Source organism: Saccopteryx bilineata, chromosome 9 (assembly GCF_036850765.1).
Source record: "Saccopteryx bilineata isolate mSacBil1 chromosome 9, mSacBil1_pri_phased_curated, whole genome shotgun sequence".
Classification (NCBI taxonomy): Eukaryota; Metazoa; Chordata; class Mammalia; order Chiroptera; family Emballonuridae; genus Saccopteryx; species Saccopteryx bilineata.
Window position 1 is genome coordinate 84,068,832 of NC_089498.1, and position 72,089 is coordinate 84,140,920.

The 72,089-nt window shown below is 36.2% G+C and overlaps 1 non-coding gene across 1 annotated transcript; it reads left to right on the forward strand.

Moving 5' to 3' along the window:
• The first annotated feature begins 23,008 nt into the window (after positions 1-23,008).
• Positions 23,009-23,152, forward strand: LOC136313813 (small nucleolar RNA SNORA29). Its single transcript, XR_010727241.1, has one exon. It is a non-coding gene; the product is annotated as a small nucleolar RNA SNORA29 (small nucleolar RNA).
• The last annotated feature ends 48,937 nt before the right edge of the window (positions 23,153-72,089 follow it).

Consider the following 72,089-nt stretch of genomic DNA (forward strand, 5'->3'; position numbering starts at 1 on the left):
AATCATAATTTTTATTTGCTTTGAGAAAAACTAGAGAATTGTAGCAGAATTTGTATATTTAGTTAGTTGATTGCTATTTATTAACACACACATGAGGAAACAGAAAGAGACGAGTTAGAGATGAATATAGAAAGGTGTCACGGCCAAACACTAGATAGGAACTGTCTCTGATGGAAAACACAGGTGAATAGGTTTTATTTTAAAAGTTTATAAACCTGAACTATGGGTTAATAAACAGATTGCTGTTATAAGACCAGAGAAATATTAGTTAGGAGAATGAAATCATATGAAATTTTTTTTAAAAAAAGAGTTTCTATTTTTTTAAATTAATTTTACTGGGGTGACATCAATAAATCAGGGTACATATGTTCAAAGGAAACAGGTCCAAGTTATCTTGTCAATCAATTATGTTGCATACCCATCACCCAAAGTCAGATTGTCCTCCATCTTGTTCTATCTAGTTTTCTTTGTGCCCCTCCCCCTCCCCCTTCTATTCTTCCCCCCCCCCATAACCACCACACTCTTGTCAATGTCTCTTAGTCTCGTTTTTATGTCCCAACTATGTATGGAATAATGCAGTTCTTGGTTTTTTCTGATTTACTTATTTCACTTTGTATAATGTTATCAAGATCCCACCATTTTGTTGTAAATGATCCGATGTCATCATTTCTTATAGCTGAGTAGTATTCCATAGTGTATATGTGACACATCTTCTTTATCCAGTCATATATTGACAGGCTTTTTGGTTGTTTCCATGTCTTGGCCACTGTGAACAATGCTGCAATGAATATGGGGCTGCATGCATCTTTATGTATCAATGTCTCTGAGTTTTGGGGGTATATACCCAGTAGAGGGATTGCTGGGTCATATGGTAGTTCTATTTTCAGTTTTTTGAGGAACCACCATACTTTCTTCCATAATGGTTGTACTACTTTACATTCCCACCAACAGTGAATGAGGGTTCCTTTTTCTCCACAGCTGCTCCAACATTTGCTATTACCTGTCTTGTTAATAATAGCTAACCTAACAGGTGTGAGGTGGTATTTCATTGCAGTTTTAATTTGCATTTCTCTAATAACTAATGAAGATGAGCATCTTTTCATATATCTGTTGGCCATTTGTATTTCTTCCTGGGAGAAGTGTCTTTTCATGTCCTCTTCCCATTTTTTTATTGGATTGTTTGTTTGTTTATTGTTGAGTTTTATGAGTTTTTTTATATATTTTGGATATTAGGCCCTTATCTGAGCTGTTGTTTGAAAATATTTTCCATTTAGTTGGCTGTCTTTATTTTATTGTCAGTTTCTCTTGCTCAGCAATAACTTCTTAGTCTGATGTAGTTCCCTTCATTTATTTTTGCCTTCACTTTCCTTGCCTTTGGAGTCAAATTCATGAAATGCTCTTTAAAACCAAGGTCCATGAGTTTAGAACCTATGTCTTTTTCTACACATTTTATTGTTTCAGGTCTTATATTTAGGTCTTTGATCCATTTTGAATTAATTTTAGTACAAGGGGACAAACTGTAGTTGAGTTTCATTCTTTTGCATGTAGCTTTTCAGTTTTTCCAGCACTATTTGTTGAAGAGGGTTTCTTTTCTCCATTGTGTATCATTGGCCCCTTTATCAAAAATTATTTGACCATATATATCTGGGGTTTTTTTGTTTTTTTTTTTGTTTGTTTTTTTTGCATTTTTCTGAAGCTGGAAACAGGGAGAGACAGTCAGACAGACTCCCGCATGCGCCCAGAGCCACTCTAGCACCTGAGGCAGAGGCCACAGAGCCATCCCCAGCGCCCGGGCCATCTTTGCTCCAATGGAGCCTTGGCTGCAGGAGGGGAAGAGAGAGACAGAGAGGAAGGCACGGCGGAGGGGTGGAGAAGCAAATGGGCGCTTCTCCTGTGTGCCCTGGCCGGGAATCGAACCCAGATCCTCTGCACGCTAGGCCGATGCTCTACCGCTGAGCCAACCAGCCAGGGCATATATGTGGTTTTATTTCTGGACTTTCTATTCTGTTCCATTGGTCTAAGTGTCTATTTTTCTGCAAATACCATGCTGTTTTGATTGTCATGGCTCTATAATATAGTTTGAAGTCAGGTATTGTAATGCCCCCAGCTTCATTCTTTTTCTTTAGGATTGCTTTGGCTATTTGGGGTTTTTTAAAGTTCCATATACATCTGATGATTTTTTGTTCCATTTCTTTAAAAAATCTCATAGAAATTTTGATGGGAATTGCATTAAATTTGTATATTGCTTTGGGTAATATGTTCATTTTGACTATATTTATTCTTCCTATCCAAGAACAAGGAATTTTCTTCCATCTCATTGTATCTTTTTCAATTTCCCTTAATAATACTTTGTAGTTTTCATTATATAGGTCCTTTACATTCTTTGTTATGTTTATTCCTAGGCATTTTTTTGTGTTGCAATAGTGAAGGGGATTATTTTTTTGAGTTTGTTCTCAAATGTTTCATTGTTGGCATATAGAAAGGCTATGGACTTTTGTATGTTATTTTTGTATCCTGGAACCTTACTGTATTGGCTTATTATTTCTAGTAGTCTTTTTTGTAGATTCTTTGGGGTTTTCGATGTATAGGATCATATCATCTGCAAAAAGTGATACCTTTACTTCCTCTTTTCTGATATGGATGCCTTTTATTTCTTTGTCTTGTCTGATTGCTCTGGCTAGAACCTCTAGCACTACATTAAATAAGAGTGGAGAGAGTGGATAACCCTGTCTTGTTCCTGATTTAAGGGGGAAAGGCTTCAGTTTTGTTCCACTTAATATGATGTTAGCTGATTGTTTATCATATATGCCCTTTATCATGTTGAAATATTTTTATTCTATACCCATTTTGTTGAGAGTCTTAAACTTAAAATTGTGGTGTATTTTATCAAATGCCTTTTCTGCATCTATTGATAAGATCATGTGGTTTTTGTTCTTTGTTTTTTTGATATGGTATAATATGTTAACCGTTTTACATATGTTGAACCATCCTTGAGATTCTGGGATGAATCTCACTTGATCATGATGTATTATTTTTTTAATATGTTATTGTATTCGATCTGCTAGTATTTTGTTTTTGTTTAGTATTTTAGCATCTGAATTCATTAGACATATTGGTCTGTAGTTTTCTTTTTTTGCACTGTCCTTGCCTGGTTATGGTATGAGGGTTATGTTGGCCCCGTAAAATGTGTTTGGAAGTATTGCTTCTTCTTCAATTTTTTGGAAGACTTTGAGTAGAATAGGAATCAAGTCTTCTTTGAATGTTTGATAGAATTCACTAGTATAACCATCTGGACCTGGACTTTTATTTTTGGGGAGGTTTTAAATAGTTGTCTCTATTTCTTCCCTACTAATTGGTCTGTTTAGGCTTTCTGCTTCTTCTTGACTCAGTGTAGGAAAGCTGTATTGTTCTAGGAATTTATCCATTTCTTCTAGGTTGTTGAATTTAGTGGCATATAGGTTTTCGTAGTATTCTACAATAATTCTTTGTATATCTGCGATGTCCGTGGTGATTTCTCCTCTTTCATTTTGGATTTTGTTTATATGAATCCTTTCTCTTTTTTCCTTGGTAAGTCTTGCCAAGGGTTTCTCAATTTTGTTGATCTTTTGAAAGAACCGGCTTCTTGTTCTAATAATTTTTTCTATAGTTTTTCTGTTCTCTATTTCATTTATTTCTGCTCTGATTTTTATTATCTCCTTTCTTCAGCTGGTTTTGTGTTGTCTTTGTTCTTCTTTTTCTAGTTTCTTAAGGTGTGAAGTTAAGTGGTTCACTTGGGCTCTCTCTTGTTTGCTCATATAGGCCTGAAGTGATATAAACTTCCCTCTTAGCACTGCTTTTGCTGCATCCCGTAGATTCTGATATGTCATATTGTCATTTTCATTTGTCTGTATATATCTTTTGATCTCTGCACTTATTTCTTCTTTGACCCATTCATTTTTTAAAAGTATGTTGTTTAGTTTCCACATTTTTGTGGGGTTTTTTTTCTCTTTTTTGCAGTTGAATTCTAGTTTCAAGGCTTTATGATCAGAAAATATGCTTGGTACAACTTCGATTTTTCTGAATTTGCTGATGTTATTTTTGTGGCCCAGCATATGGTCAATTCTTGAGAATGATCCATGTACACTGGAGAAAAATGTGTACTCTGTCACTTTGGGATGAAATGTTCTATAGATATCTACCATATCCAGGTGCTCTAGTGTTTCATTTAAGGCCAATATATCTTTATTGATTTTCTGTTTGGATGAACGATCTAGAGCCGTCAGCGGTGTATTGAGGTCTCCAAGTATGATTGTATTTTTGTCAGTTTTTGTTTTAAGGTTAATAAGTAGCTATCTTGTATATTTTGGTGCTCCTTGGTTTGATGCATATATATTAAGAATTGTTATGTCTTCTTGATTCAGCATCCCCTTAATCATTATGAAATGGTCATTTTTGTCTTTGAGTACTTTTGCTGTCTTGTAGTCAGCATTATAAGATATGAGTATTGCTATTCCTGCTTTTTTGGGGGATGTTATTTGCTTGGAATATTGTTTTCCTGGCTTTCACTTTGAATTTGTTTTTATCCTTTTTCCTTAGATGAGTTTCTTGAAGGCAGCAGAAAGTTGGATTTTTTTTAAATCTATTCTGCTACTCTGTGACTTTTTATTGGTGAGTTTAATTCGTTTACTTTTAGTGTAAGTATTGACACTTGTGGGTTCCCTATTGCCATTTTATACATTGCTTTCTGTTAGTTTCATGTCTTGTTTGATTCTTCTCTTTTGTTTTTCAATCCTTTGTTTTCATTTGGTTGTATTCCATACTTCTTTCCTCTGTTGCTATCTTTTTTAAATCATGTGCTTCTGTGGTGGTTTTTTCAAGGGTGGTTACCATTAAGTAATGAAAAGGGTTTCTACCCTGTTCATTGTAGTACACTATCTTGTGAGTACTTCTGCACTCCATCATCATTTTCTAGTCTCCATCCTCTCCCCTTTTTTTTTGTTTTTGTTGTCACAGTTTAAATTTGGTTTTATTGTGTTCTTGGTGGGGCTTTTACTTGTGGTTTTGTTTTGTTTTGTTCTTTGTATCTGGTTGAAAAACCCCCTTTAGTAATTCCTGGAGGGGGGTTTTCTGATACATTCCTTCATCTTTTCTGTATCTGTGAATGTTTTTATTTCTCCTTCATATTTGAAGGATAGCTTTGATGGGTATAGTATTCTTGGCTAAAAGTTCTTCTCTTTCAGGACTTTAAATATTGAGGTCCACTCTCTTCTAGTTTGTAGAGTTTCTGTTGAGAAATCCATGATAATCTAATAGGTCTTCCTTTATTTTTTGTATTCTTCTTTTCCCTGGCTGCCTTGAAGATTTTTTCTTTGTTGTTGGTTTGTGCCAATTTCATTATGATGTACCTTGGAGTAAGTTTGTTGGGGTTAAGAAAACTCAGTGTTCTGTTTGCTTCTTGAATTTGAGGCTTTAGTTCTTTCCACAGGCTTGGGAAGTTCTCATCTATTATTTGTTTGAATATGTTCTCCATTTCATTTTCTCTCTCTTCTCCCTCTGATATACCTATTATTCTTATGTTAGTCTTTTTTATGAAGTCAGACAAAACCTGAAGGGTTTTCTCATTTTTTTTTTTAATTTTTGAGTCTCTTTCTTCTTCTCTCTGTTGTGCCTCAAGTTGCTTGTCTTCTATTTTACTAATCCTACCTTCTATCTGGCCTGTTCTATTAGCTAAGCTTGTTACCTCATTTTGTAGCTCGTGAATTGAGTTTTTCATCTCTGTTTGATTTGTTTTTATACTTTCAATTTCCTTGGTGATATTTTCTTTGTGTTCATTGAGTTGTTTTCTGAGCTTCCTAAATTGCCTTTCTGTGTTTTCTTGTATATATCTGAGTATTTTTAGGATTTCTATTTTAAATACTCTCTCATTTAGCTCCAAGTTTTTCAGTATATTATATTTTTTCTCCATAGTTTTTTCCTCATCTATCTGTGCTACCTCTCTGTCTTTTGTATCCATGATATTCTATTTCCTTTTTCTTAATGGCATCTGAGGGTGGCTTTGTTGATAGTACTTATGAGAATTAATAAAGAATAAAAAGTTAAAGAAAATTTTTATTTCCCTTTTTTTCTCTCTCCTCTCCTCTCTTCTATTGTGATAAACTTTGAATTATATTTTGCTAAATAGAACAAAAACTACCTATAATGGAGAGCCTGAGTTGGGGAGAAGTGATAAAGAGTCATAAAAGGGGGGTATGGACCCACAAAATGCAAAAAAGGAAAAAATTTGGGTCAAGAATAAAATTATTTGCTTTTAGATGATGGTTGACTAAGAGGTATAGTGAAAGGAGTAAGAGGAAAATAGAAAAAAGAAAAAAATGGAAAAGTTACTATTGTATTTAGTGGATAAAAAACTAGATAAAATGGAGAGCCAGGGTGGGAGCACTGTTAATGAGTTAAAAAAGTGAAATAAAAAACACCCAAAGTGCCACAAAGAAAAATTTGTGTACCAAATAAAATAATTTGTTTGTGATTGAGGATTGAATGAGAGGAAAAGTAAAGGAGAAAAGAAGAATCTAATATAGAGGGAGAAAAATAGAAAGAGGAAAATACAAAAGGAAGAAAAAAAGAACAGAAGGAGAGAGAGAAAGAGTTAAGGGTTTTGGAGTCCATCCCTCATAGAGAGAATGGAAGAAGAAAGAAAAGATAGTGGGAGATGTAACACTTATGGGTAGTGTAGTTCAAGGAGAGGAAAGTAAAACTGGCAGAGAATTAACTGATCAAATTGGAAGAAGGAAATAATCAAGACAAGAAGATAAGAGAAACAAATGAACAAATATAATAAAATGGGATAGGTTATAAAGTCTGTGGATTATTCTTGATTTTGAGAGGTTATCTTCTTGCTTTTTCTTTTCTCTCCCTCTTCCTGGTCTGTGACTCTGTACCCTGGGTTCTTACCCAGTGGCATGCTTAGGTAGAGGTTTGCAGTTGATAAGTCTCTATGGCGATATCATATATTAGGCTTCAGTCTCATTGGCAGTTGAGGTTCATTAGCATTGCAGGCTCTGACAATGAGAGAGTCCGTTTTCCCGGAGCCTCTGTCCTAGTCTTTTCTTCCTGAATTAGCAGCCTGATGATCCAGCTATGGAGTTGCTGTTGCCTCTGCCTGGCGAGTAAAAGGCTCAAAGAGCTGGCAAATCCCCACTCTATCCCCACTTAGCGCAGGGCTCTGGGTAAGGCTTAATCAGTCAGAGCCGATAGCATAATCAGACGGGGCTGGGAGCCAATTGTTTTCAAGGTGCCTTTCTATGTACCTCTAGGCGTGTCTCAAATGCCTCAGCACTCTGTGGGACCATTTTCCTCAGGCTTTTTGCACTTTGTAACCTGTTTTGGCTGGGTAGAAGATGTCCTAGTCACTGTCTGCAAAGCAGGAGGACTTACAAGCTGCTAAATCCCTCTTTTTAACATATAGCCCTGAGTATGAGAGCTCTGACAATCAGAGGTTGCCCCCACCCCTAAGTGCATAGTATAAGAGGCACTAAAAAATATCACCCCTCTTGTCTTAGATCGCTGACCTGAGAGAGATCTTGTCAGTTAGGGTCATGTAGGTCAGTTGGGAGGTGAGCAGACTGTGGGTTAAGCAATCCTTCAGGGGTCTGTTAGCTTGTATGGCTGGGTGAGGTGCCCCACCTACCCAGAGAAGTTCGAGCGTAGGGAATCTCACTTTTGCGTGTTGCTCTTCAGGGCACAGGGGTGACACTGAGACTCTGGTCTCAGCCCATGCAAAGGCCTCTGACTCTGCCCCTCTGTTCGGGAACATGGGTGCCCACTCCCGGGGTGCTCGGAGGAATCTCTCACCCACTATCCCCGCTCACTGACCAGGATATCAGGCTGGCTGCCTCTCACCCCAGGTGAGGTGCCCCACCCGAGCGTAGGGAATTTCACTCCCGTGCACTCCCCGCGTGCTGCTTTTCAGGGTGCAGGGGCGACCCCGAGACTTCGGTTTCAGCCCACACAAAAAGGCCTCTTACTGCCCCTCTGTCCAGTAACACAAGCGCCCACTCCTGGGGTTCTAGGAGGAATATCTTGCCCACTATCCACGTGCCGACCAGGAGATCGGGGCGATGACTCCCTCACTTGCCTTTCTTTGTCTGGATTTGGCACGAGTGTTGGCTTGTGTTGACTGGGTTGCCACAAGCACAGATTTTCCTTGGCTTGGATGTCCGTGCCACAGCCTGGCTCAGACATTTGTGCCACAGCCTGGTTCTATTCACACCCTTTGCCCACCTTAGTTTCTATTCTCTCAGTTCCAAGTGAAAGCAGCCCTTATTTAGGTTAGTGAGGAAGGTGGAGTGTTCCTTTCTCCATCTTTTCCTTTGGGGTTGATTATATATTTAGTCAATTTTTCACTCGATCATACCTTTGCATTCAATGTGGGACTTCTGGAGGCTCCAAAAATAGATTTTTCTGTCTCTGGTTGAAGATCTTGTTGAAATTTGGGGGAGATTTATCAGTATCGCTCCTTACAGCACCATTTCTCTGACGTCACTCCAAGAGTTTCTTTTACTCACTAGGATTCTAGCAATCACTGAAATGGGTGAAATGAAAGGTTTTGGGTTCATTTCTATATGAAATCTCAGAGGGAAATAACTGCAATTTGGCATATTTTATATTTCTTTATCTAACAATATTCTTTCTCACCCTACTTCTCCCTTCTCCATGAAAGCTGGTTTTCTGTTTCTATTTCTCTCATCACTATATCTACAGATGTATAATAATGCCTACTTTATATATGAATAGATAGAGGTTACAATTTGTGGCATAAAGAACTATATATAATCAACTCTTATCTGTAATTAGCATTTATTGCCTAAGTTACTTTCTAGTTTTTGTAATAAAATTTTTAAATTTTTTCATAACTATATAGGCCAAGTCATAATTTAGTTATTCCTTGGCTTCTTTTTCTTATAAAAGTATAGTAGCAGAATTTCAATTTCACCAGTTCTTATCTTAAGGCAAAATAGACAGGTAATCATCATTGTGTGTGTGCATATGTGTGTGCATGTGCATGTGTATGTGTGTGAATTTCCAGAGGATATTGCAAGAGGAAAGGAGTTACATTGAGTTTAAAACCCATTCCTTCTGAGTTTGAATACCAACTTCATATTGTAACTTCAGGGAAAATTATTTAATGTTTCCATGCATCATTTTTCTCACCTCAAAATAAAGTTAATACAGTACTCTAACTATTGAACTAAAGTAAGTTTTTTAATTTCTATAAAATGCTGGGAAATGTGGCTTTTGGTCAAGATGGCAGTATGAGTAAATGTGGTACTTAGAACCTCCCACAATCACATCACAATTACAACTAAACTACAGAATTAGCATCATTGAGAACTTTCTAAAATCTAGCTGAACAGATCCTAAAATTGAGAATATAAATAAGGAGCCATGCCGCTATTAATACGAGGGGCAGAGATGCTGACCAAGCTGGTTCCATTTCCATGTGTGACAGTTAAAAATCTGGAGGGATATCTCAGCTGCAGATGTCCCTCCCGAGGAGCCAGGGGTCCCAGCCCCCCAGCCAGGGTTTCAATGTCAGAATGATAAGTCCTGTGAAGCAGGTTAGTAAGAAACTACCTGGCAAGGGAAATGAGAATAGAAAGACACATGGCTGAGCAAATGACATGAACTGGCTGAGCAATTAACAGCCACCTGATAAACCACAAGACCCTATCCTCCTTAACCAAAGACATATAAGAACAGGTGGTTTGAATCACCTTAAACAGGGAAATCAATAACAATAGCAACAATAACAACAACAAAAACAATTAGACCCAGATAAAGGTGAAACTAACCAGAGAATGGCCCTTGATCCCATTGTTATTGAATACATTCTTTTTGACATATCAGCATACTAAATGACACACCTAGAAATTTAATGGCTATTCTGTTGAGATCCTCCCCTGGGACCTCTTCTAAAATTCCTGCCTACAGAAAATAGATAAAGCCATCAGGACAAAGGATGGCAACATGTGTTCCTATTTGAGCATGCTCGTGCCCTCCTTTCCTCAGACCTGTACTTTGCTTCTTCTATCCTAAGCTCTCAGGGTCCCAACTGGACCTGCAGCAAGGGCACCAAGGGCAGCAGCAGACTGTCCTGGGCTCATCCACTGATCTTGTCTCCAGGGGCCCTCCCTCTGTATCACTATTCCAAGTTTTAATAAACTGACTCTTACTTGCACCTAGACTGATGTCTTGAAAGTTTTCCTGCATGTTTAAAGAGCCTGGAGGTTGCCTGACAGGGAAAGGTCTCAAACAGTGCCAGGGTAGGGCCAGCCTCCAGCGTGGTCCAGTAACACCCATAACCTCCAGCTGTGGAAACCAGCAGGAATTGTGTCTGAGGAAGAGAGAGGGCTGCTCAGTCCAAGGGGTTTCTCTTGAAGGGCCTGCAGATGGACTCACTCTGACTCACTAACTGTGAGCTTCAGCATTGGGGCAGCAACTCCAAAGGCACCAAGGAGGAAAGGAATTGTCTGGCTTCAGGGGAATGGCTGGAGAAGAGGCCTTTGTTCCTTTTCAGAGTCCTCCATCAAAAGAGCCAGCAGATAGGAACCATATCTGTGTCTCCGTTAACTTGGCTGACACCGTTTCTCTGCCCTGGTGATTCCCTGAGACCCTGTACCACCCAATTTGATAATTACCTAAAACCTTTCCAATGGCTTTTTCTATTCATCATGATGTCAGAATTAGGTATGATAATTTAAGGAATCTAAAGTAAATATGCAATAAATTATGCTTAAATGCTTTTTACTTCTCCTTTTGCTTATTTTCAGCACTTGCAAACCATTGATTGGAATCAGTGGGATACATAGTGTTCATGTAATCAGAGTAAAGACTGATGTTTTATTAAAGTAACATAGAGGCAGTGTTTTTTTATCAAAGGTAAAGAATATTGAACACTGTTTTCATAGAGAAACTTTTGTAATCCCCCTGAGTAACTCAGCCTAACAAATCTGCCTGCATCATGACTTGTTTCTTAGTGTTCCTTGTCTCCTTTTTTCTCTATGGGAGATCACATAAATGTACTTATGATGCGCTTTCTTAATGTGTATGTGGGGCTCTGGGGTTGGGAATAGTGGTCAGGAAGAGCAGTTCTTATTTGGTAAAAAGGATATAAAAAACTTTTCTGATTCTGTGTATTAGAAATAACAAATTAATCAATGATTTTGTTCTGATGTAGTTGTAAGACTTACAGTATGTCGCCTTGGTACTGATACTGTATTTCTTATATTACTTCAAGTTTTTAGAGACTAAATCTCTTTTTAGCACATCTCCTTTCAATTCATTTATCAGTGACCACAAGGGAAAGCCCCCTGCTTGCTCAAATGTTTGCATTACTATTCAGCGTTGCGGTTGTCCTTAAATTTTTCTACACAACTCAGATGAAAATTTTGTTATTCAGACAAAAATATAACCTGATATAACTGAAATAACACTGTTAAGTACAGAAATTTATTGTTTTAGTGGTTGTTGGATTTCTTTTTTTCTTATAAATTTTTTTATTCCTAGCTTCTAGGCAAATATTTTTTAATTAAGACATAAATTATAGACTTTCAGCCAGGCCACTATTTACAGAAATTTTATTTGAAATATGTACTGGACTGCTCTGGCCTTTTATTATTAGGAATTTGTTGATATTTGTGAGTTTCTATGATCATATTTTCACAGTTATAGGCACAGATAGTAGATAGTTCTTCTCAAAATTGTTCTGTAACTTTATATTATGAAGTAACTTTTTAATCAAAATAAATAGAAAACACAGATAACCTATAAGAAAAGAAACTTTAATGTATATTAATATAATATATACATATGTATGTATGTATATATAAGGTTTTATAAATACACACTCTGTGTGTGTATGTAGCCTTAATAAACATATTAACTGACCGTGAAAAGAAAACAAAAGTTGTTCTTAGAAATGGCTGAATCTAGAAGCCTTCCAGGATGCAGGTTCTAGAAGAGAAGTGCCTAATGGATAATTATATCGAAAACTTTCCATTTGAGTCAGCCTCATTGTTTGAAACCATGGGCTTGGACTGGAATTGTCATTCAAGAAATGAAACTTGAATTATTGGGTTTTGAGGGTTTCAGCTAAAATGACATCACATATGTGGATTGAACTTGAATAGGAGAGCTTTATTAAATCTGGCTTGTGCCTGAAGGAAGTTTCTAAATTTGACTGATCTTCAGCTTTATTTCTCACTGCTTGTCAGGGCCCATGGAGCAGGGGAAAGATACCGGGACCCAACCTAGTAGGTATATCTACCAGGAATACTCATTACAAAGATAAGACCATAGAGAGTTGAACTGGGCATAAATTTACCTCTCAGGAAAAGTTAAGAAAATTGCTTTGTTGGAAACTTCGTTTTAAGTGGAAGAGAAAGATAGAAAGAGAGAGAGAGAGAGAGAGAGAGAGAGAGACAGGAACAGAGATAGGAAGGGAGAGAGATGAGAAGCATCAATTTGTAGTTGTGTCACTTTAATTATTCATCGATTGCTTCTCATACATGCTTTGAACAGGGGGCTCCAGTTGAGACAGTGACCCCTTGCTTAAGCCAGTGAGTGACCTTAAGCTTCAAGCTAGTGATTTGGGGCACCAAGCCAGCAACCGCTCAAACTGGTAAGCCTATGCTCAAGCTGGCGACCTTGGGATTTCAAATCTGAGACCTCAGTGTCCCAGGTTGACACTCTCCATTGTACCACCACCAGTCAGGCTTCACAAGACTTTATAACCATAAATTGTCCTCATGTGAGTCAAATTAATACTGCCTGAGTAGTCCAAAATACCTTAGGCCAGTAACTGAGTTTGAAGAAAATCCTTTTCTGCGGTGTCTTCAAGTATCTGGAATATAAAAATAAAAATTACCCCTGGATCTGTCTTCAATACAAGTTACAGAGAATCCCCACAAATAAACTTTCAAGGAATTTAAGCTCAAAGCCAAAGCTTACAAATCACACAAGAAAATGTCGTGTCAGTGAATAAATCCTGACAGGCAACAGGAAACTGCTTTAGACATTAAATGCTACTAATATCAGAGACAACATATGAATTATATTATATTTTATATATATCCCAAAGATAAAAACATATGAGCAAATGGCAATATATTAATTTAAACCAGTGTTTAAAGAAAAATTAATAAAACTTCAATCAATAAAATAGAAAGATGGATTAATGAATATTTAAAAGTTTTAGATGTATGTAGGTAGAATGATATAGCTGAAGAGAATATTCATAAACTGAAAGATAGAAATCAATAATTGAGATGAAACTATGGAAAGTGATGAAAGAGGATAAATATAATAAAGGGTAGACTATTAAATTTTAACATACATTTAATTTATAATTTCAGAATGGAGAGAGAAAATATAGGGGAATGAAATACATGAAGAAATACTGACAATGAATTTTCCATGAATAATTAAAGATATCAATTCTCTGATAAGCCTGATAAATTCCAATCAGGCTAACAAATAACTCAAATATAGCATGATAAAATGCATAATATAAAAGATATAGAGAAGATCTTCAAAAGAACTCAATAGAATATACAGATTATATACTTGTACAAATGAAAAAAAATAACATGGGATGTTTATCACCAACAGTGAATGCTAAAGAAAAATATCTATAACATGCTGAGGAAATAATTGCTTTGATATCCTACATTTGTACACCAAACAAATATGTCTTCTAAGAATGAAAGTGAGCAAATTATTTCTAAGAAATAAAATAGAATTTAATCCCAATATATCTTTATCAAAAGAAATTCCCAATGATAGATACATTTTTAAGGTTAGAAAAGTCATCCCAGATGAAACCAAAGTAACAGTCCCTATGGATTATCATTAACAACATATTCATGATATAACATGGAAAATGACTTTTGTGCTCAAATAAAGTTGAGGAAAGCCAAACTCCTTCAATATTTGCAATAAAAGTAGCATATGAAAGTATCTGACAAGTAATGGAGAAGAAATCTGTTAAAGTTAAATCAGCATTCCCCAAATCTAACACCATAAAACGTTTTGGGTTTTTTTGGTCAATGAGTCATTGTTAATATCTTAGAGAATATTCTTTTGGAAATGTGAAACTATGCTTTCAAAGCAATAGCTTAGAAATATTTTTAAAGCAGAAAACAAACAAATAAAGCACATAATGGGAGATTAGTAGACATGAAAAGCGTGTGTGCCACACACACACACACACATAACAAAGTTGATCTCCTGGATGGTAAACATTATAATGATACAAATTCCATATCCTCATAAATGTAAATATTTCATGTTAATAAAATAATAAATCATGCTCCAAATGATTACAAACAAACAAAAAACAATAAAAATACTGAGAGAGAGTAAAATCTTTACTACATGAATCCTTCTAATTTAGAAAGGAAAAATAATACAATTTACTAAAGGAAAGAAATTAGATTTAGACAGATCTGTGTCTATTTAGTCACTTTTCCAGTTAGAAGTTAAATAGTTAGAAAGTATTATAATAGGTTAACTTGATGCTTGTAGAATTCAATAAAGTAAAAGTAGATTTAAATTCTGTTTGCAAGTTCAACACTTATAGTTATATAACCTAATCTTTATTTTCCGCAGCTAAAGAAATGATAGAAAACCTACCAGAGAGAACTATTGTATTAGAAAATTATATAAAACTTATTCACAAACACAAAAGTGTTCTGTGAACAGTGGAAATAAAATGTTTTTCAAATAAAATCTAAATTATAAAGTTTGTATGTGTCCAATGGCACAGGAATCAAATTTAAGAGCACCAAATGGTCAAAGATAAAACAAAATTAATGTAATAGTATTGAATTACATCACAAAGTATAAAATAAATATCTATGACTATATATTAATATAATTACATTGAATAAATGACTAAATAGTAAATTAATTAATTAATTAGATGGAACAGACAAATCTTCCATCTCTTGTGCAGAATTCCACATGAGTACATACTTAGTCTCATGTAGAGGAGGTATTATTCCTCTTTAAGTGGACTGTGCATATTAACTCTTTAAATAATGCATTATATAAAAGTGAAAACAATATTTTACAGTGCAGAAACCTGGGAAATATTGACTTGGCCAGGTGATGAGGCCATGTCCACAGCATATGTTTCTCATGAGAATGACTTTACTTCTGTGGTCTTTCCTTCAATAATTCATAACCCCTATACAGTATAATGATGATAAAACCACACTCATAACAATGGTGAGAAATTTCTACAAAATAACTGACAAGCACTCTTCAAATTGCCGATATCATTGAAAACAAGGAAAGTCTGAGAAACTGTCACAGCCTAAGGAGCCTAAGCAGACATGATGATAAAAGTAATAAAGTGTCCTGGGTAAAATCCTGGAATAGAAAAAAAAATGATATTTGATAAAAAAAACAAAAAACTAAGGAAATCTGAATAAAGTAAAGATATCAGTTAATAATGTATTGATATTGATTCATTAGTAGTGAAAAATGTATCTTAAGGTATAATGTTAAAAATAGAGGAGACTGGGTAGAGAGATTCCTGTACTTTCTTTACATTTCTGTACATCTAAAGCAGTTCTAAAATATCTAGAGTATTTAAAATATCGAATAAGATACGTAGCCTAGTTGTAACATTGCAGCAATGTCAATTTCCTGGTTTTGCTAATGTACTGCAGTTATATAATCAGGGGAAGCTGGGTAAAGCATTCTTTATCCTGTATTCTTTTGTCAACTCTCTAATTATTTCAAAATAAAAAGTTAAAAATGCTTTCTGTAAGAATGTATGCAACTTTATTCTTCTATAACAGACCTGACTGTTAGGTTGAACCCTATGAAATTCCCAATACTTGATTGTTATTAACCTACAGACATGGCAATTTTACGTTCATTGTATAATGTTATTACAAGTCCCTGTTTGAACAATGGAAGGAATCTGACATGGGCACCTTAGGAGCCCCTCTTCCTTGACTTATTATGGTAGGAGCTGACATACACTAAGGCACAAGGGGTGCAGGCTTTCTTTGCCCACCTTCTTCCTAGATTGGCCGCTCCAACAGCATTGTCTTTAGACAGATTATGGGCTTTCAGTCTATCTACCTGGGACGTAACTGAGTCAACCTTGTGGTTGATTGAAAGGTCATTTATTCTGCTTCTCTTTGCTAACTCCAGTGTGCTGCTCAGATAATCCTGTCTTATCCTTTGGATCTCATATGTAGTAGCCTCAGAAAAAACCAAGGATGCCATACAAGTGCTACCTAGTGTTGGGGTACGTGGAGCATAGAGTGGAGAAGTGCAGTTTGTCTCAACCCCCTCTATGACAAGTGACAAAATAAGATTATCTCCTGATGCCTTGCCTTCTTCTAGAACCTCTATGGGAAATGGAGAATAACAACAACCTAAATTTTCTGGAAAAGCCCTCTGTAGAGAAGGCATACAATGTGTACTTAATTTTGGTTCTCCTTTCTGTTTCCTCCTCCTCACATTATCCTGAGGATTTATTCAAACTAATGTAAGAATTCTACCTCTGATTTATCAGGTTTCCTTTTATTGTGAGTAATCTTAGGAATTTAGCTTTTGAAAACCACTATCTATTTATATGCTACTGTTAATTCCCTTCCCTAAACAATGTCTATTTCCTGGTTCATATGCTGAAATGCAATTTGCTAGGTGCCAGGAGCACAGAGTAACTAGAAATAGTAGCAGACCCAATTGTTCAATAATTCAAAAACAGAATGTGTTATATTTGTTCCTGGGTAAATATAGTATTCATATGGCAACAAAGAAAACTCACTCTTCCTCCAGATCTCCATTCCCCGGGGTCTTACACCTTAAACATGCAATTTCATCTCTACCAGGACTCAAAAATTTTATTCTCATCAGGAAATGCTTAAAAAACCCTGCATTTATCTTTTCTTCCTAAAATCTGACAATTTCCCTTGGTGGGCAGGGTAGCATAGAAACATTAAGGTGACCAATTGTTCTCCTTTAATTGTCCTTCTTTTGTAAGTTCTGTCCTCCCTTGAAAAGTGTCCTCCTAAAGGTCCTCCTTTTTGATATTGGAATAATAATCTGTAAATGTCTGTATTCAATCAATGCAGAGCCAATCTATTGCATATGATGTGACATATTTGTATTTAACGTGAGGATTTGTCAAAGGCAAGTACAGTGCAGCAAGACGCGATTATGAACCACATGAGCTCGGCACAGGAGACCTTGAGAGATTGTGTGATATACCAAGCATGCAAATGGCTCTGTGTACTTCTTACTGAAATATGACATGGCACATACAACATTGTAGACTCATGATTATTTCTTTCTCAATGAATATTCAATCATAGATAGGTAAGCACAATTCACATAAAATTCAATATGAAGGACATTTCTTGTTCAGATATTTCCAATACAATGGTACCTTGAGATATGAACAGATCAACATACAAATTTTTTTAAAATATGAGCTGTGACTCAGTCCGTGTTTTTGTTCAAGACATGAGTCGTGATTCAGGAAGCTGCCACTAGTTAGTGCATTGGTGCATGAGTTCAGTATCAGCAGTTTGATATGCAAGTTGACTGACTTACGAGCTGGGTTACAGAATAAATTAAATTTATATCTCAAGGTACCACTGTATATAGTTATAAGATAATATGTTGACAAAAATATTTATTCAATTTTTTCTTATAATTATTATTAAAATTAATAAGCATGTAAGCATAATAACAAAATATTACAAATGTTTTTATTATGCACTTATATTATAGTGTATTATTGTTGCAATGAATAAAATGTTTCTCTTATTTACAATATAGTTTTCTTCAATTTATTTTTGTCCTCCTTTTCCTTGTAAAAAAGTTGGTCACCTTAGGAACATACATAAATATTTCAAAAACATTGTTCTTTGGGAGTATTCTTAGCTAGGGAGAGAAAGCCCTTCTTTCTGTCTTTGTAACATTTAAACAAAAGCGAGTGAGTTTTAGTCTCTGTACTCTGTTTATTGGCCTTGATAAATTACTTTTATTGAGAATTCAGTAAAAATAGAATATTGATTTAGACTATAAAGAAGTTGCTTCCAAGGCTTTCAAACCTTTAAATTTCAATATATTTATTAGTCTGAATGTTTTATAAATTTTATCTAAAATTAACTAGAGACATTAATATTTCATCTAAACCATTTGTTCAAAACACTAAATACATTACTATTTTGTCATCTAAATTTACTACTTTTTCAACATTTTAATATTTTAAAAATCATTAGTTAAATTTATACATGATTGTTATTTTGTGAATTACATAATTAGGGTAAAATCACCATGTATTTATTCTTAATGAAAACACCTATGACACTCATGACAAAGTATTGAAAAGTCCCATCTGTGTGTGATGCTAATTAGATGACAGTACTTTTGCTAGTTGTAGCATTATCTCATTGGTGCAATAAACCAAGTGTCACTGCTTGACTCTTTTCCATATTTTTTGCAAGCATTTCTTTGGTAGCTTAGCTTTATGGACTACTACAATTATTTTCAATCTTTTAAATCTGATGGCACACTTAAAGTAATTACTAAAATTCTGTGGCACATCAAAAAATATATTTTTTGCCAATCTGACAAAAAGCAAATAAAATTTTATTTATTCACACCAGACAGGTATTGTTGTATTGGCTGTTGCCATTTCTATTTTTTAAATTTGACACTGTAAAAGAAAAAAAGTCAGTACCCCTGACTAAAGATTCAGGTATTGCATGTTTTAAAAATTCTTGCAAAGAGATACAAGCGATGTCAGAGAAATAGCAGTATGAGAGCTACTCCCTCTCTCTTCTTGAAATTTCAACAAATTCTACAACTATATGTGAGAAAAAACTCCAAGTGAACCTGAAATATACACATACCAGATAGACAAAGTTATTTTTGTTAGTGTTATTAACAATACCACTCTCAAATGCCATTAAGGAAAAATAAATTAAATAGAAATATACAATGCAAAGATGTAACTCAGATAGATGATGAAAATTTCCAGAAAAAATCTCAATCACATGGAGCTAAATGACAGAGAATTCAAAATTGAAGTTATAAAAATACTCAATAAGATATAAAAAAACCACTAAAAGACAATTTAGTGAGCTCAAAAAACAACTTAATGAACAAAAAGAGTACTTCACCAAGAAAATTGAAACTATAAAAAAGAACCAAACAAAGATAGACAACTCAATACATGAACTAAAAAATAAGGTAACAAGCTTAGCTAATAGAACAGGACAGATGGAGGAGAGAATTAGTGATATTAAAGACAGGCATCTAGAGATACTACAGAAGAAGAAGAGAGAGACTCACAAATTTTTAAAAAATAAAAAAGCCCTGTAAGAATTATCTGACTCCATCAAAAGAACAATATAAAAATAATGGATATATTAGAAAAAGAGAGGGAAAAGGTAATGGAAAACATATTGAAACAAATAATAAATAAGAACTTCCCAAGCCTGTGGATAGATTTAGAGCCTTGTATGCAAGAAGCAAACAGAACACCAAGTTACCTCAACCCAAACAGCCCTTCTCTGAGGCACATTATAATAAAATTATCACAAATCAATGACAAAGAAAGAGTCCTCAAGGCAGCTAGGAAAAAGAAGAATATAATATGTAAAAGAAGGCCCATTAGCTATCATCAGATACCTCAGCAGATACTCTATAAGCCAGAAGAGAGTGAACCCCAAAATTTAAAGTACTGAAAGAGAAAAACTACCAGTCAAGAATACTAAATCCATCAAAGCTATCCTTCAAACATGAAGGAGAAATAAAAACATTCACAGATACAGAAAAGTTGAAAGAATTTATCACCAGAAAACCCCCACTTCAGGAAATACTAAAGGGGGTTATCTGACCAGACACAAAGAACAAAACAAAACAAAACTAGTAGCAAAAGCTCCAAAAATACCACGATAAAAACAAGAATAATTTGTGACAACAATAACAAAAGGGGAGAGGATAAAGATCAGCAGTAGCAAAGGAGGATGGAGTGCAGAAGCACTCATGAGACAATAAATTCTAATAAATATAACAATGTTTCTTTTAATAACCTAATGGTAACCACCCCTGAAAATGCTACTACTAAAATACATAGCTTAAAAAATAAGAAACAGAAAAGTATGAAATTCCACCAAACAAAAACAAATGACAGAAAAAAAAACCCAAACAAGACACCGACCTATCAGAAAGTAGTATATAAAATGGGAATAGGAAATTCTCAATTGTCAATAATTATTCTAAATGTAAATGGATTGAACTCACCAATGAAGAGGCAGAGAGTAGCAGATTGGATCAAGAAGCTAAAGTGAACTGTATGCTGCCTTTAAGAGACACATCTAAGCTACAAGGATAAAAATAGATTCAAAGTGAAATATTGGAAAATGATTCTCCAAGCAAATAATATCCAAAGAAAAGCAGGTGTAGCCATACTTATATTTGACAGTGCTGACTACAAGACAACAAAGGTAATCAGTGACAAAGATGGTCATTTTATAATGATAAAGGCAACATTGTATCAAGAAGTCATAACACTTCTTAATATGTATGCATCAAACCAGGGAGCACCAACATATATAAGACATCTACTAACTGATCTAAAAATACAAACTGACAAAAACACAATCACACTTGAAGATCTCAATACACCATTGATGGCTTTAGATCATTCATCCAAACAGAAAATCAATAAAGAAATATTAGCCTTAAATGAAACACTGGAACAAATGGGCATAGTAGACATCTACAAGACATTTCACCCCAGGTGTCAGAGTATATATTTTTCTCCAGTATACATGAAAAAAATCTCAAGAATAGATTATATGCTGGGCCATAAAACTAATATCAACAAATTCAGAAAGATTGAAAGTATACCAAGCATATCCTCTGACCAAAGGTTTTGAAACTAGAATTCAACTGCAAAAAAGAAGTAAAAAAACCCCACAAAAATGTGGAAATTATAAAACATACTTCTTAAAAATGAAATAAAAGCAGAGGTCAAACGATATATACAGACAAATGAAAACAACAACACAACATATCAGAATCTCTGTGATATAGCAAAAGCAGTAATAAGAGGAAAGTTCATATAATTACAGGCTTTTATTAAAAAAAAATAAGAGAAAGCCCAAGTAAATAACCTAACATCACATCTTAAGGAACTAGAAAAAGAAGAACAATGGCAACCCAAGACCAGCAGAAGAAAGAAAATAATAAAAATTATGGCAGAAATAAATGAAATAGAGAACAGAAAAACTATAGAAAAAATTAATACAACAAAGAGCTGATTCCTTGAAAAGTTCAACAAAATTGAAAAACCACTGGCAAGAATCACTAAAAAAAAAAAGAGTAAAGACTCATATAAACAAAATCCAAAATGAAAGAGAAGAACTCACCACAAATATCATAGATATACAAAGGATTATTGCAAAATACTATGAAAAACTATATGTCACCAAATTCAACAATCTAGAAGAAATGGATAAACTCCTAGAACAGTGGTCGGCAAATTCATTAGTCAACAGAGCTAAATATCAACAGTACAGCAATTGAATTTTTTTTGAGAGCCAAATTTTTTAAACTTAAACTATATAGGTAGATACATTTCTTATCGTAGTAGCACCTGCATGTGGTATTTTGTGGAAAAGCCACACTCAAGGGGCCAAAGAGCCACATGTGACTTGCAAGCCACAGTTTGTGAACCACTGTCCTAGAACAATACAATCTTTCTAGACAGAATCACAAAGAAGTAAAAAGATTAAATATACCTATATGCAGGGAAAAAAGAGAAACACTATGATAAACCTCCCCCAAAATAAAAGTCTGGAGCCATATGTCTATACTAGTAAATTCTACCAAACATTCAAAGAAGATTTGATTTCTATCCTTCTCAAAGTCTTCCAAAAAATTGATGAATAAGCAATACTTCCAAACACATATTATGAGGTCTACATAACCCTCATACCAAAACCTGGCAAGGACAACACAAAAAAAGGAAACTACAGACCAATATCTCTAATGAATGCAAATGTAAAAATTCCAAACAAAACACTAACATATCAAATACAACAACACGTTAAAAAAATAATTTATCATGATCAAGTGGAATTCATCCCAGAAACACAAGGATGGTTCAACATAAATAAAACAGTTAACATAATACACCATATCAACAAAACAAAGAACAGAAACCATATGATCCTATCAATAGATTCAGAAAAGGCATTCAATAAAATACAATATTCTTTTATGTTTAAAACACCAACAGAATGGGTATAAAAGAAAAATGCCTCAATGTAATAAAGGCCATTTGAAACAAATCATCAGCTAACATCATAGTACAGGCTAAAAAACTGAAAACTTTTCCTATAAAATCAGAAACAAGACAAGGCAGCCCATTCTTTCCAGTCCTATTCAACATAGTGCTAGAAGTTTTAGCCAGAGCAATCAGACAAGAGAAAGAAATAAAAGGCATTCATATTGGGAAAGAAAAAGTAAAGTTTTACTTTTTGCAGATATGATCTTGTATATAGAAAATCCCAAATACTCTACTATTAGAAACAATAAACCAATACAGTAAGGCCACAGGATATAAAATTAATATACAGAAGTCAATTGCTTTTTTATATGCCAACAATGAAACTTCAGAAAAAAATCTCAAAAAAATAATTCCTTTTACAGTTGCAAAAAAACCCACCAAAACCTAGGAATAAACATATCAAAAAATGTAAAGGGCCTATATACTGAAAACTGCAATGCATTATTAAAGGAAATTGAAAAGGACACAATGAAATGAAAAAATATTTCTTGTTCATGGATAGGAAGAATAAATATAGTTAAAATGGCCATATTACCAAACCAATATTCAAATTGAATTCAATTCCCATAAAAATTCCAATGTTATTTTTTTAAAGAAATGAAACAAAAATCATCAGGTTTATATGGAACCATAAAAAACCTCAAATAAGTAGAGTAATTCTAAGGAAAAAAATGAAGCTTTTAGTGGCTATGTTTATGGGATAGATTAAAGCTGCCATGATCTGAAGAGGGGGGATATTTCTGTGTCCTCCTCCTATATGAAATGGCTAAACAGAAAAAAAAAAAAACGAAGCTGGAGGTATTACAATACCTGACTTCAAACTATACTACAGAGCCACAATAATCAAAACAGCATGGTACTCGCAGAAAAATGACACACTGACCAATGGAACAGAATAGAGAGCCAGAAATGAAACCACATGTATATGGTCAAATCATCTTTGATAAAGGAGCCAAAAACACATAATGGAGAAAAAGCCTCTTTAATAAATGGTGCTGGGAAAACTGGAAAGCAACATGCAAAAGAATGAAACTTGACTACAGTTTGTCTTGCACAAAAATTAATTCAAAATGAATCAAAGACCTAAATATAAGATCTGAAACAATAAATTAAATAGCAGAAAACATAGGTACTAAACTAATGGACCTTGGCCATAAAGAACATTTTATGAATTTGACCCCAAAGGCAAGGGAAGTAAAGGCAAAGATAAACAAATGGTACTACATCAGACTAAGAAGCTTCTGCACAGCAAAAGAAACTGACAACAAAACAAACAGACAACTGACTAAATGGGAGATGATATTTTCAAACTACAGCTCAGATAAGGGGCTGATATCCAAAATATATAAAGAACTCAGAAAACTCAGCAACAAACAAGCCAACAATTCAGTAAGACAATGGAAATAGAATGTGAACAGACACTTCTCCCAAGAAGAAATACAAATGGCCAATAGATACATGAAAAGATGCTCATTTTTACTAGCTATTAGAGAAATGAAAATCAAAACTACAATGAGATATCACCTTACGCCTGTAGATTAGCTAATATCAACAAGACAGGTAATAATAAGTGTTGGAAAGACTGTAGAAAAAGAAACCCTCATTCACTGTTGGTGGGAATGTAAATTATTAAAACCATTATGGAAGAAAGTATGACTGTTCCCCAAGAAAATTAAGAATAAAACTACCATATGACCCAGCAATTTCTCTAGTGGGTGTATACCCCCAAAACTTGAAAACATGGGTATGTAAAGATACATGAATTCCCTTGTTTTTTGCAGCCTTGTTCACAGTGCCCAAGACATGGAAACAACCAAAATGTCCTTCAATAGGGGATTGGATAAAGAAGATGTGGTACATATATACAATGCAATATTACTCAGCCATAAGAAATGATGATATGGATTAACCTTGATAACATTATACTGAGTGAAATAAATAAATCAGAAAAAGCTAAGTACTATATGATTCCATACATAGGTGGGACACAAAATTGAGACTCATGGACATAGATATGAGCGCAGTGGTTACCAGGGGGAGGGGAAAGGAAGAGATGAAGGAGGGTGGGGGAGGGAGAAGGACATAAAGAGAAACAAATATAAGGTGATAGAGGATGATTTGACTTGGGGTGATGGGTATACAACATAATCGACTGTCCAAATCATGTGGAGATGTTTTCCCTAGATCTGTATACTCTAGTTGACCAATATCACCATGTGAAATTTAATTGTTAAATAAAACTAATAAATTAAAAAGAATTCTTGCGACACACTAGTGTAACTGCTATGGCACACTGGTTGAAAATTGCTGGTCTAGTAGTTCCTTCAAATTGGGATCAGAGTAAGACACTTTCCAAGTTCTTGTGTGTTCAAATAAATGTGTAGCCTTTATATTTGGAAGAGTTTGGCTGTCTATAAAATACTTAGGTCAACTTTATTTTCATGAGGATCCTGAAGATGTTCCCTATCGCTTAGCATTTAATTAAAAAACAACAACAAAAACAACCCAAACTTTGAGGTTGGCATTATATTTTATATTAACTGCCTAAATTACTATTTCTTTACTTATTAAAGTCTGTATATTTGTTAAGATATGTCAAGAATATATTTTTTCTGAATCAATCTGCCTAGCACTGATGGAAGACTTTTAAGTTCAAAGTTATAAGCTTTCTTTTTTATTTATTGATTTGAGAGAGAGGAAAGGGGATGGAGAGAGAGAGAAAGAGAAACATGGATTTTTTATTCCACGTATTTAATTAATTCATTCATATGATGGTTGTGTGTGTGTATGGCAGAGACAGAGAGAGACAGAGAGAGGAACAGATAGGGACAAACAGGCAGGAAGGGAGAGAGATGAGAAGCATCAATTCTTTGTTGCGGCACCTTAGTTGTTCATTGATTGCTTTCTCCTATGTGCCTTGATTGGAGGACTACAGAAGATCAAGTGATCTCTTGCTCAAGCCATTGATCTTGGGTTCAAGCTGATGAGCCATGCGCAAACCAGATGAGCCTGCACTCAAGCTGGTGACCTTGGGATTTGGAACCTGGGTCCTCCATGTTCCAGTCCAACACTCTACCCACTGCATCACTGCCTGTTCAGGACATACAATGATTCTTATACTCTTTCTTATATGTCCCCTGACTGGGGATTGAACCTGTAACCTTGACACATTGGAGACAATCCTACCAATTGAACTATGTGGCCTGGGCCTAAGCCTTCTTTTAGTAGATCTTTGAATTTTAGTTCTTTTCTATTATTTTGGTTTTCTTGGGAAAGAAGATTCTTCCGTGTACTGGTTCTTCCATATTTGTTCTCTTTATCCATCATTAGTCCCTCATACTTAGCAATTCCTTTTCATATTTTGCATATATTTTTTTAAAAATTTCTATCTTATATGTTTCATAATTTATTTTCCACAATGTGCATTTTCTCTTCTATTTCTTGTAATTATTTTACCCTCATTTCTGAGATGGTTTTATTTCTACTTTCTCTTAAGCTCTGCCAGTCCATGTTTCATCTCTAGTTTTCCCACCATCTCTTCCCTGAGACCTTGATTTTTCATTTTCTTCTTAAAGGCAATGATGTTGCCAAATTTTATATATTCTTTGTAATATTGTTTGTACAGAATCATATTTTCTCTACACATTTTTTCTAATGAAAAATCTACTATGAATAACCTCTAAAAAATCTTCACTTTATATGTTGTTTGCATTAATGTTGTGCCAATTCTTATTTTACTATAGATCAGGGAAGAATTTGAACTTCCTGGACTTGGCATTTATAGAAATGGTGGGAAGAGGGAAGCATAATGGCTACATGAATGTTCTAGAAAAGCTGATGTTTGTACCTAAACATGAAATACTCTTTTTCCTCTCTTTTCTCTGCTTTTTAAAATTAAACTACATAGGTACAGGACTTTGGGAACCAATCAGATTACAACACTCCTCATACCAATGTTGCCCAAAAGAACTACTCTTGCCCACCACAGCAGAAGTACATAAATATTGGTCCTTACTTTGCTCAGATTTTTCTTATCTACTTGCTTTTGGCAGGCCCTGTGTATATTTGGAACTTTGTGTATCTGTCTCTCGGTTTCACTAAAATGGTGTTTTTATGGTTTCCATTTACTTTGTGCTTTTGGATTGTGAACAAAACGGGGTTCGTAGAAAAATAACTTCACAGGGTGATCTGATCATAAATTCCTAACCAGGAAACTCACAATGGGTATAACTTCTTTAGTAAAAAGTTTTATCTTCGCATTAAGCAAGGCCTGTTTGTTGTTTCTGTGCTGTAGTTAACAGTATTGAAATGCCTCTCTTCAGACCCCTCCTTCTAAAGGGTGACTACCCTCAAGTGTTTGTTAATCTTGTTAACTATATTGTAATCTGATCTCTACCTTGCTTTCTGTCACTTTCATATGATCGTTTTTTTACATTCCTTCTTTAATTCCAAGTGCAAAAAAGAAGCTGAAAATTGTCATTTCTTAGAAGCATTTATCTCATTTCTGTTGAGATATTTCCTCTAGAAGTATCTGCAGTTTGGTACAAACAAATTTTTGTAAAAACTCTCTACAGGTTTTGGTGTTCTTACATTAATAGAATGGTTTCTAGGGAGAGAAGAACACATTCTGATTCACCCAGTTGTATTTTTACCAGAAGTTCTAATGGTGCCACTTTAATGGGTAAAGTTTAGACATGAAAGAAATGATACATGTATAAAATATAATTTATAATATTGTATAAGTTTGTATATATATATATATATACACACACACACACACACATACATATAAATATGCATCTGAAACTGGAATGTGGCATTTATGCTGCCTATCACTCAAGTCAATATGCAGAGACAGGGATTAATTACTTATGGATGCTTTATTCAGAGTCCCTGTGATCTGAGAAGACAGCAAGTTTATACTCTAAAACTGTCTTAACATTTCCTCTCAAGTCAACCTTTTATAAGGGGAAGGAAAGGATAGGTAAGGAGTTCAGAAATCAAGAGAAAGTTATTTAGATAATAGTTGTGTTGGGTAGATAAAATATATTATGCTCACTTTAAAGATGGCGCTGCCCATGTGGCGGCCCATTGCCCAGGTGATATTAATGTGTGTTGGGGGCGGGCTGTGGGCAGGCAGGATCCTTGTAGCCTGGGGCTTGGTTTTAGGATTAAGCCTTTCCTACCTTTTTGATGTGGGGTGGTGCAATCCCATCATGCCTCAGAGAAGTGACTTTGTATGATATTAGACACTTCCCTATTTTGTATATTGGATTAAAGGTTTTGCTTTCTGCTCTATAAAATGGGGGCAGAATAGGAGCTTGCTATCTTGGTTCCTGAGATTATCATTAGAGGAGAGAGCAGAGAGGAAAGCAGAGAAAGGCCATGTGGAAGAGGCCAGGAGAAGCAGCCAAGATGGCGAAGTGTTGAGTGAGAAGCCAGTTTGTGCAGAGTTTGTGCAGGGAGAAGGAAGGGCAGCAGTGGGAGGCCGGGGGACATCCACCGGGAGACTGCTGGCATGGTCGGACCCACCGCCGGGTTGAATCCTCTGGGCAGACTGCATGGACCCCACCCGTTTACCTCTTAAAGGTTTCATGTCCTTCGAGAGTACCAGCTCTCCTGAGGGAAACTTTGAAGGGAACCAGCTACTAGATGGTTCGATTAGTCTTTCACCCCTATGCCCAGGTCGGATGACCGATTTGCACGTTAGAACCGCTAGGGACCTCCACCAGAGTTTCCTCTGGCTTTGCCCTGCCCAGGCAAAGTTCACCATCTTTCGGGTCCTAACACATGCACTCGTGCTCCACCTCCCCGGCGCAGTGGGCGAGACGGGCTGGTGGTGTGCCCTCGGCGGACTAGAGAGGCCTTGGGATCCCACCTCCGCCAGCGATTGGCGAACGAACACCGCCGCCGCTGGCCTTCACCTTTATTGCGCCATGGTGGCTTGTGCATTCTGGAAATTTTTTTACTATTGCTAGTAATTCTCTATCTGCCTCATGGTCAGTGGGCATTTCATCCCTGGAGCATAAAATCTTTGCTTGAAAACCTTTCAGGCACAAAGGATGGATTGCTTGTACCTCTCATAAAGTCACATATTCCAGTTTCTGAAACAAAGCTTTTACTTGCATTGATTATAACTAGAAGTTACTATTACAAAAGATAAAATTGTAACTTTTGAGTTCCCTCTATTGTGTTAGATTTCCAGCAGAATGATATTATCAAAGATGGCAATGAAGTAGGCAGACATTCCAATGGCCACCTCCCAAGATCAAATTGAATTACAACTTAATTTAAGAACAATCATCTTTGAAAACCAACTTTGAAGTAAACAAAGAGGAGTCTATAACCAAGGACCCCAGAAGAAGCCACACCAAGGCTGGTAAGAAGGGTGTAGATGCAAAGAGGACTTCCCTGCTCCCAGGAGCGAGCAGCAGCTGAGGGTCTGGAGGAACTCTCCCTGTGGGAAGGGTTATCCTGAGAGGTGTCAGTGTTCAACCCCAGGCCTAGAGCCCCAATCTAGAGTCCCAGAGCCTATAAGAGGCACTCACACAGCATTTGTAGGTGAAAAGAGACAGGTTTCTGTCTGCAAGAAAGAGACGAAGATTTTGGAGATGCAGGCTCCATCTTAAAGGGCCTGCACAGAAAATCTTGTTCACAGCCACTTACCCAGGGCTCTGGTGGAAGGGGAACTGAGAGGACTGGACTTGCATGAGGAGAGTATAAAGTTGGAGGCCCAGGTAGAGACACTATGGGAAACGGCCACCAGAACCCTTGTGCTGAGTCATTCTCCAATACTGCAATTACCATATTTCTTGGGTAGAGCAATCCACTCTGAGTGGCATCAGCCTGGGGAGAAGCAACTGTTCCACCATCTGGAGTTTCTCCTGTTCCAGTCATGGCAACAGATCATTCTGAGAATCCAGGAAGCAGGGGATGAGTCAGTGACTCAGTTTTCTGGGGTTGAGGCCGGAGCTTTTTCCCACATGCTCTTGAGTCTAAGACTGGTAATTCAGCCTTAAGGGAGACTCAGTAGAAACTGTCTGGACTGCAAGCAGACCACATCTCTGGGTCTCAAAGGCCACACCCACCAGACTCCTGGGACCACATTACCCAGACTCGGGGCCACACCCTTCTGAGGTCTGTAAAAACATCCTGGACAGACTGACACCTGGGGCTGAAGGGTGGAGCCACACCTTTTACCCTTTCTAATCTCTAAATTGCCCCAGGCTCTAGATTCTACCATAGGTGTTTTTTCAGTGGCAGAGCCCAACAGCAGCCAGCTGACAAAGGCTGCAGGAGGTGGGACTCAGAAAACCTTGGCCTTTTAAGTGGACATTCCCTCAGGCCCAATGTGGGTAAAAGTCAGCCTATGTGTGCAGCTTGGTATTTCCATGAGTACCTGGGCCAAATAGAGGCAACCACAAAGCCTAGATTGCTTGTAGCTTCAAGAAGGTTGCAGAAAGCCAGTCATGGGCAGTGTCTCCTCCTGGTCTGTGTCAGATTGCTGCCAGGGAGGCCCAGGGCTGACACATCCAGTGGCCAGCTGCAGAAAGCATTGGTTCAGGTCCTAACAACCCTTGATGGAGTGGAATCCTAAGGAAAAGTTCCTCACACCTGTCCAAGTTGAGGCAAGTTTTGGTCTCTGTGATCAGCACTGGCACAGCAGTTCATGTGCATTGGATAGGATGGAGCTTCACAGTCAGCAGGCCTGGGTGCTGGATATCCTGCCCTGCTGGGCTAGATTTCACAAGGGGAAAAGAGAAGCATGGAGCATGAACATTTAAAGTGTGGGTTACTGTGAGTTTATTGTTTGATCTTGTTGAGGGACTTAGCCACTTTTGGGGGGGGGGCACAGTCAGCCCCAAAAGAGGACTCTCTCAGTTTTCTGCCTGAGAACAGGGTCACACCAACTGTAAAAATTTCTGCATAGGGGACTTTCAGCCCCACTTGATCTGAACCTGTTGCTTACCTTGTTGGGAAGAAATAAAATTTGAGTATCCAGCAGTGGCTGAGGGATTAAGCTTTGGAGTATGAACCACATTTCCCTTACTGAGTGTCTGACCAAAAACCCCTGACTTAGAGGGTCCCACTAACATTGTATTCCCAACCTCAGCTACCATAACCCACCAAGTTTGCAATTTGTAGAGGGGTTGGTTAGATGAGGCCAGTCTGAGCCCACATTGTAGTCTTTCTACAAAAGACTTTGTGGAAAGACCAATCAGCTGTAAGAGCAGATGGAGAAGCTGTAAAGTGGAGGCAAATCTTACAAAGCTTGGGGCTTTGATGGAGCTGCTGTCATCTCTAAGTAGGAGGAAGCTGATCCTTATACACAGGTTGAACCATTCCACATGATGCAGGCACAGAAAATGCAGACACAAACAGCATAAAAATCAGTAGCTGAAGACAGGTAGCCCTCAGAGGGTTACAAACAACAGCTGACACTAACCCAAAAAGATCTAAAAGCAACACAACTAGTAGTGGGTGGTAGACAGCAACAATCCTAGACTCAACTAGCTACACAAGCAACATGTCCAAAAAAGGAATCTAACAGGAACCAGACACTGTGGAGAATAAACATGCCCAACAACACAGAAATTGCATAGTGTGTAATACACATAATCAAGGTTGACCCTTAGAGCCAGCCAGACAGAAGGGAAAACCATACTCACCAAAAGGCTAACTGCATTCAATACTCACATATAACAGGAGGGAAAATAGTACCCTCAAGAAGCATTCCTAAAACAAAGAAAACAGGTGGCCTGGAGGTGAGCACCACCAAGCCCATCTTCCTCATAAAGACTCACAAAAATTTCAAAGTCAGATAGCACTAGCTAATACACAGAAAAAATGGGCAAAGAAATGTGACCCAAATAAATCAACAAGAGAAATACCCAGAAAAAGAACTGAATGAGAAGGAAGTAACCAAACTGCCAGATGCAAAGTTTAAAATAATAATTTTTAGGATGTTCAAGGATCCTAGAAAAACAATGGATGGACATAATGAGCACCTAAGTAAAGAAATAATAAGCATAAAAAATGACATTGAAATCATGAAAAGGAAGCAGTCAGAAAGGACAAATACAATATCAGAAATGAAGAAAGCACTAGAAGTAATCAACAGCAGTCAGGATGAAGCAGAGGATTGAATCAACAATTTAGAAGACAAGATAAATATTAGCACAGAAATAGAGCAGCAAAAAGACTGAGGAAACTCTAAGAGAGCTCTGTGACAACATGCAGAGAAACAACTTCCCCATCATAGAGGTTCCTGAAGGAGAAGAAAACGAACAAAGGAAAAAGAACCTGTTTGAAGAAATCAGTTGAAAATTTCCCTAAGTTGATAAAGGAAAAAGTTACACAAGTTCAAGAAGCAAAGAGAGTCCCATTAATGAGGAACCCAAGGAGGTCTGCACTAAAACACATCATAATTAAAGTGCCAAAGTTAAGAAACAAAACAAAAGAAAATACTAAAAGCTGCAAGAGAAAAGCAATTAATCACCTACAGAGGAGCCCCCGAAAAGATGGCATCCGACTTCTCAACAGAAATACTTAAGGCCAGAAGGGATTGGCAAGAAATATTCAAAGTGATACAAAACAAGAGCTTAAAATTAAGACTACTTTATCCAGCATTTTACTGTTTAAAATTGAAGAAGTAATAAAAAGCTTGCCAGACAAAACAAACAAACAAAAAAAAATTAAGGAATTTATTACAACAAAACCAGCACTGCAAAAAAATGTTAAGGGGCCTCCTATAAAAAAATGCAAAGGAAATAAAAAGAAATCATGAAAAAGAGAATTATAGATTTAAAGAATAAAATGGTAATAAATAAGTACATATCAATAATAACCTTAAATGTAAATGGATTAAGTGCCCCAATCAAAAGACATAAAGTAACTGCATGGATATAAAAAACAGGACCCATACACATGCTGTCTACCCACTTCAGAACAAAAGATACACACAGACTGAAAGTGAAGGGATTTAAAAAAGTATTTTATGCAGTTGGGATTTAAAAGAAGCTGGGGTAGCAATAATTATATCTTGATAAAATAAACCTTAAAACAAAGACTAAGGGATAAAGAAGGTCACTACATAATAATGAAGGGAGCAATCCAATAGGAGTACATACCCATTGTAAATATTTATGCACCTAATTTAGGAACACCTAAATATATAAAGTAGATTTTGATGGACATTATGGGTGAGATCAACAACAATACTAAAATAATAAGGGAGTTTAATACTTGACTAACATCAATGGATAGATACTCCAGACAGAAAATTAACAAAAAAGCAGTGACCTTAAATGACACACTATGTCAATTGGATTTAATTGATATCTTCAGAACATTTCACTCCAAAGCAGCATAATATACATTCTTTTCAAGTGCTCATTGTATATTACTTAGAATAGACCACATGTTAGGACAAAAAATGAGTCTCAATAAATTTAAGAAGACTGAAATCATATCAAGCATCTTCTCTGATCACAATGGCATGAAACTAGAAATCAACTACAATAGAAAAACTGAAAAACATTCAAGCACTTGGAGGTTAAATAGCATATTATTAAATAACAAATAGGTTAACAATGAGATCAAGGAAGAAATCAAAAACTTCCTTGAAACAAATAAAAATAAACATACAAGAACTCAAAATTTATGGGACACAGCAAAAGCAGTCTTGAGAGGGAAGTTCATAGCAGTACAAGCACACTTTAAGAAGCAAAAAAGCTCAAATAAACAACTTAACTGTATCTAAAATAACTAAAAAAAAAGAACAACAAATATATTTCAAAGAAAGAAGAAGAAAGGAAATAATAAAAATCAGAATGGAAATAAATGACATAGAGGCTAAAAAACATACAAAAAATCAATGAAACCAAGAGCTGGTTCTTTGAAAAGGTAAACAAAATTGGCAACCTTTAACCAGACTCATAAAGAAAAAAAGAGACAAGACTCATAAATAAAAGTAAAAAATGAAAGTGGAGAAGTAACAACTGACACTGCAGAAATACAAAGAATTGTAAGAGAATACTATGAAAATTTATATGCTAAAAAATTGGACAACATAGGTAAAATGTATAAATTCCTAGAAACACACAATCTTTCAAAACTCATCTAAAAGAATCAGAAAACCTAAACAGACTTATTACAACAAATTTAATTGAAACAGTTATCAAAAAACTTCCAGCAGCCTGACTAGGCAGTGGAGCAGTGGATAGCATGTAAGACTGGGATGCGGAGGACTCAGGTTTGAAACCCTAAGGTCGCCAGCTTTAGCATGAGCTCATCTGGCTTGAGTGCAGGCTTACAATCTTGAGTGCAAGGTCTCTGGCTTAATCGTGAGATCATAGACATGATCCCATTGTCACTGGCTTGAGCCCAAGTTCACTGGCTAAGGCGTCACTCATTCTGCTGCAGCTCCCTGGTCAAGGCACATATGAAAAAGCAATTAATAAACACCTAAAGAGACTAAGGAACCACAATAAAAAATTGATGCTTCTTATCTCTCTTCCCGTCTGTCTTTCCCTATCTGTCCCTTTCTCTGACTCTCTCTGTCTCTGTCAAAACAAACAAATAACTCTCAGCAAACAAAAGTTCTGGACCAGATGGCTTCACAGGAGAATTTTACCAAACTTTCAAAGAATAACTAACACCTATCCTTCTCAAACTATTTCAAAAAATTCAAGAGGAGGGAAGACTTCCAAGCTCTTTATGAGGCAAGCATTATCCTCATTGCAAAACCAGCTAAAGAGACTATAAGGAAAGAAAATTATATGTCAGTATTCTTGACAAATATAGATGCTAAAATTCTCTACATAATATTAGAAGACCAAATCCAGCAACACATTAAAAAATGATACAACATGATCAAGTGGGATTCATTGTGGGGTGGCAAGGCTGGTATAACATTCAAAATCACTAAATGTGATTGATCACATAAACAAAAGGAATAAAAGTCAAATGATTATATCAATAGATGCAGAAAAAATATTTGATAAATCCAGCACCCATTTTTGATCAAAACTCTCAGCAAAGTGGGAATACAGAGAACATACCTCAACATGATAAAGGCCATTTATAACATACCGACAGCCAACATTATACTCAATGGACAAAAATTAAGAGTAATCCTTTTAAGATCTGGAACAAGGCAGGGATGCCCCTTTCACTACTCTTATTCAACATAGTTCTGGAAGTCCTAGCCACAGCAATCAGACAAGAAGAAAAAATAAAAGGCATCCAAACTGGAAAACTATATTATTTGCTGATGACATGATACTGTACATAGAAAACCCTATAAGTCTCAGTCAAAAAACTAGTAGACCTGATAAATGAATTCAGCAAGGTGGCAGGGTATAAAGTTAATATTCAGAAATCAGTGGCATTTTTATACACAACAATAAACCATCTGAAAGAGAAATTAAGAAAACAATCACCTTCACTATTGCAACAACAAAAAAAATAAAGTATCTAGAAATAAATTTAACCAAGGAAGTAAAACCTTGTACTCAGAAAATTATAAGACATTGAAAAAAGAAACCAAGGAAGATACAAACAAGTGGAAGCATATCCTGTGTTCATGGATAGTAAGAAGAAACATCATTAAAATATCTATATTACTCAAAGCAATCTATAAATTTAATGCAATTCCTATTAAAATACCTATGGCATACTTCAAAGATGTAGAAAAAATATTCCAAAAATTTATATGGAACCAAAAAAGAACACAAATAGCTTCAGCAATCTTGAAAATGAAGAATAAAGTGGGAGGTATCACACTCCCTGATATTGTTATACTACAAGGCCATTGTAATCAAAACAGCTTGGTATGCTCATAAGAACAGGTATACAGATCAATGGAACACAACAGAGAATCCAGAAATAAACCCACGCATTTATGATCAATTGATATTTGACAAAGAAGATAAGAACATACACTAGAGTAAAGACAGTCTTTTTTTTAAATGATGTTGGGAAAATTGGACAGCTCCATGCAAAAAAAAATAAAATGAGAGCACCAACTTATACCATTCATAAAAACATACACAAAATGTATAAAAGACTTTAAAGTAAGTTGCAAAATTATAAACATCTTTGAAGAAAACACGGGCAGTAAACTCTCTGATATTTCTCATAGCAATATTTTTGCTGATTTATCTCCATGGGAAAATAAAATAAAGGATGAAATAAACAAGTGGGACTACCTCAAACTGCAAAGCTTTTATACAGCAAAAGACACCATTAACAAAATAAAAAGACAACACACACAATGGGAGAACATATTTGCCAATACATCTGATAAGGGGTTAATAACCAAAAATTTTAAAGATCTCCTAAAACTCAATATCAGAAAGGTAAAGAATCCAATTAAAAAATGGGAAAAAGAACTATGTTTCAAAAGAGAACATACCATGTTCAATGTCAGTAACCATCAGAGAAATGCAAATTAAAACCACAATGAGATACCACCTTACACCTATCAGAATGGCACTCATTAACAAATCAACACACAATAAGTGCTGGGGAGGGTGTGGAGAAAACATAACCCTCCTGCACTGCTGGTGGAAATGCAGGCTTGTGCAGCCACCATGGAAAACAGTATGACATTTTCTCAAAAAATTAAAAATGGAACTGCCTTTTGACCCAGTTATCCCACTTTTAGGAATATATCTTAAGAATACCAAATCACTGATTAAAAAAAGATATGCATTCCCATGTTTATTGCAGCATTGTTTACAGTATTCAAGATCTGGAAACAGCCCAAGTGTCTGCCAGTGGACAAATGGATTAAAACATTGTGATACATATACAATGGAATGGAATACTACATGGCCGTGAAAAAGAGGGAAATCTTACCTTTTGTGATGGCAAGGATGGACTTGAAGATTATTATACTAAGTGAAGTAAGCCAGGCAGATACCAATAAATATCATATGATCTCACTTATATATGAAATCTAATGAACAAAGTAAACTGAGGAATAGAATAGAGGCAGAGGCAGGGTCACAGGGACCAGAGAAACAGCTGTCAGAGGGAAGGAGATGAGAGATTGAGATCAGAAAGTGAAGACATTAGTGAAATTATATATACATAACACATAGATACAGATAACAGGACAGCAAATCCCAGAGAGAAGTGGGGAGGGAGTTAGGAGAAGGTGTAATGGTAGACACAGGGGTGAGGGGTGAATGTATTATATTTGGTGGGACACTTGAATCCATGTTAACACAATAAATTAAAATTAATAATTTTTTTTAAAATTTTATGTATTTTTTTATATTTTTATTAATTTTAATGCAGTGACATTGATAAATCAGGGTACATATGTTCCAAGAAAACATCTCCAGATTATTTTGACCCTTGATTATGCTGCATACCCCTCACTCAAAGTCAAATCATCCTCCATCACCTTCTATCTGGTTTTCTTTGTGCCCCTACCCTCCCCCAACTCCATCCCTCTCCTTCCTCTCCCCCTCCCCACCCCTCCACCCCACTCCCTGTTGCCATCACATTCTTGTCCATGTCTCTGAGTCTCATTTTTATGTTCCATCTATGCATGGGTTCATATAGTTCTTAGTTTTTTCTGATTTACTTATTTCACTCCGGATAATGTTATCAAGGTCCATCCATGTTATTGTAAATGATCCGATGTCATCATTTCTTATGGCTGAGTAGTATTGCATAGTATATATATATACCAAAGCTTTTTAATCCACTCGTCCTCTGACGGACACTTGGGCTGTTTCCAGATCTTTGCTATTGTGAACAATGCAGCTATAAACATGGGGGTGCATTTCTCCTTCTGGAACCGTTCTATGGTGTCCTTGGGGTATATTCCTAAAAGTGGGATGGCTGGGTCAAAAGGCAGTTCGATTTTCAGTTTTTTGAGGAATCTTCATACTGTTTTCCACAGAGGCTGCACCAGTCTGCATTCCCACCAGCAGTGCAGGAGGGTTCCCTTTTCTTCACATCCTCGCCAGCACTTATTCTGTGTTGTTTTGTTGATGAGCGCCATTCTGACTGGTGTGAGGTGATATCTCATTGTGGTTTTAATTTGAATTTCTCTAATGATTAGTGATGTTGAGCATTTTTTCATATGCCTATTGGCCATCTGTATATCTTCTTTGGAGAAGTGTCTATTCATTTCTTTAGTCCATTTTTTGATTGGATTGTTTGTCTTTCTGGTGTTGAGATTTACAAGTACTTTATAAATTTTGGTTATTAACCCCTTATCAGACGAAGAGAAATTTATGTATTTTTAAGTTGGATAGTTTAAATAAATTTTTACAAGCTTTTTCATCAATGTGATATTTATAAAAATTAAAACTTAAAATCTTTTTTTTTTGTTAAAAACAACATTTTTTGGTACTATTGGTATGCTTTTAATAAGATTATAAAGCAAAAAAATATTTTGTGTTTTAATAAAATTATTTTCTCTACTCCTCAAAAAACTCATGTACAGAAATATATTGAAATGCATAAGAAATAAAAACCATTCAAGAAGGAATAAGTTTAGGTAAAATAAGAACTTTTTTTTTTCTTAATTGATCTAACAGATAACAATTTTTAAAAAGCAACAATGTATTTGACTATATATGCTCATGTATATATTTTATGTATAAATGTACTTATATAAGTTTATATATAATTTATATAAATGACATAAAGGCACAGGGATGGGAGAAAGAATCTAGGCATATTTTATTACAATATTGACATTATTTGTGAAGTGACATGGTGTTATATGACTTGGTTTAAAAATAAATGTATATTGCAAACTCTAGGGCAATGAATAAAAAGATTTTAAAAGAAGTATAATAGTAGGGGGCATGATGCAATATGTAGATGGTGAACATTTGAAACCTGTATAGTTTGGTGGACCATGTCAACTTAATAAATTAATAAATTTAAAAAAGGAAGTATGATAGATATTCTTAAAAAGAGAGGAAATGAATTCATATAAAATGCTCAAAAAAACTCTCCTGACATTAATAGGAAATCATAACAAGATTTCTGGGTATAAGGTATTTTTTTAGTATATAAAAGCAATTAATTTTGTATATTCTAGAATGACAAGTGGAATTTAAAATTAAAAACACATTACCATTTACATTAACATAAAAAAGATATAAATACTTATATATAAATCTAACAAAATGTACAAAATTTACATTAGAAAACTATAAGATACTGATGAATAAAATCAAAGAAGAATTAAAAAATATAAAATATTCTATGTTCATGGATAGGCAGACTCAACTCTGCCAAGATGTTAGTTTCTTTCAAATTAATGTATAGATTCAATGCAATCTTAGAAAATCTTAGCAAGTTATTTCTGGATATCAATAAAATGATTCTAAAGTTTATATGGAGAGGCAAAAGATACAGAATTGCCAATACAATATTGAATATAAAGAACAAAGCTGGAGCTCTGGCTGACCAGCCTAGTGGATAGAGTGTCAGCTCAGTGTGCAGAAGTTCCGGGTTTGATCTCTGGTCAGGGCACACATAAGAAGTGATCATATGCTTCTCTTCCTCTCCTTCTCCCCCTTTTCTCTCTCTTCCCCTTTTGCAGCCAGTGGCTTGATTGGTTCAAACGTCAGCTTGGACACTGAGGATGGCATTGGTCCCAGACAGGGGTTGCTGGTTGGTTCCTACTTGAGGTGCATGTGGCAGGCTATCCTCTATCTCTCCTCCTTTCACTTAAAAAAAAAAGAACAAAGCTGAAGAACTAACATTAGCCAATTTAAAACTTGCTCTAAACTACAGTAATCAAGACTAGTGTTATTTCTAAAGAACAAATAGATCTAGAACAAAATAGAGAATCATAAAAAAATCTTCATATATAGTCAATTAATTTTTGACAAAGAAGCAAACGTAATACAATTAAGCAAAGATAGTCTATTCAATACATGAGATTAGAACAAGTGAAGTGAACATCCACATGCAAAAAAATAAATGATTCTAAACAGTCTTTATACTGTTTACAAAAATTAACTGAAAATGACTCCTTTGACATAAATAAAAAGTGCACATTTATAAAATTTCTAGGAGATACCAGGAGAAAAACTAAACGACCTTGTAATGACATTTTAGATATAATACTAAAGGTATAATCAATAAAGAGATAACGAATAAGTTGAAATTCATTAAAATTAAAAACTTCCATAAAAGACAATGACAAGAGAATGAGAAGACAAGCCAGAGCCTGGAAGAAAATATTTACAAAACACATCTGCTCAAAAACTAATATTCAAAATACACAAAGAACTTGTAATCCTCAACAATAAGAATACAAATAATTGCTCCAAAGGGCTTAAAAGATTTCTCACCTAAAAAATGTACAGATAATAAACAAACATATAAAAAGCTGTTCCATATTGTATTTCACGAGAAAAATGGAAATTAAAACAACAATGCAATATCTCTACACAACTATTAAAAAGGACATGGTCCAGAATTCTGATAATACTAAATGGTGATAAAAATGTGGAGTAACAGGAACTCTCATTCATTATGTAAATGTAAAATGATACAGCTATTTTGGAAGAGAGTTTGGCAGTTTCTAAAAAACTAAAACATACCCTTACTATACAATCCAGCAATCATGCTCTTTGATATTCACCCAAGTGAACTGAAAATATGTTCATTCAATAACTTGCACATAGATGTTAATAGAAGCTTTATTCACAATGGCAATAACTTTGAAGCAACTAAGATGTCTTTCCGATGGTGAATGATTAAATAAACTGTTGTCCATCCAGACAATGGAAAATTATTCAGCACAAAAGGGTTAACAAGCCATGAAAAGACATGGTGGAAAATTAAACACATATTCCTGAAAGAACTAATTTATATGATTCCAACTATGTGACATTCTGGAAAATGCAGAACTTTGGAGACTGTAAAGATATCTTGGTTGTTGGGGTTTGTGGGGGGAAGGGAGGGATAAATATGCAATACACAGAAGATTTTTAGGGCAGTAAGACTGTTCTGTATGATACTGCAATTATGGAACCCTGTATTATGCACTTGTCAAAACCCATAGAATGTACAACACCAGAAGTGAACTGTGGTATAAATTATGGAGTTTGCCATGTCAATGTAGGGTTATCAAATGTGCCACGCTGCTGAAGGATTTGAATTATGTGGGAAGCTACGCATATGAGAAGTCTCATTTTATATTATATATATATAGAAAACCTAAGGCACAGAGATATTTTTGAATAGTCTCAATGACATACATATAAGAAAATAGATTATTTAGTATCACTACATTAAATTTAAGATAACTAAAATGTAGAGAAGTTTGGAGACTTGTCCAATACTATACAACTAGTAAGATATATATATTTCCCACAGCCTGTTGTTCTGATAGAAATAAAGAGTCTGGTGCAGATACAAACACTGACAGGTATAGATTAAACAGGACTTTGTTTTCCTTTTGGCTTTACTACTTCATAGCTGTGAGGATGTTGTCAAATAATCAAGCTCTTTAAGTCCTTACAGCCATTTCTGCAAAGTCAAGGTAACAATGTTACAGTCATTATGAAGAATAAATGAATGATTATCTTTAAAACACTTAGTACAGCATCTAGCACAAGAGGTTTTTAATAAATCCAACCTCCTTAATCCCTTTCTTTTCCTGTCACTTTACTATGAGTCCCAAGAAAATAAGAAATTCAAGATTTCATTGTCCAAAAAGGAGGCAGTTTTGCAAAAAATACCTGTTTGGAAAAAATTATAAATTTGAATAAAATGCTTTTCCTTGAGGTAGATACTCCCATATTTATTTTTTTAACTTGTTGGGGATAAAAAGTTCCTCAATTTAAATGCAAACTGTGGATTATAAACTTTAGACAGTGCTATTTATACAAATAATGTAAGACTTTCTAGAAGAACAAATAACATGACACTGATATGCATGATTACTATTAACTTTAATCAGACATGGGAAGCTCAGAATTCTGCATCTTCAGAAAATTGTTTTTCTATAGCTCTACTCAGCTGTAGGGCTCTCCTAGGCTGCACATTAATTGCCCCAACCCCCATAAAAGTAAAAGGAAGTTGGGAAGTTTTGTGTGTGTATGTGTGTGTGGAAAATGGATGATTATGAATGGGCTAGACACAGCATCTTAATTTAACAAATATGGCACATTGATTGCCTGGCTGCCACGTAGTTTTGATATATTATTTTTTTCTTGTTTTCCTTTGAGAAAGATGTATTTGTTCAGCTCACTGCAAAGCATTCAGCCCTGCATGTAGATCACTCCTCCCTCATTAAAACACACGGCCTCGCATACTGTGATCCATAGATCAACAATCATGGATTTTCTCAATAATTCATTCCAGAACAGTCAATGGTTCACCGGTCCCTTTGTGAAAGAGATATAATCCAATCTAAAGAGACATACATTTAAGATTAATTTCAACCCTTGAAAACTGGTCTGAATAATGTGTTTACACCTTATGACTAGAGGTGTAATAAAAATAGTGACATAAGTAATTTTCAAAATATTTAGTTACTTCTTTACTGGTGTAGAATCTCTTAGGGAAATTCAGATGATGAGACACAAACAAGCAAACTGACTTGACATTAGAACACTTGGGCTCTAATTCAGGCTTTGTAAATAATTCACTAATGCACAATAAATATCTTTTTCTCAGAGTGCTCTACCCTGATTTATAAAAATGATATGACTAAACTATATTATTTTCACTTCTAAATTTTCTTTTTATATCTGTGTTTCTATAAATCTTATATTTAAAATATTTGATCCTACAGGGAATGTATACTTATGAAATAATAATTAAATAAATTCTTATTAGGTTTTGCTAGGTTCCCTGAAATAAGGAAAAATTTGCCTTGTTCCTTTTCTTACTATGTGACTGATTTTTTTTATCTCTTTTAACTGTGATAATTTTTCTAAAAACAGAGTTTATTAAAACCAAAGAAATAAAGTATAATTTCAGGAAAGGGGGTGGGAAGAAGAAAACAAAAAAATGTGAAGAAATAAATTAAAAATAAGGTTAATTTTTCTAAATACATTTTTTAATTTGTCAACTTTATTTTATTTATTTGGTTTTTAAGGCAACATGATTCACTGTAGGGTTTTTTGGTGGTTTTTCTTGTTAACTATTTTATTGAGATATTATTGACTTGTAAAAAGCTGTACATATTTAATGTATATAATTCATTTTATTTGGGGATTAGTATAAACCCATAAACCATTTTCATCATCAAGGCCATAAACATTTCCACAATCTTCCAAAGTTTCTTGCTGCCTCTGTTATTATTATCATTGTTGTTGAGTGTGTGTTAAGAGCATTTCATAAGATTTCTCCTTTTAGCTTTTTATTTGGGGTTTTTTTCTTTTAAAAATCTCCAAAATACATATTTTATATGCAAGTTTCTATACCTTCTTTCTCTCAATTCTCAGAAGATAATGAAAATTTCTCCAAGTGAACCAATATGGATGCAATTTTAGAATAATTTTAACACAAAATTATTACTCATGTAATGAGAAGTTACTATATACTTGGGTACTTGCATGCTTACTCTTAAGATAAACTTTAAGGATTACTGCATTTTGAACAAAATACTAGTTTGGGGAAAATATATTACTAGTGAATTATAACAATAATTGCTAGTTTGGGGTGTTTATAAAAATATCTTCTATAAAATTGAAAAAGAACTTAAATAAATTTGATATAAAGATTAAAAAGGTTTTCAAAGTGTGTGATTTTTAATTGAGGAGAGCATCAAATACATACTTTTTTGAAAACTTCAACCTGAAAGGCAATACAGTAGTTATATTTATGTTATAGAGCTCCTATGTGTTGATTCATTAGGCAACTGTAGGTAAACATTTGTGCCTTGATAAAAAAAATATAATTTAAAAACAGTTTTTGAGGTATAATTGACAGAGATTATATTTATTTTCTGGCATACAGCATAATAATTTACTATTTGTATATGTTTTGAAATGATCACCATTATAAGTTTAGTTAATATCCATCACCATGCATATCTAGAAAATTTCTTTTTCTTATGAAAACCTGTAAGATTTACTTTTTTAACTACACTTAAATATGCAATACAGTATAGTTCCATGCTGTATATGAAATCCCCATGACTTATTTATTTTATAACAGGAAGTTTGAACCTTTTGACTGCCTTCACCCATTTCACTCACCCCTCAACATTTTATCTCTTATCACCATCTGTTTTCTGTATTTGTGAACTTTTTAAAAGTATAATTTAATCTGACAAGCAACATGCATGAAAGTAAAAAGTATAGGTTCTGTTTTTCATATATATCCAAAAGAATTGAAGGCATGATCTTGAAGAGATATTTGCACATCTGTGTACATAGCAGAGGTATAGCCAATAGCTAAGAGGTGGAGTCAATCCAAGTGTCTGTATGAATAAATAGACAAAATGTATAGTATACATACAATGAAAAGTTGTTCATCCTTTAAAAAGAAAGGAAAGTCTGACATGTTACAATATGGATGAATGTAGAGGACATTATGTTATGTAAAATAAGTCAGTCATAAAACAATAAATAGTATATGACTTTACTTATATGAGGTATCTAGAGTAGCTAAATTCATAGAAACAGAAAATAAGATGGTGGCCGCCAGGGGCTGGGGGGGAAATAAGGGGTTTTAATAGTACAGGTATTTCTCGCCTTCTGAAAGTCTGCATTAGGCCACCTCTTTTTTATAAAAGATCTGCATTACTACTTGTTTTCAGATATTCTTTCTTTCTTTTTTATTTATTGATTTTAGGAAGGGAGAGAGAGAAATAGAGACTTGTAGTTTCTCATATTATTCATTCACTTGTTGATTCTTGTATGTTCCTTTAATGGGGGATGGAACCGGCATATCCAACTGAGCTATCCAATCATAAGTTTTCTGTCCTCCATTTTTTCTCTTCTTTTGGGATTCCTATAATACATATATTGGTTCCCATGTTTATGGATGGGAAGAACTAATATTTTTTTAAATATCCATATTATCTAAAGTGTATAACAGATTTAATGCAATCTCCATCAAAATTTCAATAGCATCTTTCTTTTTATCTAAATAAAAATACAAGCTTTAAATTTGTATGGAACTACAGAAAATACCCCAAATAACAAAAGCAGTTTTAAGCAAGAACAAAATGAAGAAAATCTCACTTGCTAATTTTAAAATGTATTACAAAGCTACAGTAATAAATATAATATAATAGTAACATAAAAACAGATACTATATTTTCCCATGTATAAGATGCACTTTTCTCAAAAAATTTGAGGTCTAAAAACTAGGTGAGTGTTATACAGTGGTTGCAGCATTTCAAATGTCATAGATGGAACTGAGGATAAGGCAATTTATGAAGACAGTGATTCGTCATCAGACACAGGTGAGGACAAGCTAATGGATACAAGTTTTGACAGTGATGAGGAGTTGATTGAATTTTATGATGAATAAAACTTGAGTTTAATAACTTTATGTAATACATTTTTTTTCAAATTTTGGGCTCTCAAATCAAGGAGCATCTTGTACATGGGAGTGTCTTATACATGGGGAAATATGGTATATAAACCAATAGAACAGAGAGCTTAGAAAGAAACTCATGCATACGCCCCATCAATGAATCTTTGACAAGAGAGCTAAGAATATGCAATAGAAGATAGTTTCTTTTTTAAAGTAATGTTGGGAAAATTGGATAGCTACATGTGAAAAAAAAGGAGAAAACTAGGCCCTTATAACATATACAAAAATCAAGTCAAAATCAAAGATTTAAACATAAGCTCTGGAAGCTATAAAACTCCTAAAAGAAAAGAAAGCAAAAATTCTTTACATTGGTCATAGCAACAATTTTTTGGATATGGCATCAAAAGCATATGAAACAAAAGCAAAAATGCACAAATGGGGTTACATCAAACTAAAAAGCATCTATACAGAAAATAACAGTGACAAAGCAATCTAGAGAATGGGGGAAAATATTTGTTAACCAATGCAGTTTGAAAAAGAAGTAGTATATAAAATATATAAGAAACTCCTACAACTTTATAGTAAAACAAATAACCTAATAAAAAATGGGCAAAGAACCTGAATAGGTATTTCTCCACAGAAAACAGAAATTCTTAAAGGAATATGAAAAGTTGCACAGCATCATTAAGCATTATAGTAATGCAAGTGAAATGTCACTTCACACATGTTAGAATGACAATTATAAAAAATAATAGGTAATAAGGATTAATGAGCATATGGAAGAAAGAGAACACTTGTTTACTATTACTTGAAATATAAATTGCTACAGTCACTACAGAAAATAGCATGATGGAAGGATATGCTAAAGTAAAAAAAAAAAAAAACCAGACACAGAGGCACAAATACTACATGATTCCCTTTATATGAGGAATCTAAAATAGGAAAACTCATAGAATCACAAAGTGGTGATTACCTGGAGTTGGTTTTAGGGGAAACAGTGAGGTGTTAGTCAAAGGTACAAAGTTTCAGTTATACAAGATCCATAATCACTACAAATCTACTGCACAGCATAGTACCTATCATTCACAATATAGTACTGCTCTAGGTTCTTAGAAATTTGCTAAGAAGTTAGATCTAATGTTAAGTATCCTTATAAAACACACACACAGACACACACCATAAAGAGGGCACAGGGACTTTTGGTCTTATGAATGTTTATGGCATAGATTGTGGTGATGATTTTATGGATGCATACTTCTCTCTAAACTCATCGAAGTATATACAATAAATATGTACAATTTTTTGTATGCCCATAATACTCCAATACAGTTTTTTTTAAATGTTTATTTTATTGATTTTAGAGAGAAAGAAAGGGAGAGTGAGAGAGAGACAGGAACATGGAGCCGTTCTTCTTGTATGTACCTGAACTGGGAATCGAACCACCAACCTCTATGCTTCAGAATGGTGCTCTGCTGTGGACCAGCGTGGCTCCTAATTCTGAGTTTTGAGTGAGAATGATGTGGAATTAAGAAAACAGATTTATTAATAAAAAAAGATGGGATCGGGAGGACTCGTCAATGCTGATGGCAATATCCGAGTGCCCCATAGCCCCAGTTTGCTTTATTATATAGCCATATGCAAATCAAGGAAGTCCTTAATACAAAGTTCCACACCCAGGCTAAAACAGGAACTCTCCCAAGGCATAAACAGGAATCCCCCACCAACCAACATCTGAAATCAACCAACATCTGAAATCAACCAACATCTGAACAAATAAAGAATAAGAGAAAGGCCATGTTAATTGCTCCCAGCAATTTAAGCAAGCAAGTGAAGTGGGTGCAAATAGTCAGCATCATAGCCAATATGGAGGTGGTGGGAGGAGAACTTAGACTTTTGCTAAGCCTAGAATCTACAGTGGCATTTTGCAATTTTTGGTCCACCACAGTGCTCTAATCAACTGTCTGGCCAGAACAATAAAGTTTTTTTGGGTTTTTTTTTAAATACCAAGTTTTATTTATGCTAAATTTCTTGTTTTCTATATCTATTAACTTAAATATAAAACTTTATTTTTATGATATTCTTTGTTGTCCATTTCTCTGTATTGTGTTTAATTATATTTCAGACTTCATTTTCTTATTTTATCAATGCTTTATTGTGGTGTAGTTCATTTGTATTTTTTAAACTTACCGCTGTGTTTTTCTTTACCTTCATGTCTTTTCATATCTTAATAAATTCTGACTTCCTAATTAAACTGCTTATCTTTCTAGTTGACAGAGAATCAGGAATTCTAAGCCAAGGAATAGAGTGTTATCTTTCCATGGTCCCATATATCTTATGACATGCATTTTTAGAAGCTTTTACTCAGTCTAGATAATTTGGCAGAAAGTTCAAGGTGATGCCATCCAGTTCTTTATACTAGATTTTCTTTTAGTTTCAATGTTGTTCTCCTTACTTGCTTTCTCCCCTTTGTTTTGTATTTAACATTTATTTTACTGTACTATTTGGATATGATAAAAGAAGAACATCATCTCAGATACTATTTATTTTAAGAAGAACAGAATCTGAATCTGTTTATCTCTCTTCAACATCATAATAATGTAATCACCATGTGTGTGTAGTTATAACTGCACATATATGGAAGAAATCAACTACTTTTAGTGTTCTGTATTTTCTAAATTTGATAAGTAAAATATAACTTTAGAATAAAAACGGCAAACTATTCTGTAGAATATTGATTACTTCCTCATAATACTCTCATCTTTCTGAGATTAGATAATAGGATTAAATTACATATGATTGATACATAATATTTTTTTGTACATCTTTTTTTCAGATATGTTGTGCTTCAATTTTTCTACAAGAGGCTTGTATGGAATTATCTACTCTCTTTTGCATGATAGATTTTTTTTTTTTTAAATCTCAGGGTTTCTGATTGGAAAATGTTAGCAATCACTCTTGTAGAGAATGTCCTCAAATATGACTATCATGTGTTTTCTTTTAGCTTTCTCTAATGGTCTTTTTCTATATTCCCAATTCCTACCACACTTAGAGCTTTGTCTTTTCCTTATTAATGCACTTTTACCACATAATTGACACATTCACTATAATAATAGTTATTGCATTTATAATCAATTATACATTTATATTTCAATTAGTACATACCTCATAGTATTTACACAGCATAGCAGTAAATTCCTCTGTCCATTCCTTAGGGCAAAGGAATGTTACCTACTAATGAACTAACACTACATTGATTCATGTTGTGATAGCTGGTTAGAATGTTGCCATAGTTAAGATTGGACAACCAATCAGAGTGGCAGCATTACTTGCTTGTAGGTGAATATTTTTCACAGAAGTGGACTGGTCTATGGCCCTTGAATTTATAGGTTATGTTTCTTTAAACTGAATGCATCACTTTTAGATTATCTAATGCTTAATTCATTTTAAAATATTTTTTATTATTTTTTTTAAATACTCATATGTGACTCTAGCTAAAATTGCTTATTACCATTCCACCCATGTAGCAAGCAAAGCAGTTCATTGTTAAGGCTGAAGATTTTCAAACAAAATCTCACTTAGCCTCTATGCATTAAATTGTAAACCATCCTAAAATTAACACACCAAATCAGCAGTTTAGTAAGAGAGTGAACATTAATTTAGTGACTTAAAATAGTTCGTACAATTAAAAATCCTGCAGCTTACCTTACCCTCCACTTTTTTTTATATATAAATAAATTTTTATTTTAATAGGGTGACATCAATAAATCAGGGTACATACATTCAAAGAAAACATTTCCAGGTTATCTTGTCATTTAGTTATGTTGCATACCCATCACCCAAAGAGAGATCATCCTCTGCCACTCTCCATCCAGTTCTCTCTGTACCCCTCCCCCTCCCCTCCCCCTCTCCCTCCTTCCCTCCCCCCACCCCCCATAGCCACCACACTCCTGTTCATGCCTCTCAGTCTCACTTTTATGTCCCACTAATGTATGGAATCCTGCAGTTCCAGTTTTTTTCTGATTCGCTTATTTCACTCCGCACAATGCTACCAAGACTCCACCATTCCGCTATAAGTGATCCAATGTCACCATTTCTCCTAGCTGAATAATATACCATGGTGTATATGTGCCCCATCTTCTTCATCTAGTCCTCTATTTTTTTTTACAGTGATTAAAAGCCTTTAAGCAAACTCTTGGCCAATACAGCAAGAATCCATAAATGAGTAATGTCCTTAACATGTTCCCCAAGTCCAAGGTGGCCCCCTCACCATGCCAAATCCCTGAAAAATGCAACCCAACCACAGTTCAGTCTCTTAGGAGCTGTCACAGGGAGCAGGAGTCCAGGAAAGTTCCACACAGGAAAAGTCCGTATGGCACTGGAATTGTTGTCACCATTCTATACTTTGCAGCTCATGTCCAAGTCCCAATGACCGCTGCTTCTAGCTGGTAATGATTCAGGTAGACTGGAAAAAGCCATTTGCAGCATGCGTGGATATGGAGCTTCTGTTCTCCTCTGCCTGGAGAGTTGAGACCAGGTTGCTTTTCCCTGGAGCTCTGTGACTGTGGCCTGGTAAAGAGAACCTTGGGATACACTAAGCTGGGTGGCAAAGATAAATTCATAATACAAGTTGGCAAAAGGAGGAAAGAGAGCTCTAAATTAAGAGTAGGTCCAAGCCTGAAATATGAGTGGGGCATTGAGGTAGGAGGGATAAAGGAAACACAATATATTAAGCAAAGCAGCAGAAAATAGGACTATCAACACCCACAACAGAGATCTTTGAGGGAAGAATAAAGAACCTGACTATTCAGGCAAAACATAGTTAAGTGGCCCTTGTGCAAATGAGATCAGTTTACCTGCTTCTTGGAAGAAATACCCTAGGCTCGTCCACAGTGTCGTAGATGGGGTCGACGGCCCTGGGCACCTTCAGCCTTCAGTGGCAAACCCCAGCATTCTGGGCAAGGTTAGGTCATAGGTGGCTGGAGCAGGCCTAGAAGAGACTGAACCCTCCCTTAGAGGAGCGAGGGGGAAGCCCACCTTCCAGTGTCCCTGTTTCCTCACAGCAGAGGCATGTAAGCCTGGCAGGCTTTAGCTCAATGACCTTCTTTCCACTATTGAAGCAGGACCCAGATGGCATCCTATGAGACCCCTTTGGGGTGCTGGAACCTTTAAGGGTGTATCCTAAAAGCTGGTAGTTCCCCCTGATCTCTATTGGGCTTTTTCTGCCTCTAGGTATCTTAAAAGCCATTCTCAGAAGATCTCGCTGAGGGGTTTGAGGATCCCCATCCGCCTATATAAATCTTTTCCATATATCTGGAGCTATTTGGAAAAAAGACAGAACAGTGTTATTAGCTAGATCTAATAAAGAAGGTAGATTTGGTGTCTCCTGTTCATCAGCTTTCAAAAGAAATGTAATTTTTTTTTTTTTAAGTAAAAAGCATGATATGGTAGACCCGTCGGAGTCATTGGCCTGGTGTGCAGGATTCCCGGGTTCGATTCCCGGCCAGAGCACACAGGAGAAGCGCCCATCTACCTCTCCACCCCTCCCCCTCTCCCCCCTCCCGGTCCCTCTCCTCCCGCCCACAGCCAAGGCTCCACCGGAGCAAATCCACCCTGGGCACTAAGGATGGCCCCATGGCCTCCGCCCCAGTTGCTAGAATGACTCCGGTTGCAACAGAGCAACATCCCAGATGGGCAGAGCATTCCCCCCGGTAGGCATGCCAGGTGGATCCCAGTCAGGCGCATGCAGGAGTCTGTCTGCTTGCCTCCCCATCCCCATCCTCAGAAATATACAAAAAATAAATAAATAAAAGAAAAAATACAAAAAAAAATACAAAAAAAAAAAAAGGGGGGGGGCATTCCCTTGTGCTAAAGCACCAGGAAGCCTGGAGTGAGCTTGAGTATGTCCTATGAAACATGGAGCTCTATGTTTACATATAAGTCTTTGTTGTTGTTTTTTTGTTTGTTTGTTTGTTTTGGGGTTTTTTTGCATTTTTCTGAAGCTAGAAACAGGGAGAGACAGTCAGACAGACTCCCGCATGCGCCCGACCGGGATCCACCCGGCACGCCCACCATGGGGCGACGCTCTGTCCACCAGGGGGCGATGCTCTGCCCATCCTGGGCGTCGCCATGTTGCGACCCTCCTGGGTGTCGCCATGTTGCGACCAGAGCCACTCTAGCGCCTGGGGCAGAGGCCACAGAGCCATCCCCAGCGCCCGGGCCATCTTTGCTCCAATGGAGCCCTGGCTGCAGGAGGGGAAGAGAGAGACAGAGAGGAAGGCGCGGCGGAGGGGTGGAGAAGCAAATGGGCGCTTCTCCTATGTGCCCTGGCCGGGAATCGAACCCGGGTCCTCCGCACGCTAGGCCGACGCTCTACCGCTGAGCCAACCGGCCAGGGCCTACATATAAGTCTTTGAAGAAGGAGGAACTGCTGAAATAGTTTGTCAGCATTTGTCCCTAAGACAGCAGTCTTTATAGTGGGAACACCATACGTAAATATTTGCTGTCTGTCTATAGATTAAGGGGGGAATATGGCCAATGCTGAAAAGCCATGATCTTTGTGCCCCTCCCCTCCCCCAACCCCCTCCCTCTCCTCCCCCCACCCTGTAACCCCAACACTGTTGTTCATGTCTCTGAGTCTCATATTTATGTCCCACCTATGTGTGGAAACATATAGTTCTTAGTTTTTTCTGATTTACTTCTTTCACTCAGTATAATGTTATCAAGGCCCATCCATGTTGTTGTAAAAGATCCTATGTCATCATTTCTTATGGCTGAGTAGTATTCTATAGTATATATATACCAAAGCTTTTTAATCCACTCATCCTCTGATGGACACTTGGGCTGTTTCCAAATCTTTGCTATTGTGAAAAATGCTGCCATAAACATGGGGGTGCATTTCTTCTTTTCAAACAGTGCTATGGTGTTCTTGGGGTATATTCCTAACAGTGGTATAGCTGGGTCAAAAGGCAGTTCGATTTTTAATTTCTTGAGGTATCTCCATACTGTTTTCCACAGTGGCTGCACCAGTCTGCATTCCCACCAGCAGTGCAGGAGGGTTCCCTTTTCTCCACATCCTCGCCAGCACTTATTCTGTGTTGTTTTATTGATGAGCGCTATTCTGACTGGTGTGAGGTGATATCTCATTGTGGTTTTAATTTGAATTTCTCTAATCATTAATGATGTTGAACATTTTTTCATATGCCTATTGGCCATCTGTGTGTCCTCTTTGGAGAAATGTCTATTCATTTCTTTTGCCCATTTTTGGATTGGATTGTTTGTCTTCCTGGTATTAAGTTTTACAAGTTCTTTATAAATTTTGGTTATTAACCCCTTATCAGACGCTATGTCAAATATATTCTCCCATTGTGTAGTTTGTCTTTTTATTCTGTTCTTATTGTCTTTAGCTGTGCAGAAGCTTTTTAGTTTGATAAAGTCCCATTTGTTTATCCTGTCTTTTATTTCACTTGCCTGTGGAGACAAATCAGCAAATATATTGCTGCGAGAGATGTCAGAGAGCTTACTGCCTATGTTTTCTTCTAAAATGCTTATGGTTTCATGGCTTACATTCAAGTCTTTTATCCATTTTGAGTTTATTTTTGTGAGTGGTGTAAGTTGGTGGTCTAGTTTCATTTTTTTGCAGGTAGCTGTCCAGTTTTCCCAACACCATTTGTTGAAGAGGCTGTCTTTACTCCATTGTATTGTCTTACCTCCTTTGTCAAATATCAGTTGTCCATAGAGCTGTGGGTTTATTTCTGAGTTCTCTGTTCTGTTCCATTGATCTATGTGCCTGTTCTTATGCCAGTACCATGCTGTTTTGAGTACAATGGCCTTATAATATAACTTGATATCTGGAAGTGTGATACCTCCCGCTTTTTTCTTCCTTTTCAGGATTGCTGAGGCTATTCGTGTTCTTTTTTGGTTCCATATAAATTTTTGGAATATGTGTTCTATGTCTTTGAAGTAAGTCATTGGTATTTTCATTGGTATTGCATTGAATTTATAAATTGCTTTGGGTAATATAGACATTTTAGTGATGTTTATTCTTCCTAACCATGAGCACGGTATATGCCTCCACTTATTCGTATCTTCCCTGATTTCTTTTATCAATGTTTTATAATTTTTTGAGTACAAGTCTTTAATCTCCTTGGTTAGATTTATTCCTAGGTACTTTATTTTTTTGGTTGCAATGGTAAAGGGGATTGATTCCCTGATTTCTCTTTCTGACAGTTCATTATTAGTGTATAAAAATGCCTCTGATTTCTGAGTATTGATTTTATATCCTGCCACCTTGCCAAATTCTTTTATCAGGTCTAGTAGTTTTTTGACTGAAACTTTAGGGTTTTCTATATACAATATCATGTCATCTGCAAATAATGATAGTTTTACTTCTTCTTTTCCAATTTGGATGCCTTTTATTTCTTTTTCTTGTCTGATTGCTGTGGCGAGGACTTCCAGAACTATGTTGAATAAGAGTGGTGAAAGGGGGCACCCCTGCCTTGTTCCTGATCTTAAGGGGATAGCTTTTAATTTTTGCCCATTGAGTATTATGTTGGCTGTGGGTTTGTCATAGATGGCCTTTATCATGTTGAGGTATGTTCCCTGTATTCCCACTTTGCTGAGAGTTTTGATCATGAATGGGTGCTGGACTTTATCAAATGCTTTTTCTGCATCTATTGAAATTATCATGTGTTTTTTCTCCTTTCTTTTGTTTATGTGATGAATCACATTGATTGATTTGCGAATATTGTACCAGCCTTGCCTCCCAAGAATAAATCCTACTTGATCATGGTGTATGATTTTTTCCATATATTGCTGGATCCGGTTTGCTAATATTTTATTGAGGATTTTTGCATCTAAGTTCATCAGGGATATTGGCCTATAATTTTCTTTTTTTGTGTTGTCTTTGCCTGGTTTTGGAATCAGAATTATGCTCGCCTCATAAAAGGAGTTTGGAAGTCTTCCTTCCTCTTGAATTTTTTGAAATAGCTTGAGAAGGATAGGAGTTAGTTCTTCTTTGAATATTTGGTAGAATTCACTTGTGAAGCCATCAGGCCCAGGACTTTTCTTTTTTGGGAGTTTTTTGATAGCTGTTTCAATCTCATTTGTTGTAATTGGTCTGTTTAGGTTTTCTGATTCTTCCAGATTGATTTTTGGAAGATTATATGATTCAAGGAATTTGTCCATTTCATCTAGGTTGTCTAGTTTTTTGGCGTACAGTTCTTCATAGTATTTTCTTACAATATTTTGTATTTCTGTTGTGTCAGTTGTTATTTCTCCACTCTCGTTTCTAATTTTATTTATTTGAGTCCTCTCTCTTTTTTTCTTGGTGAGTCTTGTTAAAGGTTCATCGATCTTGTTTACCTTTTCAAAGAACCAGCTCCTGGTTTCATTGATCCTCTGTATTGTTTCTTTAGCCTCTATGTCACTTATTTCTGCTCTGATCTTTATTATTTCCTTCCTTCTACTAGCTCTGGACTTTACTTGCTGTTCTTTTTCTAGTTCTTTTAGATGCAGGGTTAAGTTGTTAATTTGAGCTTTTTCTAGCTTCTTGAGGTATGCCTGTAATGCTATAAACTTCCCTCTCAGGACTGCTTTTGCTGTGTTCCATAAATTTTGAGTTGATGTATGCTCATTATCATTTGTTTCTAGGAATTTTTAAATTTCTTCTTTGATCTCAATGTTAACCCATTCATTGTTTAATAATGTGCTATTTAGTTTCCAAGTGTTTGAATATTTTTCAATTTTTCTATTGTGGTTGATTTCTAGTTTAATGCCATTGTGATCAGAGAAAGTGTTCGATATGATTTCAATCTTCTTAAATTTGTTGAGCCCGCTTTTGTGCCCTAACATGTGGTCTATTCTAGAGAATGTTCCATGAGCACTTGAAAAGAATGTATATTCTGCTCTTTTAGGGTGAAAGGTTCTGAAGATATCTATTAAATCGAGTTCATCTAATATGTCCTTTAAGTCTGCTGTTTCTTTGTTAATTTTCTTTCTTGAGGACCTATCTAATGATGTTAATGGGGTATTGAAATCTCCTACTATTATAGTATTGCTGTTGATCTCGCCCTTTAAGTCTATCAAAGTCTGCTTTATATATTTAGGTGCTCCTATATTAGGTGCGTAGATATTTATAATGGTTATATCTTCCTTTTGTATTGCTCCCTTTATCATTATGTAGTGACCTTCTTTATCTCTAACTATGGTCTTTGTTCTAAAGTCCATTTTGTCTGATATAAGTATTGCTACCCCAGCTTTTTTTTCATTTCCATTTGCATGAAATATTTTTTTCCATCCTTTTATCTTCAGTCTGTGTGCATCTTTTGATTTAAGGTGTGTCTCTTGTAGACAGCATATGTATGGGTCCTGTTTTCTTATCCACGCAGCTACCCTATGTCTCTTGATTGGATCATTTAATCCATTAACATTTAAGGTTATTACTGATATGTAATTGTTTATTGCCATTTTTTTTCTTTAAAACTGTTTTTCTCTTTTGCTATATTCTTTTTTTTCCTTTGATCTGTTTACAACAGGTCCCTTAGCATTTCTTGCAGCCTTGGTTTGGTTCTAGTGAAATCCTTTAGTTTTTTTTTGTCTGTAAAGCTTTTTATTTCTCCTTCAATTTTAAATGATAGCCTTGCTGGATAAAGTAGTCTTGGTTGTAGGTTCTTGTTCTGCATTACTTTGAATATTTCTTGCCATTCCCTTCTGGCCTCAAGTGTTTCTGTTGAGAAGTCAGAAGTCATCCTTATGGGGGCTCCTTTGTAGGTGATTGTCTTTTTTTCTCTAGCAGCTTTTAATATTTTCTCTTTATCTTTTAGCTTTGGTAATTTAATTATGATGTGTCTTGGTGTTGGTTTCTTTGGATTTCTCCTTAATGGAGTTCTCTGTGCTTCCTGAACATGTGAAATATTTTCCTGCCTTAATTGGGGGAAGTTTTCCACTATAATATGTTTGAACAAAGTCTCTATCCCTTGTTCTTTCTCTTCTTCTTCAGGAACCCCTATGATGCGGATGTTATTTCTCTTCATGTTGTCACAGAGCTCTCTTAGAGTTTCCTCAGACTTTTTGAGTCTCTTTTCTTTTTTCTTCTCTGCTTCCATGCCTTTATTTATTGTGTCCTCTAACTCACTGATTCGATTCTCTGCTTCATCCATCCTGCTTTTAATTCCTTCCATTGTATTCTTTATTTCAGATATTGTATTTGTCATTTCTGTCTGATTCTTTTTTATTATTTCAATGTCCTTTTTTATATTTGTTATCTCTTTATTTAGGTTTTCGTAATGGCCATCTATGGTGGTTCTAATATCTTTGAGCATCCTAACAATTGTTATTTTAAACTCTGCATCTGGTAATTTGGTTATATCTGATTCACTTAGGTCCTTTTCTGGGGATTTCTCTTGGTTTATTTGTGTTGTATTTCTCTGCCTCCGCATTTTCTCTTCACGAGAGTGGCTGTGATCACGTGCTCGGGTGCACAAGCGTTGGTGGCCTTGGCCTTTGCCCCGCCCCCGTGTGTGATGTTATGCTCGGTCCTGAGGGCACTGGCGAGCACCTTTGCTCAGCTGTGGGTCTCCACCTGTTTCCGAGCTTTCGCCCTGCCTTTGCAGGATGATCCCACTCAAGGAACAGCTGCTAGCCTTGGCTCTACCACCAGGAAAGGCTGCGTGCCCAAGCTCAGCTTCATAGCGGAACTCCGCCTCTTCTGGGCTTTTGGCTCCACCCCCGCGGGAGGAGCCTGCTACCAAGTCAGACCACAAGCCTGGGTTGCACAGGCGGGGCAGGGATGTGCTCCTCTGCCCTTGCTCCAGGGCTGGTTTCTACCCTTTCTGGGTTTCCCGCCCTTCTCCCGGAGGCTGGATTACAGGCTGCCAGCAGCTGAGCTTAGCCGCTTTTGCACGCCCCCTTCTCCCTAGCCGGGCAAGATTGAGCTCACACCTGAGCCCACTGGTGGCCAGCCGGCTTCCGCCCCTGCCAGCAGAACCGCGCTTTTGTCTCCTGCTGCCGCCCGCTCTCCGGTGCGCCCTCAGCCGTGTGGGTGGGGGCGTTGCAGCTCGGACCCTAAGACTCACTACCGTAGACCCGAAAGCTCCCTCCTTCTATGCGACTCTGCTCTGAATGCCGCGAGGGAGCTTGTTTGGCTGCTCTCCTGCTTCCCTTTGCTGGTATTGCTGTTTCCGGGGGAAATATTCACTTCAGCTTTGGGGAGTGACTCGTCTCAGGGGTTAGAGTGGCTATCTCCCAAAAATGTTTCTCCCTATGCCTCCTAGATTGCACTCTCTTCCTGTTACTGTGGTTCTCTCCCCTCTCCCTCCGTCTCCAGGAGCCCCGGGTGAGTGTGAGAGAGATGTTCTGCGTGGTCCCTTTAAGAAGGATCCTGGGTCTGAGAAATCAGACTCTCTCACAAACAGTATCCTGACTTGTTTCCAGCTAAATACTGTCCTTATGCTTCTTCTGGGCTCTGGGGCTGCAGGCTGGGGCTTTGTTCCTGGGGCTCAGGGCCCTTTCCCCTCTGCTAAACTCACTTCCCGCCACGCGAGTCTCTCCCTGCTGCCGTTCACTCCGAGAAGCTGGGCAGCCCTCTCCGCGTTTCCGCTTTTCCTACCAGTCTCTGGGTGGCTTCTTCAGCGTTCCTGGGTTGAAGAGTCCTTTTAGTTTAGTCCAAAGTTGGTTTTTCCAGTTGATAGTTCATAAAATTTGTTTGTAATCCACATTGGTTCTGGGAGGTAGATGCTGGTACGTTCGCCTACTCCAGCGCCATCTTGTCTCCCACCTTACCCTCCACTTTTGCCCTCACTGGATTCCTGCTCACTCTTAAATTGTTGCTTTCATCTACTTTACTTCACAGAAATAAATGTTTCACATCCTTGCTACTTCTCTAGAGCAGCAACCCTTAATAAGCTAGTGATTTTTATTCCTGAGGGTTCCCAAGTTTAAGATAATTAGAGTTAAAAATTTTTTTAATAAAACTGATCTAAAATTTTTTATACCCAAGATGTTAAAATAAAATTATGCAGTCTTAACAACAGAGTCCTTAATGTAAATGTAATTTTTTAGATATTGTGAGAAAAGAAGGAGGTGTGATACCTTCCCCATTACCTTTTGTTCTTGATACCAAAGCCTACCTCAAGAAACAAGTACAATCTCAAATAAACAACATAACTTTACAACTACAGGAACTAAAAAAAAAACAAAAAAAAAACCAAGGTTGAGAGTTAGTAGAAAGAAAAAAATAATAAAAATCAAAGCAGAAATAAATATAATTAGAGACTGAAAAAAAATTTAATAAAAAAGGCCCTGGCTAGTTGGCTCAGTGGTAGAGTGTCGGCCTGGTGTGCGGGAGTCCCAGGTTCAATTCCCAGCCAGGGCACACAGGAGAAGCACCCATCTGCTTCTCCACCCCCTCCCCCTCTCCTTCCTCTCTGTCTATACCATCAATGAATTAGACAGCATAGAAAAATAAATTTATATAAACATTATAATATTCTAAGACTGAATCATGAGAGCATAGAAAACCTTTAATAGACAGATTCTTACTTAGCTAGGAGATTGAACCAGTAATCAAAAAATTTGCAACAAACAAAAGTTCAGAGCAGATAGCTTCATTAGTGAATTCTACCAAACATTAAAAAATATTTAATACTTGTAATTCTCAAACTCTTTCAAAAAATTGAAGAAGTCAATATTACCCTAAGACAAAAATCAAACACAGATACCACACAAAAAAAGAAAACTACTATCCCATATCTTTCATGAACATAGATGCAAAAACCCACAAAATATTAGCAAACCAAATTTAACAATACATTGAGAAGATCAGATACCATGATCAAGTGAGATTTATTCTAAGAATACAAGGATGGTTTAACAACCACAAATTAATCAATATGATATATTAAATTAACAGAATGATAGCTAAAAATCATATGATCACCTCAGTAGATGCAGAAAAAGCATTTGACGCATTTCAATATCTCTTTGTAATAAAAAATTTCAACAAAGTAGAAATAGAGGGAAGGTACCTCAGCATGATAAAGAACATATAGGACAAACCCATAGCTAACACTGTACTCAACAGTCAAATGCTGTAAGACAATGATGCTCACTATCACCACTTATATTTATCATGCAATTGAAAGACCTAGTCACACAATTAGACTAGAGAAAGAAAGGGCATCTAATTCAGAAAGAAAGAAGTAACTCTCTATTTGCAGATGGCATGATACTATATATAGAAAACCCTAAAGATTACACCAAAAAACCTGTTAAAAGTAATAAATAAGTTCAGTAAAGTTGCAAGATACAAAAACTATATATATTTATGTCTATATATAAAGCAGATCACTTTATAATTTTGAAATGGAAATTCTTAAGAAAGTTTTACTATTACTAAAATTCTATATGCACTGGTAACACTTCAAACATAGCACATATGTTGGTCAAATAAGTTTGTAAATATGATATATAGGTTTGCTCACTTATAGTTTGCATTGGCTGTGGGAGATAGGCTGAAAGCAGGCAGGGTTGTTATACCCTAAGGCTTAGTTTTAAAACTAAGGCTTTCCCACCCTATGTGACTTTGTATCAGAGACTTTCTTGTTTGTATATTAGATTAAAGGTTTTGATTTCTACACTGTAAAATGAGGCAGACCAGGAGTTTGCTCTCTCTCAGTTCCTGAGATTAGCATTAGAGAAGAGAGCAGAGAAAGGTCACATGGAGGAGAGGAGAGGCAGCCAAGATGGTGGAGTTCTGAAGGAGAAGCCAGTTTGTGCAGAGTTTGTGCAGAGAGAAGAAGATGGGGAACAGAGATGAATAAGGCTGGTGAGGTAGAAACCTTTGATTCTAGGAAGCTCGGATTAGTTAGTGGCTTTGGGAGCCCTGAATGGAAAGGGACTGTTTTCCCACTGTGTGTATTTCTTGCCCACCAGGTGCAAGCTAGGATTAAAGCTAATGGCCCACCAGTTTTTGGCTCCATTGTTTCATTACCATCTGTCCGAATTAAATACAAACCTGCATTGACCAGGCGGCTGTGATGGTGGCCATGGCTACTGGCTTTACAACATAGAAAATTGATACAAAAAGTAGAATATCAGAATAGTTATTTAACAATGAATAAAATTATAACTGTCACTATAAAACAATTTGCAGGTGGCATGTAGGCATAAGAATAATCTAAAACAGGGGTCCCCAAATTACAGCCCACGGGTCACATGCAGCCCCCTGAAGCCATTTATCCAGCCCTCGTTGAACTTCCAGAAGGTGCACCTCTTTTATTTGTGATCAGTTAGAGAAGCATAGTTTCCATTGAAATATTGGTCAGTTTGTTGATTCAAATTTAATTGTTCTTTATTTTAAATATTGTATTTGTTCTCATTTTGTTTTTTTACTTTAAAATAAGATATGTGCAGTGTGCATAGGGATTTGTTTATAGTTTTTTTTTATAGTCCGGCCCTCCAACGGTCTGAGGGACAGTGAACTGGCCCCCTATGTAAAAAGTTTGGGGACCCCTGATCTAGAATATCTTGATATCCAAGAAAGTAAGAAAGCATATGAGAGAGAGAGAGAGAACAAAAAGAAGATTAATACAGTCATCCCTCACCATATAGTGGTTCTCTTTTTGTGGTCTCATTGTATCGCAGATTTTTAAATTGTATATATCTAATTTTGTATCTTGGATTTTTTGCTATATTGCATGATTTTTCAGTATATAGGTATTTTTATATATTTATTATTTTAATTAGTTTTGCAGTAAAATAAGCATTTTCTAGCCTAAAATATTGAAAACAATGTAAAAATATATAAAAATATTAATTAAAATGTATTAGTACTCACTGGTAAGTATCCATATAAAATTTTATATGTTGTTAAATTTATGCAGGTTTAAGAGTGTAGAAAGTATTTAAGAGCATAGGAAGTATTTATAATAGTGTGGGAAAGGTTTGTAAGAGTGTGGAGAGGGTTTATACAGCCTTAAAGATATATAAATAATAAAATAAATATAAGGTCGCTACTTTGCAGACTTTTGCCTATCACGGGGGCTTCCACTGGCCATATGTGGGGCAACCATAAGAATTTTTAACAAAGTGATATATTATAGGCCCCTTTAGAGGAAAAAAATCCATGAGAGATAATAAAACACTGTAAGGTATTTTTCCCCACCGAGGAAGAAGGAAGGGCATAGCCACGAAGTGTGAAACAGCAAAAGCTTTATTTAGTACGGCGCATCCCGCTGACAAGGTTCTCTGGTCCAGGGACAGGGGCCAGAAAAGTCGCATGGGGGAAATTTAAAGGGTCATTAGAGCGGTCGAGCTAATATGATGTGGTGAAATTTCATTGACTGGCAGACAGTCGCTCTTTTCCAAAGGACTCCTGGGAAGTTTCTTTTGGTGCGCATGAATGTGGGTGATTCCAGCCAAAGTTCCCGGGTCTGGTTCCTCATGTGACCTTCCCCCATTGCCCACCGACCTCACATTCCAACATTTTATGTTAGATAGGGGTGCTGCTGTTCATCTGGCTACTTCCTGCTGGTTAGGGGTGCCATGAGGAGCAGAGGTCAGAAGGTAGTGGCTTTGAGGGGAGTCAAAAGGAACATCTGTTTAACTGTGACTCGAGAAACTTCGCAGATGTGGTCCTGTAAGAATTTTTTTAAAAAGGAGTAAATATGAGTAATATGCTAATAATTAGAAGAGGATTTAAGATAGGGGCAGCCCAGGTGAGGTTGGGTGGTTGCCACCAGCAGGTTGTAGGCGGACAGATTCTTGCTCAGTTTCTCTCACAGACTGTTGAGGATATTGATGTTTTCTTCCATCTGGCCAGTCTCATTGAACAGCATTGCTCCCTGCTTTAACTCACTCTGGTGGCACGTTCCCGGTGGGAGAGGCAGGAGCAACAGGGGTATCTGCAGGGCCCAATCTTTTGGTGAGCTGGAGACGAGTAGGGCCCAGTGGTTCCAATTGCCAGCGGTCCTGCATGGGGGCAAGCTTGAGGAGAGAGACATAGTCAGAAATGAGCATAGCATTGATTATGGGGGAGACTTTAGTAGTGAGGAATGGTAGGAGTAAGTGGGAAGATGCTGTCAGCTGGATAGTGGTTTAGAGACTTTGTAGAATGTCTCAACCTAGAAGGGGTGCAGGGCATGAGGGCATAACTAAAAATGAGTGTGAAAAGGGGATTCCATTCAAACTGCATGTCAGGAGTGGTGTGTGAAGGGGAAAAGATGGGGTCCCATCCACTTCCATAACCGAGACCCGTGAGAGAACTAGAGCTCCAGAGTGTGATGGCAAAACAGAGAAGGAATACTCCACAAGAAATGAGATGGACTTACCCGTTTCTGCAGCATTACCCTGGGCTTGGCATAGGTGATGGGAGTCTTTGAGTCTGGCATGTTAGTCATCCATGAAGCCTAGGAGTTCGAGCAATGGGCCCGCCTGGCTGGCTTGGCCTCCCATTTGGGTGGCTGGTCCTCCATGTAGAGGCACAAGGAAAAGCCTGTTGCCCCAAAAGGGCAATCGCTCCACCAGTGACCAGGCTGCTTGTAGTCAGAGCAGGGTTTAGTGGGCAGCTGAGAGCAGGGCACTGCTGGGCCCAGTAACCCTCCTTGTCACATTTAAAACAAGCTTCTGGTGGGGTTCCTCTTTGCAGCCCAGACTTGGGTCAGGCACCTCCTGTGCCTTGCCTCTGTTGATCTGCCAGCCTCAAGGCTGCCACAAGAGCCTAAATTTGGAGTGTTACCTTCTGCTGCATGTGGGTCTGGTGAGCAGCCTAGGCTTTTTCCTCCCAACCATTAAAATCTTTAAATACAATGTTCATCGGGTCTTGAATAGGGGTTTAGAAGCTGAGAATAAGAGGAGGGGAATGCTGGAGTCAGGGGCAGGGAAGGGCCAGGCCTTCCTGTAGGAAGATTGGGGTTGGGCCATGGGGTCAGGAGCCCTGCAAACCCACATGGGGACCAATGCCTGGCGGAGGAGGCCTGATGGGAGAGGGGCTTAAGAACACAGAGGAGAAGGGAGGGGCCCCTGGCCGGCAGGGGAGAAGGCTTCCTGGAGGAAAGAGACCCAAGCAGAAAAGGTCTGCAGAGGGACCAGAGAGGTATCCCAAGGGAGGGGCACCCCTAGGGTTGGGCAGCAGGGGGAGAGAGTTCCTCAAGGGGGCAGGTGAAGGAGGAAAAGGCAGGAATGGAGGTTTCTCTGGCCAAAAAGGGCCTGTGCCGTGTAGCAGTTGGCACAGAGATTAGGACGGGAGCATAAATACTAGAAGCCTGGAATGTAAGGGATCTCCAACCAGTACCCAGTTCTTTTGGCAATAGTTAAATTGATGAGGATGTTAAAATCAAAAGTCCCTTTAGAAGGCCACTTGGTTTGATTATCCAGTGGGTTCTGTGGCCTGGCCACAGTGGAGAAGAAGGACAGTTTTTTCTTCTTTAGGGAAGGAAAGATTTTGGATAAGGCACTCCAGGAGTGTTTTTGAGTCAGGTTTAGATTCCTGTGCCTCTATGGCTGCCCTCAGTCCTCGGAGGTGTCAGAGATGAGAATTGGTATCCCACAACTCAATCTCTGGTCACTGGATGGTTAGGTAGAGTGGGAGTGACCAGGACAACTTCATGGGCACACACACACTCAGAATGGATAAGAGGTCCCTGACACAGCTGCGATTATGGACAAGGAGTCTCAGTGGAAAGAATTGAGGGGAGGTTGGAGGCAAGTGACAATGCACCATGTGCTGAAGTGGGTGAAAAGTCGGCGATTGGTTCTTTCTCAGAGGGGAGGGGAGAGGAACGGCCCCAGCAGACTTCAACTCCTCCCAGGTTTTGGCACCAAATGTAAGGTCTTTTTTTTCACAGAGGAAGAAGGAAGAGCATAGCCACGAAATGTGGAACAAGCAAAAGCTTTATTTAGTACAGTGCATCTCGCCCGACAAAGTTTTCTGGTCCGGGGGACTGGGGCCAGAGAAGTTGCATGGGGAAAACTGTATGGGGGAAATTTAAAGAATTGTTAGGGCAGTTGAGCTAATATGATGTGGCAAAATTTTATTGGCTGTAAGACAGTCGCTCTTTTCCAAAGGACTCCTGGGAAGTTTCTTTTGGTGTGCATGGGTGTGGGCGGTTCTAGCCAAAGTTCCTGGGTTTAGCTAAGGTTTCTCACATGACCTTCCCCCATTGCCCACTGACCTCATAAACACAATAATTGATAAACATGTAAATGAGTCACTGAGTCAGTAAGCACATAATAAGGAAATAAATAAGGAATAAGAAAGGACTCTTGCTTACAAAATACCTAATGCAACTGGTAAATTTGGAAGAAATAAAGGAGTTGGAAAGCCATTATTTTGCAAAGTATGACAGTATGGCAAGGTCCAAGCAATAACCATCAATGGATGCTAGATATAGAAATAAATTTAAACAACTGTCAAGGTATTTTATGTCTTGAAAGCATCTACCCACAGATATCTGACTAGTTTCAAGCACAGAAAGCAGATAATCCTTAATATAACCAGTGAGAAGCACACGGACATAGGTTCCCTATAACATATTTCCCCATGTATTAGGCGTATCTTAATTTTGGGGCCTGAAATTTGAAAAATGTGTATTACATAAAGTTATTGAACTCGTTTTATTCATCATAAAATTCATACCACTCCTCATCACTGTCAAAACTCCCATCCATTAGCTTGTTCTCATCTGTGTCTGATGATGAATCAGTGTCTTCATATAATATTGCCTTATCCTCAGTTCCATCTATGGCATTTGAAATGCCACAACCACTGTATAAGATGCACACAGTTCTTAGAACCCAAATTTTTCAAAAAAGGGTGCATCTTATACATGGGGAAATATGGCATTTGTGGTGTCTTAATAAGTACACAACATCACTTAAGTAGAGTTCTGAACTATGATATATTATATATTACCTGAATATAATCACAAGGAAACATTAGAGAAACCTAAAATGGGAAAGATTCTATTAACAGAATGGGAAAAAATTGTTTTTGTAAAAAATATCAGTATCATAAAATCCAAAAGCCAAAGACAGATCATGGAAATGTTTCCAATTGAAGGATACTGAAGTATTATGATAAATAACAGCAATAGCTGATATCAGAATGAATGTTGTATTGAAGTAAAAAATAGATATAATATATTAATAATACATATTATATAACAAAATTTACAGCTATCTATATGTATATACTTGATATACATAGTTCAAATAAACAAACTCTCAGCAAATTCAGAATACAGAATAACTCTACTACAATCTGGTGAAGAGTGTCTTTTAAAAAAAGAAAATTCTAGAAAATTCTATTTAGTGGTTAAATGTTGAAAGTGTTCTAGATTAAGAAAGAGAAAAAGATGACTACTCTTGCCACTTTCATTTACGTCATATTGGAAGTTGTAATTTGTTTAATAAGGCAAATAAAAATAAAAAAATAATACCAAGAAGAAATATATAAAACTGCTATTTTTACATATAATATTGATGTAAAATATTTCAATCTGTAGAAAAATTATTAGCATTAATAAGAAATTCAGCAAGCATGTTGAATAAAATGTCATTAAAGAATTATAATTGCGTATTTATATATCAGGCATAAAAATGAACTTTTCTGATATCATCAGAAACATAAAATCCTTTTCAGTAAGTTTAACAAAAAATACATAAAATTTTTTCAAAGAAAGTTCTGAATCATATTGAGAGAGATGATATAATTAAATAACTGTAAGAACATAGAATATTCATGGTTAAAAGACTCAATATTACAAAAACATTCAATAAAACCCAATAAAAATCTCAATAGTTCTGTATATTTTTGCAACTTTTAAGTTGATTATTAAATTCATACAGAAATATAAATAACCATAAGTGGTAAATCTTGTTTGAAAATGACTTGTTCTCTTTGTTATTAAACTCTAGATAAAGCTACTAAGACCTTGTAGTATTTGCATAAGAATAGACAAACAAATCTATGAAATAAAATAAAATTCATAATTAGCTCAATTCACATTTGGACACACTATATATCACAATCTAGAGCTCTATATCAGTCTTTTCAAATAATGGTAGTAGGCCAATTGAATATACAATTTAGAAAATGAAAATTACTCCATCTCTCATTACATCAGTTCCCAACTGATTTTATAACTAAATGATAAGGGTAAAAGTAATGCCTCAGAAGAGAATATGGGATAGTATATTTAAGGACTTGTATTTGAGAAAACTTTTCTAACTATGCAGGGGAAAAATGGATAATTTGAACTATATTAACTCTAAGAAAGTCTCTTCATCAAAAGACAACGTTAAACAAATGACAGGTAAATCAGAGTAGAAAAATATATTTAAAATACATAAATCTGAAAAAGAGATGTATTCAGGAATATATGAAGAACTTATACAAATAAGCAAAAGGTAAATGAATGTCTTAATAGAAAAATGTGCAAGAAACTTGAACATTCTCTTCACCAAAGAAGGTATCCAATATATAAGAAGTATTTATTTTATTAGTAATCAGGGAAGTAACACATTTATAATTCAGTAATACACCACTGCTCACCCATCAAAAAAGCTAAAATTGAAATGGCTGCCAATGCCTACTGCTGATAATCATTGAATGTGGCTCACCTGTATGAGAATAGAACACTTAAAAATGTGCCATTTTCTACCTTATGACCAACAATTCTACTCATTAGTATGTACCCCTGACATGCATGCTTGTGTATACCAAGAGAAATGTATAAAATGCTTACTATATCATTATAAGAACCAAAAGCAACTCCAAGGAATGATTATGTCATTATGTATATTTATACACTAGAATTTATAAAGTAATGAAATCAATTAATATGACTACTTCTAATCATATGGTTTTATAAAGCAGTCACAAAATACTAACATTGTTAACATTTACGTAGAGTTAAAAAATAACAAGAACAACACATTGCACTGCTTAGAGATGCATGCCTTGTGTTAAAATGCTAAAAAAGATATTTTCAAACATATTTCTGACATGGGTTAGTATCTAAAATACATAAAAAAACTCGTACAACTCAACACCAAAACAAACAAAAAACCAAACAATTCAATTACAAGATGGACAGAGGACCTGAACAAACACTTCTTTCAAGCTGACATACACATGGCCAACAGATATGTGAGAAGATGCTCAATTTCACTAGCTAGTAGGGAAATGCAAATTAAATCTCAATGAGATACTACCTCAGATCTGTTAGAATTGCTACTGTTAATAAGATATGTAATAACAAGTGTTGGAGAGGTCATGCAGAAAAAGGAGCTCTCACTCACTGCTGGAAATGTAAACTGGTACAGCCACTATGCAAAAACAGTATGGAGGTTCCTCAAGAAAAATAAGTGTAGAGTTATCATATGACTCAGCAATTCCTCTCCTGGGTATCTACCCGAGAAACAAAAAATACTTATTCACAAAGACATATACACCCCTATGTTCATTTGCAACATTATTTACAGTGGCCAAGACATTTAAACAGCCAAAATGTCTTTCGATTGGATAAAGAAGATGTGGTACATACATACTGTGGAATATTACTCAGCCATAAGAAAAGATGAAATACTGCCATTTGTGACAACACGGATGGGACTTGAGAATATTATGCTAATCAAAATTAGTTAGTCAAAAGCTAAGGACCATATGATTTCATTTATATGTGGAATATAAAAGTGAAACTTACAGACACAGACAACAGTATGTGGTTACCAGATGGAAAGGGTGGGAGTCAGGTTAAAGGGGGCCAAATATTTGGTGATGAAAGATGATTTGACTTTGGGCAGTGGGCACACAATGCAATGTATCATAGAAACATACACTTAAAACTTATATGATACTATTAACCACTGTCATCTCAATAAATATAATTTAAACAGTAAAGTAAAACATTATTAAGATAAAATCCTATAGAAAAACACTGAATGAGTTATCACGGAGGACATGAAAATAGATACTTCATGGGAAAAGATGAAGCTAATTACTAAAAGGTGTCTCAAAGTGGCTTTTGGGGGGGCTAGCAATATTCTCTTTCTTGAACTGAATGATGATTATGCTGGTGATTTGAAGTTGTAGATCCTTGTTTCAAGACCATTTTTGTTGAACTCTAAAGCCTGAACAATGCTATGTGTAAAGGCAAAATCATGGCGATCATAAGATTTTATTTTTGTTTTGTTTGATCAACGTAAGTGGTTATATTAAGAGAACATAGAAAACTATTAGAACAATCAGTCAGTTTAGCACAATCTAGAGGGCACATTCATCTAATGTTAATGGCTGCCTCTTGCTATTTGACTACACTATTACACTACTAGTTAATGTGAGATTCCTAAAGAGTAAATGACTGATTGTGAAATGTGATAAATTCAATATAAAATATATCACAAATGATTCCAGAAACCCAAATCCAGCTGAGAGACCTTTTGAAGTGCTTTTGCTTTTTTTCTTTATGCTATAGCATTTATGAGTAATAGGCAGAACTCTAAGTTCCTCTAGTTTGTATATAAAAACTGTTTCTGTAAGAGTAGCATTTAACTGATGATTTGTCTGGAAAATAAATAATTAAGTGGCTTACTGAACATGGAGTGACAACTGATGTCAGTGCTTTGCTTGGAGGTTCACATGACAATCCCTGTCACATGGCCATGCCTATTGCATTTGGTAAGGAACAGCGAGATGCCCCATGGTCACAGCACCTCCTCACTGAGATATAGGAAAGGCTATTTGTGGGGTCTTATAATGCAATGCAGCAGATAAATATTCCTTGCTCTATTTGACAGACATCTGGTTCCAAATGGAATGTTGAGTGCTATCATATATAGAACACTCTCATGCCACTCCACTTCCATACTGATAAGTCAGGGTGTCTGCTGGTTCTCTTATTAAGTTGGTGAAGGGAAGAGTCTGTCTGAATTTTAGATGTCTAAAGTTTAACATACATTATTCTTACAGCAATAGTTAAAGGTGCAAGTATTTGCCAGATTTTATTAGCCCGAATTGGTATCAACTTAGCAACATTTTTTATATTTTCTATTGTTACCAAAAATGTCTATACCTTACGTGAAGGCTGACTAGACTGGTTTTATGACAAATGGGAGAAGTGAACTTTCATAGTTACCCTTAAAGTCTCTTCCTCTCTGCACCCCTAGAACTCACAGTGACTCTTATTTGGAGAATGAAAGTTTTTCTCTGACTCTGAACTTTCCTGAGCCCAGATATACTCTTAGCAATTACTATTCCTTCCACAAAACATTTTCATTAAAAGATCAAAAACAAGAAGTCCATAAACAGTTTCTCAATATTAAAAGAAAGATTATGCAACACACAAAAAATGTAGAATACAAATAAATCCAGGCTTCTCTTAGCAATGACTGTGGGCCTGCAATCTGCACAGTATTGCTGAAAGCCGCTCTTTTACATTATTGGTGCAGTTAATACTGGTATACAGATTGTGGATGGCAATTTTTAATGCATATTTCTTTTGATTCAGCAATCGCATGTCTAAACATGTATACCAAGGTACAGTGTAGGCTATAACATTATTGTTGAAAGGGGTGATATATATGAATATATAAATATTTAGACTCTGGTTATAATGGTATACAAGTTAAACACTGATATAATAAAATGTTCAGCTCTTGCAAGTGAGTATATAAAACAGTTTTTGATATGAAAATACTTTTATACTATATTTGATGTGGCAAATTTATGACATTGTTTATACGAAACAAACATCTGGATACATCTGTATCCATACACATGTCTACACTTATTTTCATAGGAGATGGTAAAGGCATGAGCTCTAAAATGTTAATAGTAGTCATCTCTGGATATTAGTCTATATACTTATCCAAATTGCTTTTATTTTCTGAAGGTAAACCTCTACTAATTGGATAATAAATTTTTTTTTTATAAATTTTTATTAATGGTAATGGGATGACATTAATAAATCAGGGTACATATATTCAAAGAAAACATGTCTAGGTTATTTTGTCATCAAATTATGTTGCAAACCCCTCGCCCAAAGTCAGATTGTCCTCCATCACCCTCTATCTAGTTCTCTGTGCCCCTCCCCCTCCCCCTAACTCTCTCCCTCCCTCCCTCCCATGTCCTCCCTCCCCCCCACCCTTGGTAACCACCACACTCTTGTCCATGTCTCTTAGTCTCATTTTTATGTTCCACCAATGTATGGAATCATGTAGTTCTTGTTTTTTTCTGATTTACTTATTTCACTCCTTATAATGTTATCAAGATCCCACCATTTTGCTGTAAATGATCTGATGTCATCATTTCTTATGGCTGAGTAGGATTCCATAGTGTATATGTGCCACATCTTCTTTATCCAGTCTTCTATTGAAGGGCTTTTTGGTTGTTTCCATGTCTTGGCCACTGTGAACAGTGCTGCAATGAACATGGGGCTACATGTGTCTTCACGTATCAATGTTTCTGAGGTTTTGGGGTATATACCCAGTAGAGGGATTGCTGGGTCATAAGGTAGTTCTATTTGCAGTTTTTTGAGGAACCACCATACTTTCCTCCATAATGGTTGTACTACTTTACAGTCCCACCAACAGTGAATGAGGGTTCCTTTTTCTCCACAGCCTCTCCAACATTTGCTATTACCCGTCTTGTTGATAATAGCTAATCTAACAGGAGTGAGGTGGTATCTCATTGTAGTTTTGATTTGCATTTCTCTAATAACTAATGAAGCTGAGCATCTTTTCATATATCTATTGGCCATTTGTATCTCTTCCTGGGAGAAGTGTCTGTTCATGTCCTCTTCCCATTTTTTTATTGGATTGTTTGTTTGTTTGTTGTTGAGTTTTATGAGTTCTTTGTAAATTTTGGATATTAGGCCCTTATCTGAGCTGTCGTTTGAAAATATCAGTTCCCATATAGTTGGCTGTCTGTTTATTTTGATATCAGTTTCTCTTGCTGAGCAAAAACTTTTAATTCTGATGTAGTCCCATTCATTTATCTTTGCCTTCACTTCTCTTGCCATTGGAGTCAAGTTCATAAAATGTTCTTTAAAACCCAGGTCCATGATTTTAGTACCTATGTCTTCTTCTATGTACTTTATTGTTTCAGGTCTTATATTTAGGTCTTTGATCCATTTTGAATTAATTTTAGTACACGGGGACAGGCTGTAGTCGAGTTTCATTCTTTTGCATGTGGCTTTCCAGTTTTCCCAACACCATTTGTTGAAGAGGCTTTCTTTTCTCCATTGTGTGTTGTTGGCCCCTTTATCAAAGATTATTTGACCATATATATGTGGTTTTATTTCTGGGCTTTCTATTCTGTTCCATTGGTCTGAGTGTCTATTTTTCTGCCAATACCATGCTGTTTTGATTATCGTGGCCCTATAATATAGTTTAAAGTCAGGTATTGTAATGCCCCCAGCTTCATTCTTTTTCCTTAGGATTGTTTTGGCTATTCGGGGTTTTTTATAGTTCCATATAAATCTGATGATTTTTTGTTCCATTTCTTTAAAAAATCTCATAGGGATTTTGATGGGAATTGCATTAAATTTGTATATTGCTTTGGGTAATATGGCCATTTTGATTATATTTATTCTTCCTATCCAAGAACAAGGAATATTTTTCCATCTCATTGTATCTTTTTCGATTTCCCTTAACAATGCTTTGTAATTTTCATTATATAGGTCCTTTACGTTCTTTGTTATGTTTATTCCTAGGTATTTTATTTTTTTGTTGCAATCGTGAAGGGGATTATTTTTTTGAGTTCGTTTTCTAATATTTCAGATAATAAATTATTATAAAAGAGAAAAAGGTGAACTAGCTCTAAAATTCAGTTTCCAAGGGAGAGAATTATTGAGCATAATGATGAAACAAAGTTGAGACTTCAGGTGGGAACCTTTTCTTTTTGTATTGTTTCTGAGAACTAAGTCTGTATTTTTCTTTGTTTAAATACTATGGTCTTAAATGTCTTCAACAGGGCGTAACATCCATTATTGAATTAACTTTCAGCTTGTCAGTCTTTTTGAACCAGACTTAATTTTTAGTGAATTAGGGTTTGTGTACTGCTTGAATATAGATAATATTGTTTATAACATCCATTGCAGAGCTGCCTGGGAAGGAAGCAGTAAAAAAGGACCAGACTATTCATAGAAAGGTGGCTAGGTAACCGAGATCACACTGCACAGCTGATGTGCCTGCATTTTAAACATTCATGATCTCTGGAGATATAACTGTA